This window comes from Papio anubis, chromosome 5 (assembly GCF_008728515.1).
Source record: "Papio anubis isolate 15944 chromosome 5, Panubis1.0, whole genome shotgun sequence".
NCBI lineage: Eukaryota > Metazoa > Chordata > Mammalia > Primates > Cercopithecidae > Papio > Papio anubis.
Window position 1 is genome coordinate 113,254,788 of NC_044980.1, and position 72,089 is coordinate 113,326,876.

Genomic DNA, 72,089 nt, shown 5'->3' on the forward strand with positions numbered 1-72,089 from the left:
ACACAGGTTGGGACCAGACTCCAGGGTTTCAAATTCTAGCTCTGCCACTTACTAGCTGAGAGACTTTGGGCATGACCCTTAATCACTGGGGATAATAATAGATTCTTCTTGATAGTATGATTATGAAGATTAAATTTAATGAGTTCATATTTGTAGAAATGCTTGGAACTCTATTTTTGTGCCTTTTAAACAATTTTTAAAAATTGTATTTACTTCAGACCACCTAGCCAGGACAAATGATGTGTCTGGGCACTCAGTACATCTGAAGTGTCTGGAGTGGTCAGATGTTAATCTAAACATAGGTTTTTTGTTTGTTTGTTTTGTTTTGTTTTTTAAGTTTTTAAACTTTTTATTTGCATATTAAAAAATTGTGCATTTCAATAATTAAAATCATTTGAACAACAACAACAAAAAAATGGCACTCTGATTAAACTGCATTACAGCCTGCAGGACACCTTGGGCCAGCTTGGTTTTACTCTAGATTTCACTGTCGTCCCACCCCACTTCTTCCAACCCACTTCTTCCTTCACCAACATGCAAGTTCTTTCCTTCCCTGCCAGCCAGATAGACAGATGGGAGAGGCGGGCGCGGCCTTCGTTGTCAGTAGTTCTTTGATGTGAAAGGGGCAGCACAGTCATTTAAACTTGATCCAACCTCTTTGCATCTTACAAAGTTAAACAGCTAAAAGAAGTAAAATAAGAAGGCAATGCTTGTGGAATGTACAGTGCATATTGGCGGTGCACGCCTCATTACGATTCGCCTGCTTGCTTCTCCTGTTCAATCGTTTCTTTGGAAGACAGTGGATTTTTCTCTTGCGTCTCTATCTCCTTCAGTTTCGACTTATCGAATTTCTCGATCTCAGCCATATCGGGTTTGTCAGACGTGGTTGCGGAGGAAAAGCGGAGCGAGGCGCGCGAGAACGAGCGAAGTCTGGTCTGCGCAGTGGCCACCACCAAGTTGTCCCAAATATAGGTTTATTTGTCCCGATATTCAATTTGTTCGACCTATTGAAAATACTGATCTTCCATTTGAGAGTTGTCTTTGGTTCAGCTGAACTAGAAATGGGACTGGGGGATGATTGTGTCCTGCATTTTACCTCCCAAAGAGTGGGAAAGGTATTTTTTGTCCTCGTCCATACCCAGTATTAACCACAGGTGGGTTTCAGAGATTAAAAGGGAAAACTTTCCTCACTTAGTCCCAGCCTGGGCCGTGAGTGACCTGGGTGACAGTAGCCCCTTGACCTATCACATCTCATCAGCATCTCATGTTTACAAAGTTCTACCCATCGATGACAGATAATCAACCCAGTAGTCATGGTAGCCCAATCAGTCTCCCTTTTCTGCACCTCTGGACCTTTGCACAATGAGCACTAGGCTGAGGTAGTTCAAATGATCTGAACTTCAAAATTAGAAAACGTGGGGCCAGGCATGGTGGCTCACGCCTGTAATCCCAGCACTGGGAGGCCGAGGCAGGCAGATTACTTGATGTCAGGAGTTCGAGACCAGCCTGGCCAACATGGTGAAACCCTGTCTCTACTAAAAATACAAAAAATTAGCCGGGTGTGGTGACATGCACTTGTAATCCCAGCTACTGGGGAGGCTGAGGCAGGAGAATCGCTGGAACCTGGGAGGCAGAGGTTGCAGTGAGCCAGGATCGTGCCACTGCACTCCAGTCTTGGTGACAGAGTGAGATTCCATCTCAAAAAAAAAAAAAAAAAAAAGAAAGAAAAGAAAAGAAAAAGAAAAGAAAAAGAAAACGTGGTTCTCTGGCATTCACTGGCTCTTAAAATTGGAAGTTATTTAATCTTACTGAATATCTCTTTCCTCAACTGTACAACAGGGATGATAATAAAACAGTACCTAATCTCAGTACCTAGTGTATCGTTAGCTCTCATTAAATGGTAGCTATTCTCATTTATTGGATATAGTGCATGCTTCAGTTATTTCTCTAAAGCTCAAAGGGCCTAGTTCTCATGGGATATATGCCTATTACTTGGCAAATGTATCCATGTATAAACCATATAATATTGTGCTTTGGAAAAGTACATGAGAAAAGTAAAATTTATACCCAATTGAACTGTAGGAAAATATAATGTTTCAGATAGAAAAAAATTATATCATTTATAATTAGAAGGGCTACTGATTACAAATTTTGTATTTCAAAGCTCGTATATTAACCATAAAATATACATCATAGTGTAAGTTAAATGTACCATTCTAAAGCCTCTATTTTAATTCATAAAGTTCATATTTTTATTGCTGCCTTTTGATTTATTACAAAAGTGATTGCTTTATTTACCCAGTATTGATCTAATATAAACTTGCTAAGCTTCATTCTCTTATCAATTAAAAAGTTCTGACTCATGGAATGTTAAGATAATCCATTAAAAAATGAAAATATACTGCATGAACGGACAAAAATGTATTATATACACAACGGAATACTATTCAGTCATAAAAAATAAAATGCTCTAATTTACAGCAACATGGATGAGCCAGTAGAATATTATGTTATGTGACATAAACTAGACACAGAAAGACAAATACCATAGGATCTCACTCATGTGTAATCTACAAAAGTTGATCTCATAAAAGTAGTGAATAAAACAATGGTTACCAGAGACTGGGAAGGGAAGGAAAGAGGAATAAAGAGGAGATATTGGTTAATGTGTAATACAAAGTTACAATTGAAAAGGAAGAATAAATTCTAGGGTTTTGTTGCATAGTAGGGTGACCATAGTAACAATAACGCCTTGTGTGTTTGAAAATAGCTAGAAGAGAAGATTTTGAATGTTGCCACCACAAATAAATGATAAATATTTGTGGTGATGGATATACTAATTGTCCTGATTTGATGATCACACAACATATATGTCTATCAAAACATCACAGTGTACCTCGTAAATATGTACAATTATTGAGTCAATAAAAAAGAAAAATAATTTAAAAATAAAAAAGCCTGAGATTTGAGCAGCTTACAAATAAATATTATAACACTACATTGTCATTATCACATTTTGACTCTAATACAAAACTATCAGTTCCACAGCATTTAAGAGCATTTGTTTAATGTCAATAGCAGAATTTACAAAACTGACAATTTATCTCACTCTCTTGCTCTCTTTACGTTAAATAGATCAAAATCATGACCAATGGTCTGAGAAAATGTGTTGTTTATATTTAATAGAGTTCATTGCAACTAGAATTTATTCTTAGAAAAATATGTTTCAGAAAATTTGAAATGTCAACTCTAGAACTTGAGATAAAAATTCATATTAACTTTGAATTTGGTTCAAAAATAAAAATATGACCCTGCTAGAATTATTCATTAATTGCTTGGAGAGATTTCAAATATTTGACAGTAGGACTAGACAATCCATCATGTTAGAACTGGCATGTGTCTTTGCATTTTAGCTAAAATATTCATGGTTTTAGAAAGATTTAGTATTGTCTTAGTTAATATTATCTTCAGAATACATAATTAGCATTGAGTTTACATATTTATTACAAACGGGATAAGAGTTCAATATCACTCCTTGGTCAAATAATACAAACATTAATGTATCCATGTCATCACACTGCCAGCTGCTATTCTTAGAGCATCCCCTCCAAAACTTAATGTGGGAAACTTAATTCCCAGTGTGGCAAATTTGGGAAGTAGAACCCTTACAAAGTGAGGTCTAGTGGGAGGTATTTGGATTAGGGGGCTCTGCTTTCCTGGGCTGCTTGGTATCATTCTCATAGTAGTGACTTCTCCCTCTCACAAGATTGGATTAGTTTTCGTGGGAATCTATTAGTTCCCCTAAGTGTGGGCTGTAACAAAGCAAGGACACTCCTTATGTTTTGTCTCTTTGCACTTGTCTGCTTCCCATTTGACCTTCTGGGATGGCAGCACAAAGACCCTCACCAGAAGCCAAGCAGATGCCGGTGCCATGCTTTTGGACTTTCCAGGTACCAGAATCACAAGCTGAACAAACCTCCTTTCTTCACAAATTACTCAGCATCAGGTATTTTGTTATACCAACACAAAACAGACAAGACAAAGACACCACCTAAATACAGAAAACAGTATATAAAGGAAATCAAGTCTTACAATGTTCAAGTTAGCTTTTAACATTTGGCTTTGATTTATTCATGAATTAAATATTTAAAGAGAACCTGCTTTGTGAAACTTAGAGGAACACTTGATCTTCTCCATTTCTGTTTAGTTCTTGAGTTTTGTGGATAGAATACTACTGTTAACAGCTGTTCAGAGAAAACAAGATTAAGAGTCAAAATGTTAGAGAATCTTAGATTTTAAAAAGCAATAAGATTTGTTTATGGCAAAAGTTCTTGTTCTTTTAAAAAATTCTTTAAGAAGGGGATTCAGGGTGTTATAAAATTTCCCAAATATAAATGGCCATGGGCCCCTTACCTCCTATCCTAGTAATATTTATTAATATATTAATCAACATTATAGTGTTGTGAAATCTGTTCCTGAGAAGTCGTCTTTTCTAATCTACTCTTCTTGTGGAGTGGGTGACTACAGACTATTAAATTTAACTTTTTCTCAAGGACAATATTAGATTTATTTTGGAATTAAACATAGATTTTTTCCACTTCAAATGGATTTTTTCTACTAAATGTTATTTTTTCCATCCAAGTGGAGTCTTTTTCTAGGATCCTGCCATCTAGAGGATCATGAAATGAATAACTTGATGTTATCTAATTAAGTTTAATTTGCTTTTACTGCTTAAAATATGTTATATTTTTCTAAGCTCTCAAAGAGTTAGATAAACTCTAATAAAAACTCAGTGATCTCCTTATACAGAAATTCTTTGTAAAATGTCATGAATATTAGTACTAACTATAATCTAATATATTCATAAGCATATATATGCATACATATATATTGACTTCAGATGGTCAGGAAGTCTTCTGTACTTGTGGATTTGTAGTTTACGGTTTCAAAAATTTATATCAAGGTCTGCTCACCGTTATTCTTTTTCTTGTTATTTTTGTTTTTATTGATATTATGCTCCTCTCTTACCATAATGCGATAAATGTTGAAGTGTTTATTATTTATTCGTACTATCACTCATGTAACTAAATCTTAATGTTAAGTATATGTAGTTGAGAGTGAGAAATATTTGCATAGTGGGGACAGAACAGTATTTAAAATTATCTTATTAGAAAGCCTCCTAAATTATCTTCTATGTGAACAAAAGTACAGAAAATTAAATAGGAAATATCACTTTCATTAGAATTCCTCTCCTTTGTACATAAGTTGAAGTTTTGTTTCAATATAAAATTACTACGACAAATTCTTTGTCATGAAATATAGGTTCATCTTCTACATTTTCTACCTAACATATTAAAACTTTTTATTTAAGTAAGTGTGAATTCTGAAGTTACTTTTATATTAGTTAGCTTTATTTAATGAGTGGTGGTAAGAAATGAGTTCTTATTAAAATAGAAGAATCTTTGATTCATAAGTAATAAAAGAATGCCTGGAAATTGACAGTTTGAAACAGGCAAGTATCTAATGATCCAGTCGAGATTATTTTAATTGGCTAGACCTTTGTCACTCTAGTCCATCCCAATAAAAAGTTGGTAAGTTACAACAATATGAAACTCTATACAATATCCACATCATCACAGGAGGATCGAGGTTTTGTGGAATCAGAAGCTTATACAATTTGGAGGAGTAATTTTTAATAAAATATTACAAATACAATAATTCAGAATTTCTAGACATTTCTTAGCAGTTGTCTATTCCAGTGAGAGGTCTTGCAGCTTTAAGTTTCAACAGGTTTATGATAAATAAGCCTTTCTATATTATTCAGATATCAAGGATATCTGCTGGAAAAGCATCACAATTGAGGACAAGAGAACTTTACCATTTCTGAAATTAATTGTTCTGGATTTTGATTTCATTACAACATAGGCAAGTGTGCATTACATAAAATTATCTCTAAGGTTTCTTTTGATTGAAGAATTTCTATTTTTAAGTGGAAAATTTATTACTTCCAGAGCAAGGCATTCTCCTTGCTAATGTGGAAAAGTGAGTGAATCTTGTTAATTTATTTTGGTACCCTAATTTACATGATTATTTCCTGCCCTCTAAGTTATATTTGCTTTCATAGAGCAAAATATATGTTGGCTGTTCTCAGAGGCCTCAACTGGTTAAAATATCTTGTTCTTGTTTTACAGAATTATTCAATGTATTTTCTAAGTCAGGGTCCTGAGTACTAGCTCCAGATCGTTTGTTTTCACAGAGCAAAATATATGTTGACTGTTCTCAGAGGTCTCAACTTGGTTAAAATATCTTGTTCTTGTTTTACAGCAATAGTCATTATATTTTCTAAGTCAGGGTCCTGAGTACTAGCTCCAGATCATTAGGGAGACGTGGGGATCTTACAGCAGAGAAGAGATAAAAGGAAGAATAGGAATCCATTCCCAGCATCTGCCTTCTCTTCTTCAGCAAATCTTAGAATTGAAAGCTTGACCTACTAACTGAGACATTAATATCATATATTTGAAAGTTGAAATGATAAGTTCTTATCATTTAGCTTCAACTTATGAGTAAGAACATGCAGTATTTGGTTTTCTATTCCTGTGTTAGTTTGCTAAGGAGAATGGCCTCCAGCTCCAGCCATACTCTTGCAAAAGACATGATCTTGTTCTTTTTTATGGCTATGTAGTATTTTGTGGTGTATATGTACCACAGTTTCTTTATCCAATCTGTCATCGGTGGACATTTAAGTTGATTCTATGTCTTTGCTATTGTGAATAGTTGTGCAATAAACATTCATGTGCATGTATCTTTATGGTAGAATGATTTATATTCCTTTGGGTATATACCCAGTAATGAGATTGATGAGTCAAATGGTAGTTCTGCTTTTAGCTCTTTGAGAAATCACCATACTGCTTTCCACAATGCAGATGCTAGGGTCTACTTGAGGAGGGAGATGGAGGAGGGAGAGGAGCAGAAAAGATGACTATTGGGCACTGGGCTTAATACCTGGGTGATGAAATAATATGTACAACACACCGCCATGACACATATCTACCTATGTAACAAACCTTCACATGTACCCCCAAGCCTAAAATAAAAGTTAAGTAAAAAAGAAAGCTGAAATGATGATTAAGTTAGGTGGGTAAGCAGAGTTTTGTTTTTTTAAGCACCAGATAAGTAAATATAGAATTGATATGAATATCACTGACATGGGAACATCTTTTTAGGACTATTTTCCCCAAATCAATATAAAGATAGAGTCTCTTTGCTTTCATTTTCTATTTATATATGAAAATATATAGAGAAAAATTATTCAGAGATGGACCAAAATTTTATCTTTGTGTGGTGCCTCTTTGTAATCATTTTAAACAACTAAAAAACTGTAAGACAGACTTTTTATTTTTGAAATGGGATTGAAAAATTCCATTTTGTGAACAAAAGAGTTAATTTATAGGATTAGCAATAGCCAAACCCTATGTTTTATATACACAAGTATATAAAGCAAAGTAGTCTTAAAGAAAAATCAAGCATTGTACTGAAGTAGCCTTCCAATTTTACTACAATACATTTTTTTGTGGGATAGATTGGGCTATTTCACATAGATTAAATTTGACAGGATACCAGACTATTGCTATATTTTTACTTTTAATTCAGTACCCTTTTTGATAAATGTGAGGCAGAAAATACATATTTTTGGGTTTTTTTCTGATGGAGAAAGTCAATTGAATAATACTTCAAAACTCTGCCATGACTGTGTATCTGGCTTACATTATTTTATAGATAGCTGGAGGGTATTTTAGCCTTGACGTTTCACTTGTCCTGAAAATAGTGATGATACATGGACCAGCACTACATAGAGATCTCATTTTTCTTTCCAAAAGTGCAGTGTGATTAGCCTTTTTATCCTCCCAAGACTGCTACCTAGGGAGGCTCTCATGTCAAAGCCAATGCAGCTTTGATGAAGCAGCATCTCAAGATACTGTGGTTTAAATTCAGGGCAGCAGTTGGGAATGGATTGTTTACTGGTCTTATTATTCACTCAGATTTGTCCCTGTCTCATACAGAGATTGCAAAGGATTTTTTTTTTTTTTTTTTAGATGGAGTTTTGCTCTTTGTCACCCAGGCTGGAGTACAGTGGCACGATCTTGGCTCACTGCAACCTCCCCCTCCCAGGTTCAAGTGATTCTCCTGTCTTGGCCTCCCGAGTAGCTGGGATTACAGGCGCCTGCCACCACGCCTGACTAATTTTTGTATTTTTGGTAGAGACGGGGTTTTACCATGTTGGCCAGGCTGGTCTCGAACTCCTGACCTCAAGTGACCCACCCACCTCGGGCTCCCAAAGTGCTGGGATTACAGGTGTGAGCCACGGCGCCCGGCCGAGAAGGATCTTTTAACTGAACTCTGCATACTATTTATGGCCTTTGGAGACTGAAGAAATCCAAAGATGATACATTCAGGGCAAGGGGAATGAAGGGAGCTGGGAGAGACTCAACAGTTCGTTTCTACCCTGGCATTATGGAAGTTCCCGGGCACATATGCCAGTCTGTCAAGCTGAAAATATAGTTATTCCTGCAAACACTGAGAAAAATTTCAAAATAAAACTCTCAGATATGCAAAACTTTAAAAGGACAGAGTCAACCAAATAGGTCTAAGAATAAGCAAAATTAATGTCAGTTAAGACCATTTCCCTCTGAATAATGGTGAGAGCACTTGGTGGAGAAGTCTAGGTATAACTGACTCTTAGCATTTGTATCCAAATATCACTATTGATTTATAACTTCCCCTGGTTTATCTGAGTCCTACAATCTACCTATGTTAGTAATCCCTGCCTAAGGTGGCACAGCTCACTCTGGACCATGGTAGCATGGCACATTCACCTTTGAGGCCCAATCTGTTCTGAAGATAACAGAAGGGACCCCACTATACTTTAACAGATTACTCAAAGGGATTCTATCCCTGTGAGCTTCTTCACACTGAAAAATGGGATAATGGCAATTCATCTAACAGGAATACAATTCTTTGGACCTGCAGGCACCAAAATAACAACAAAAATCAATGAGAAGGAAGCTAAGAATCCCACTGGACCCAATAGGTAAAACAGAAAAAGTCTCATTATGTTCATGAGATATTAATTTGTCTCTGTTTTTTTCATTTGCATCATGTCTGGAGAAAGGTAAATAATCCACACATTATTTTAATTTTAATGTTTTTTTAGACAGGGCTGTGCTGTGTCACTCATGCTGGAGTGCAGTCGCATGATCATGGGTCACTGCAGCCTCAACTTCCTGGGCTCAGGCAATCCCCCTGCCGCAGCCTCTCAAGTAGCTGAGGCCACAGGTACATGTGCCACCACACCCAGCTAATATTTTTCTTTCTTTCTTTCTTTTTTATTGTAGAGATAGGGTCTCACTATGTTGCCGAGGCTGATCTTGAACTTGTAGGCTCAAGCAGTCCTCCTGCTTTGCTCGCCCCAAGTACTGAGATTGCAGGCATGAGACATCATGCCCAGCCTCTTAATTTTTAATTTTTAAAAATATGATCAAACGGGAGCTGAGATCTGCTTTTATGAAATGGAAGAGTGGTGGTCAAAGAAATGGTCATTGTACTAAGAAATGGCTTGAAAGGATTTCGCTTTTCTGTTATCTCCATTAACCCTCCCCACCCACCATTAAGCAAAACAAATCAAAAACAAAAGCAAACAAACGAAAATCAACCCTTAGTAAATTTTCCATTTATGTTAAATTTTGCCATGCAATGTTTTAAAACACGTTTTAGTCTCTCATATAACTCCTTGATTCACACGCACACACACACACACACACACACACACGCCTCTCCTACCAAGAAAAATGGAGGCAGCAGGACAGGAAGAAGAGACAGGACTTCACTTACCTTGGTGGCTACTGCATCCAATCTTCCTGGCTCCTTCTTCCTCCTTTTCATTGGGGGCATTTGTAAATTAAGGCATGCAGAAGACATCTGCTATGATTACCCTAGGATTCCTTGCATTATCACAAAATTCACTTTCAGGTTTCCAAGGGATGATCCAGTTTGCATATTAGCCATGCTTATACAAATAAATAGAATACTTTGTGAAACAATTTGAAATATTTGCTCAGAATGAACAATATCCGTTACTCAGTAGGCAACGTGTATTGGTTGAAGTTACATAACAGATATTTTAATAAGAGAATGCTTTTTCCCACCTCACCCTTCATCGCACATAGTTTCTTTCTGCTGCTAACCCCTCTCAGCAGTGGCTAGTTGTAAACTGAAGGCTAAGATGTCTGCAGGAAGCTGAGATTCATAACATTGTGGAGTGTAGGCTGTAGGGTGAATGGCAAGATAGATGTAACAAAGTATAGAGAAGCAGGGAGAGTTTCTCTGACTGGCTAGGACATGTCATATATTTAATGGAGAAAGCAGTCCACATAAAAAACACGTCTACATATAAGGTGTGATTTAAATGACTAAGTTTAAATGAAGATGGTCTGTGCCTCATATTGATTTTTATGTTATTCTTTATCCCATTAATTGAAATATTATTATCTGGAGATATATAATTCTCTTATTAACAGCATCTGTGAGAAAAACTGTAGCATGAATTGTTCATGTGGTGTGCATATATGAAGGAATTTTTAAATTTTCACTGGGTTTTTTCATATTTCAGAAAAAAAGTAGCAAATCGCTCCTTCAAAGAAGAAAATGTGACATTATCAAGGATGTTGTTCCCATGGCATCATTGACTTTATCCAATCGCAGCAGCTTATATTTCCATAGAAACTGGATCTGACAATGACTACTAAAAGTGCAGTCCCCCATAGCAATATCAGTTGAATTAAAAAGGAAGCGTAAATTGTCTTATCAAAATCTTTTCCCACACAGTCCACATTCTCACATTGTCCTCTGCTATTTTATTAAATACTGACTTGCTGCCCAAAGGAGTGACTTTGTAAGAAGGCTTGAGAGATATAATGGTAATACCAATGATTTAGGTGTAAATTTAAAAAAATTATAGTGCTTATTTCATTTGTTAGAGATAAATGTATATAAATCTTCCAGCAGAGAAGTTTCCAAATCACTTATTTTTTCCTTTGTTCTTTACTTCTTTTTCTTCATTTATTTTTTTCTCCCTTCATTTGTTCTATCCTTCATTCTTTTTTTCTTTCCTTTCTTTCTTCTTTCCTTCCTTTCTCCCTGTCTCTCTCTTCCTCCCTCTTCCTAGCTTTTTTTCTTTCTATACATCCATCTTTCCTCTCTTTCTTAGATATCTGTTTTCCTTTCCATATTTTAAAAGCATCCAGGATTAAGTCCTGTACTAACTAAGGAACCAACAATTTCTTGATCTTCTCTCTCATTTTTTAATTTGGTCTAGTTTATACCTATCTAGTAATGAGTAATCTGTGGCTACAAGAAAAATAACGAGTTCAAATCCCTTCTAACGTAACCGAGAGAGCCCTGTGCGCACACCTGTAAAGACACAGCCATCTGCCATATTCCCCAACTTTGTACCATTCAACAGAAAAACTCCCAGGAAGAACAGCAGCTCAGAATTTTTCTAGTAAGCTCTTTGATAGGAAAGCCAAGATGCCCTTTTCCTCTTTTCATAATGGGCTGTTGTTTCTGCCTTTCCTTTAAGGGTGTCAGGCAGGGAGATAAAACTCAGGGGGGAAGACTGGATACAGGCTTCTGACTAATAACTTGAGTCAGAAATAGGAAAAAAATAGTTCCTTATTTTCTTTCCATCTGTCTGGCCTCATTTATTTATTATCCGTTCATATAATAGATATTAACTGAGTCCCCACTGTTTCCTCACATCTCCACATAATGCCACTTACCTGTTCCTTTGCATTCTTGATTAATGTCATGCCTCACTTGGATTTCTCTGATAGCTCTTACTTCCTGTTTTTTTCTCATCATCAACCCTTTTCTTCAACCCACCCTACAAATCTGCAGCCAGGTCAAGCTTGCTATGGGGCTGTTTGGATGCTATTATTTCCATTCTTATGAACTTCCAGAATTTTCCCAGTTTTACAGAATAAAATTCAAACCTTTTAGCCTTCAATTCAGGGTCTTATAATCCGGATCCAACACTTCTACTTTTTTAATACCTTATACATAAGCAAGACTGAGCTATGTGTTTGTTCTCCTTGTCCTCTTTTTCTCTTCCTGTCCGCATGCTGTGCTCTCTCCCGTAAGTGCTGATTGACTCACTGATCCTTTTGGCCTTCTTCCTTTACTCAACTGTCAAGCCTCCCTTCATCTTCCGTTTTCTGCTCTCCAGCGGGAATTCACTTCTAGCTCTTCTACAACCCATGGAACTTTATCTCTCCTGTAACATTTTGCATTTTTGAGTTTATAGTTATGAGTATTTGCATACATCACGTATTTGCCATTGTAGAATGTATGCTCCTTGAGAGCAGAGCGCACCATTGAATACGCTTTATAGTTCAACAGCATGCTTCGTAGTCTTCAACTGAGTAAATGGATGTGTGTTCTGCAATGCCACTCTCTATTAGTTTTAAAAAGACATGTTTAATAATAAGCCTATTGCTAATTTCAGCTATAATGGGGGTGATATTATGGTCCAGTAAGAGCCTTTTGTATCAAGACTTTAAAAACTTTTCTTGCTGTTTAGGCAGTGGCAGTTCCATCAGTCCCAGCAAGATCAGAACCTCTGGAGAATCGTAACCTTCCTTTGGTACACAAACTATTGTCCATTAACATCTTGCTGACTGTAATGATGCTTACCAATCAGATTAAGAAATGTACTCCTAACCCAAGACAAGGATACCTTTTACTCCTTATTTCTAACAGTCTTCTTTGAATGTGTTTTTAAAAATTCACAAGTTTCCAAAATCAAAATGTATAAAAAAGTATATAATGCAAAGTCTGCTTGCCACCCTATTCGTCATGTGCCCAGTTGCCCGTACACTGATAAATAGATATTGCTGTGTTAGAGTCTTGGGGATCTTCCTAGAGAGCTTTTTAATATAAATGTTATTATGTATATTTAAGATATATAGCATGATGTTGTGGGATACATATAGATAGTAAAATGATTAATGCAACAAATTAAAATATCTATCATTTCATATAGCTCCTCTATTGTATGTGTGTGTGGCAAGGGCAGCTAATATCTACTCATTTAGTAAAACTCCTAATTACAAGGCAATATTATTTATATATTTATTTATTTTTATTTTTATTTTTTGAGGTGGAGTTTCGCTGATAAGCCCAGGCTGGAATGAAGTGGTGTGATCTCGGCTCACTGCAGCCTCCACTCCTCAAGTTCAAGCAATTTCTCCTACCTCAGCCTCCCGAGTAACTGGGATTACAGGTGCACGGCACCATGCCCAGCTAATTTTTGTATTTTTAGTAGAAATGGGGTTTTGCCATGTTGGCGAGGCTGGTCTCGTACTCCTAACCTAAGGCGATCCACCTGCCTCAGCCTCCCAAAGTGCTAATGTTACAGGCGTGAGCCACTGGCAATATTGCTAACTTGGCTGGGAGGCCCAAGGCAATATTATTAACTATAGTCCTCATGTTGTACATTGCTATCTAGACCTGTTCATCTTACCTGTCTGCTACTTTGTGTTATTTGAGCCCATTTTCTCCCCAGGACCACCTCCTGGTAACCACTGTTTTATCCTCTACTTTTAGGGAGATTTTTATGTACACAAAATCAAATATAAATGAACGTTTTTCTCATGTTTTATGCCAATCATATCATACTATACACATTTTATGTGTTTGTGTTTTTTTTCCTTTAAAATGTTTCTTCAAGATCTTCCTAGATCATACTGTGTCATATTCAATTGTATGGTAGTGTATCACATTCAGTTCTGGGGATATAACATATTTAAAGAGTTGCTAGTTGACAGATAATGAAGTTTGTTTCTAAACATTATTACAGCCTATACTACAATGAATAACCTTGTACATACATTATTTTCTGTGTATGGGAACTTATGTGTATGATACCTTCCTAGAATTTGTTGCCGAAAGTGTATATAATCTTGGATAGATACCTTATAGTCTTGGACAAATACTTCAAAATCATCCTCCATTTAGACTGTACCAACTTGGACTTTTATCAGCAATGAATGAGAGTTTCTATTTCCAAAGACTTGCTAGTTGTGTTTTGAAACTTTGATTTCTGCCAAGTTGATGCTGAAAAATAGTCGCTTTAAAAAATATGAAATGTTTCATGAATTTGCACATCCTCTTTGTTCAGAGGCCCCGCTAATTTCTGAATGGCATCAATTTTTGGTATATGTGTTGCTGAAGTGAGCACTCTGTTTACCTTTTATTTGTGTCTCTATGATTGTGAGATCAATATATTTTCAGGTATTTAAGATATTTGCAGATGTTTAATTTCAAGATGAATTTAATACAATTTAATAGTAATTTTGAATTTAATATGAGTTTTTCTACTTTTTAAACTACAAATTCATTGAAAATTTTTATACATTTCAGATCTAAACTATGATGTGGCTTGCACGTATTTTTTTCAGTTTATCATTTGTCCTTAGCCCTTCAATATGATGACTTTTGCCATGTAAAAGTGTTTTGTTGTTTTGTTAATTTTTTTTTGATGAATTCTGAATTTTGAGTCCTAGAAAGGACTTTTTATACATTGAGATTATAAAACAATTCTCTTGTCTCCCCACCCCACACAATCTCACCCTCTGTAGCTTTTGTGGACTCATTTCCTTACATGTAAATTTTGAATCATTTGAAATTTATTCTGGTATGGATCTGACACTATTTTTGTACCAATACCATTTATTTAATGTCACTTTATAACTGGTATGAAGTGACTTTATAACATACTAGCTTTAACATACTACCTTTAAATAAGTTTGAGATCAATTATTGAAAATTCTATTCTATTGAATTCATATTCATGTGCCAATACCACAATATCTTAATTACTGAGACTTATAATATGTTTTGCTATTTAAGAGTGCTAATTACAAAATATTGCTCTTGTTTTTCATACATTTTATGGCTCTTTTTACTTTTTCATTTTACAGTATGCAATTTAAAGTCAGCAACGTATTTTAAGAAAATGTTAATTTTGTTTCAAGAGCATATTAAATTTATAAATTAATGGGGAAAATTGATTACTTTTTAGGCTAAATCTTCCTATCAAACAACTCTGTAAGCTATTACCTCAAGCTTTCTTTTGTCAGAAGTATATTAAAATTTTACTATTTTTTTGTTAAGTTTGTTGCTAAGTACTTTTCTTGCTATTTATTAGAAATTTTACTTTTCATTTTGTCATACTTTCTAACCAGTTGTATATGTGAAATCATTTACTTTAATTATAATAATTATTTTCTATGGCTTACTTGCCAAGTTCTCTTATTTACTGTAGTGATTTTTGTTAATTATACTTAATTTACCTCCAAAATAGCAATCCCTAGTCATATTAATTTTCAAATAGATACGTAAAACCTATCTTCAAAGCTTATAACTCATTTTTTCCTCTATATTCTAATTGTTTTGGTTATAAAATTATTAAATAACAATGATAGTGGACTTCCTTTTTGTTTTATCCTCTGTAACAGTTTAGATAGAAATGAGATTTTCTGTTCTTTTGGGTTTTGTAGAAAATTCCTCTGAAAAATAATCTTAAACTAGTAGTTTTTGGTGATAGGTACTTAACAAAATTTTTCATTTCTTTTATGTTAAATTGTCTTCTTAAATGCTGGTGTGTTTTTTCAATAAAATGGGTTTAAGTAAATTATGTTTTTCTAGGAAATTGCTTAACTTTTTAGGTTTTACATAGAAGTAAGCACAATTATTTCTTATGACTCTAAATTTTCTCCTTTTGTACTTTGGGTTAACTAACTACTTAATATTTCTGACTTTTGGTAATTATGCTTTCCTCTGTTTTTGCTAGATTTGTTTCATTAGCTCTATTTTACTGTTTTCTTCTGGTACTTCTAGGCTTTCCTTGCATTATCCTAGTTTTTCTCTTATGTTTCTGGTCATTGTTTATCAAATTTCTTTGCCATTTTATTTTCGATATCTAAATTGTAAGCGTTGCAGGTTAAAGGTTTAGCGTTCTTTCTCAGCATATTCTTTTTCTATATAGGCTGTCTCATCGATAACGTGGTTTAAATGACTCCCTAAATATATTACTCATTGAAATTCCACCTCTTAGTTATAGGCACACATTATTCTTTCAGTCATTCATAGACTAATAAAATTACATATATCTAAAACTTGGTTCTCTTCCTTCAGTGTTTCTTATCACTGTGAACACACCAGCATCTGCCTAGTCTCAATCACAGAATCCTAAAGGGATTCTCTCATATATTTGTTCTCTTAACGTCTATTCCCTCTAAATTAATGGATCCCTTTAATTTTCCCACTTAAGTGTCTCTTTAATATATCTTCTCTCTTTACTGTCATGACCCTCTTCTAAGCCACCATCATCTTTTGCCTACCAAGGGGATGGCCTCCTGCCCAGTCTCGGTTTCTTCCCAATTCATTCTTCATATTAAAGCCACGTTAGTTCCATAATCCCTTTCTCTTGCTTAAGTTCACTTATAGCTTATTATTATTGTCCAGGGAAAACACTAGAAATATTTATATGGTTTTTAAGGTTCTGAATGATGTGGGCCCTAGACACCAGCCTCAGCTCGAGCCACTCTACCCTTTGCTTTCTCCAGTCCAGACAAACCAGCAGTTTTTTCATTTTCCAAATGCATTATTCTTCTTGTATCATCTTATGATATTTGCATATTTGCAGTCACTGTTCCTTGAGAAATTCATTCTACTATTCCATTTATTACTAATTCATTATCTTTGGACTTGGTCTTCAAGATGTGTTTCTCAGACTTTTTTCCTCCTTCTTTATTTTTAATTTTTGTGGGCACATTGTAGATGTATATCTCAGATAAGATTCCTCATATTCATCTTTTATAGATCCTTTGGGTAGCTCTCTTTCCTCCATATACCAGTTGAGTTTTCAGGTACACAACAAATTATATAATTATTTGTTTAGTGTTGATTTTTCATACAACATGTAGCCTCAGTATGGGTATCTCTTTGGTACATGACTTAATCCCCCAGTAACTAGTAAGATGACTATCTACTAAAGAGTTCAAAACATTGAAAGAAAAAATATTATCAAGAAAAAAAAATAAAAGTTTAGAAAATGTATTATTATTCTCTAAAAATTGAAACAGAAGATCTGTATTAGCATGATATTAATAATCTAGCAGGATAAATAGTTCCAAAGAGAATTATAAATTTAACATTTCATCTTGGCAAAGAAATAAAAGATTAATGATCAGTATTACTGTAATTTTCTAACCATCTAGAATCATAAACAGTATGAGATGCCCAGGTTATACAAAATAAACTCTACATGAATATATATGCAAATTTATATGTAAAGATTTATATGTAAAATGATATAATTTTATTAAATTATGGGAAATAAACATGCGAAAATATTTGTATAATCTTGGTCTGAATACAACTATAAAATTTGAGGGCAAAGGCATATATGACAGAAGAAATGAATAGTGATTGAAACCAAATAAGAAATGAAATATTGGCTGGGCACAGTGGCTCATGCATGTAATCCCAGCCCTTTGGGAGGCCGAGATGTGTGGATCACCTGAGGTCAGGAGTTTGAGACCAGTCTGGCCAACATGGTGAAACCCTGTGTCTACTAAAAGTACAAAAAATTAGCTGGGCGTGATGGCATGCTCCTGTAATCCCAGCTACTTGGGAGGCTGAGGCAGGGGAATTGCTTGAACCAGAGAGGTGGAGGTTGCAGTGACCTGAGATTGCGCCACTATACTCCAGCCTGGGCAACAGAACGAGACTCTATCAAAAAAAAAAAAAAAAAAAGAAAGAAAAGAAAGGAAGGAAGGAAAGAAGGAAGGAAGGAAGAAAGGAAGGAAGGAAGGAAGGAAGGAAGGAAGGAAGATTGCTAGTGGAAAAAATTTCATAAAGTGTTCACAACAGGAGGGTAAAAGTTGTTTAATATATGTGACGGAAAATAAGTTATTGTCCTTACGTGTTAAATGAAGTCTTTGTGATTATTTAAGAGATAATCACCAAGAAAATGACAAACGCCTAAGTTAAAGAAAAAAATAATGATTTTAAACAGGCAATTCATACAATATTAAATGCCAAATTATATGGTAATTTTGACTGCTTTAATAGCCATGAGAATTAAAATAGAAAGGGTATATTATTTAATTAGGATGACAATGATTAAAAGAATGATAATATAAGAAATAAAGAATATATTAACATAATTAAGGAATGATCAGAAGAACTAGCTAACATAGAAAAAATAGACATTGTTATATAAAGATGGCAAGATTATAAATTGAAATAACCTTCACAGAGGACAAATTGGCATTATGAGTCAAAAATGGTTAGAATGGTCACACTCATTCATTCCTCTCTGAAAAACAACCTAAGAAAATATTCAATTGAACACAAATGGATGTGTCTTACTTGTCATTTAGTGTCCTACTTGCAGAAGTGAATAGGACTTTATGGCATAATTATTCATATTATCCATGTTTATAGATATACCTAGTTTTCTTCCCCTTGCTTTTAAAAAATTTGTTTTTTATTCACTGTAATTTTTTTCTATAAGTCCTTACATATTTAGAAACACATCCTGAAACAAGATAAAATACTAATACACATACACACACACAAGTGCACACACCATTGCTATTTGTAGTTGCAGCGTTTAACAGAGTGCTTAATGTATAGAAACCATTCCATAATTTCTACTTAAATCAAACTGAAGTGAATACTGTATCATAGGAATTATACAAGCAGAACGTGTTATTACCCACTTGTCAAGGATGTCTGCCTTCTTGTGAAATAAAATAAATCTTTCATGTTTTTCCAAAGCTCATCTCTAGAATCTAAGTCATGGTATGCTTAATTGATTTTGATTTGCTCTCACATTTTGTATATAGATTTCCTTCATTTCACAGAAACACCATCTCTATTACAGGATTTGGGTAGAGCTAGCAGAGCTGCTGTTTACCCTAGTAAGTGCCCTAGAAAGTCAATTGTTGAAGGCTGAAAGAGTGAGGGTCTTGATCAACTCAGTATACCACTGGAGGCTATGTGAGTAAACAGCAAACTGTTCTCATGAAAGCAGGATGTTGGCAAACTGACAAATTGCGTCTGCCGCCCAGAAGGAATGATGAGGGCAGTCATGACCCAGGTACAAGTGTTTCTTGTGATCAGGCAAATCTAAAGCCTGTTAGCAATAACGTGAACCTGTGATCAATCAAGCAGTTGACCAATCATTACCTCCTCCTCCCTGCTCTTGTTACCCAATAAATAGTAAGGGCTGTGAAGCTCGGGGACTGCCTTTGCTCACTAGAAGCAGGGAGCTCTCTTCTTCCCCAGCCCCTTCCTTTAAAACAGTTTTTTTTTTTTTTTTTTTTTTTTTTGTCTTAAGTTTTCATTTCTACGTTTTGTTCTTTCCTTCAGTCTCATAATGATGGTCTCAAGTAGTAACAGTAGTAACAATGGTAACTGCTGTAGTTATGGTCTCAAGCAGTAACAGTAGCAACTGCTGTAATGACTTTCTCAAGTAGCAGCAGTGGCAGTCCGCCACAGTGAATTGTACTTTATCTACAAGTCACCAGCACACAGGTACCTTTTGTTTGCAACGGCAAATATACAGTAAGTTGCCAGCCAGCAAAGTCTTCATCACTATATCTAAAACTTTAATTTGCAGCTAAGCAAGTCCAGAATTAAACTCTTCATTACTGCTATTAGGCATTAACTTAATCGGTGATGATTATTTTGGTACATTTTTCAAAGTAACATACTCAAATGGCTGTGACATGACAATCTGGAAGTTCAGGGCTAAAAGAATATTTGATTTAATTTGTAGAAAGTATAATTCTTGAGATAACAAATACTAATAAATGCAAAGTTTAACATAAAATTAATGTTATGCAGAATTGTAATAATAAGGGAAGTGTTTTGATTTTGTAACAGTTTAGCTTTTAAATAAATACAATGTTTCATTACTTTATTTGAAAAAAATGATTATAAAACATACAATTTGGTAATTGGATGCACATTTTCTTGGAAGGAAGATATTGCAAGTACATGTAATTGAATATTAAAATCAAAGATATTACTACTGTTTAGACCTAAAAGTGTTTGTTCATCAGAAATTAAAGATTTTGCAAATAACTTGCTGTTGTCATACTCTTTTTTTTTTTTTTTTGAGATGGAGTTTTGCTCTTTTTGCCCAGGCTGGAGTGCAATGTTGCGATCTCGGCTCACTGCAACCTCCACCTCCTGGGTTCAAGTGATTCTCCTGCCTCACCCTCCTAAGTTGCTAGGATTACAGACATGCCCTACCATACCCAGCTAATTTTGTGTTTTTAATAGAGATGAGGTTTCTCCATGTTGGTCAGACTGGTCTTGAACTCCCGATCTCAGATGATCCACCCACCTTGGCTTCTCAAAGTGCTGGGATTACAGGTGTGAGCCACCATGCCCAACCTGTGGTTATACTATTAATGAAACAATAAATATCCTGATGTCATAAAGCCAAATCACTATGATATAGTAAAGACCTCAGATTAAAGACTATTTTTATAGTCTCTGTAAACACAGGGATTTTCACACCTTGGTTTGAGTACCTTTTACAATAACTTTTAAAATGGTTATTGATCATTTGTGATTACAATTACTTAGTGAATTAGTCTGTCAATATTTGACAACTCCTAAGATAAATCTAAAATTTCATAAGTTGGTTCTAAAATTCACCTGTAAGATTAAATGACTAAGAAAAGCCAAGATAACTTTAAAGAATAGTGATGGGAAGTTTATTTTAAAACTATTTTTCATATTTATTTTTATTTATAATAACTGGTAATAAATTTTTTAAACTTACTTTTTATTGGCAAAAATAATTGTACATATGTATGGGGTACATGTGATATTTTGATATATGCATACAGTGTGTAATGATAAAATCATGGTAATTGGGATATGCATACCTCATTTTTCATTTCTTTGTGTTGAGAACACTTCAAATCTTCTCTTCTAGCTACTGTGTAATACACAATAAATCATTGCTAACTATAGCACCCCATTGTGCTATCAAACACTAGAACTTATTTATTCTCTCTAACTATATATGTGGACCCATTAACCAACCTCTCTTCACCACCTCACCCTCTTCCCAGCCTCTGGTAGCCACCATTCTCCTCTCCACCTCCATGAAAACAACTTTTTTAGCTCCCACATACGAGTAAGAAGACATAATAATTGTCTTTCTTGCTTATTTCACTTAACATAATAACTTCCAGTTCCCATCCATCTTGCTGCAAATGACAGGAATTTATTCTTTTTGGATGGCTGAATAGTATTCAGTTGTGTATATATAACACATTTCCTTCATCCATTGATTGTAAAGTTAGGAATAGTACAGTAATAAACATGGGAGTGCAGATGTCTTTTCCATATATTGATTTCCTTGTTTTATATTTAGATACATGCCCAGCAGAAATTGCTGGGTCATATGGTAGATCTATTTTAATTTTTTTAATGAGCCTCCATACTGTTTTCCACAGTGGTTGTACTAATGTACATTTCCATCAAAGGTGTGCCAGCATTCTCCTTTTTCTGCATCCTTGCCAGCATGTTATATTTTGTCCTTTTGATAATAGCTATTTTAAATAGGGTGAAATGATTTTGCATTGTGGTTTTTATTTGCATTTTTCTAATGATTAGTGATGTTGAGCATTTTTTCATATGCCTACTGGTGATTTGTATGTTGTCTTTTGAGAAATGTCTATTCGGGACATTTGCCTATTTTTAAAAATTTATTTATTTATTTTGTTTTTGAGACAGGGTCTTACTCTGTCACCCAAGCTGGAATGCAGTGGCACTATCTCAGCTGACTGCAGCCTCCACCTCCCGGGCTTAAGCAATCCTAGCACCTCAGCCTCCAGAGTACCTGGATTATAAGTGTGTACCACCACACACAGTTAATTTTTGTACTTTTTGTAGAGATGGAGTTTTGTCATGTTGCCCAGTCTGTTCTCAAACTCCTGACCTCAAGCAATCTACCTACCTCAGCCTCCCAAAGTGCTGGGATTACAGGCATGAGCCATGGAGCCCAGCTGTGAGCCCATTTTTAAACTGAATTGTTTTCTTCTATTAAGTTGTTTGAGTTTCTTATATATTCTGGTTATTAGTTCCATGTTGGCTACATTAATTTGAAAATATTCTCTTCTAATATGTAGGCATCTCATGCTCATGGATTGGAAGAATTAATATTGTGAAAATGACCATATCACCAAAAAAAATCTACAGATTCAATATAATCCCTATCAAAATAACAATGATGTTCTTCACAAAAATAGAAAAACAGAATCCTGAAATTTATGTAGAATCACAGAAGACTCCAAATAGCCAAAGCAATCTTGAGCAAAAACAACAACAACAACAAAAGAAAAAACAAACAAAGCTGGATGCATTACATTGCCTGCCTTCAAAAATATATTATAAGGCTATCAAAACAGCATTGTACTGGCTTAATAACAGGCACATGTTCAAATGGAGCAGGTCAGAGAGCCCAGAGATAAATCCAAGTATTTCCAACTAACTGATTTTCAACAAAGGTACCAAGGGTATTGATTGGGAAAAGGATAGTCTCTTCAATAACTGGTGCTGGGAAAACTGGATATCTGCAAGCAGAAAAATGAAACTGTATCCCTATCTCTCACCATATATAAAAGTCAAATCAAAATTGTTTAAAGACTTAAATGTAAGACCTGAACCTGTGAAACTACTAGAAGAAAACATTAGGGAAATGCTTCAGAGCATTACTCTGGGCAAAGATTTTGGGGGAAGACCTCAAAAGCACAGGCAACAAAAGCAAAAATAGACAAATTGGATAACGTCAAGCTAACACGCTTATACACAGCAAAGAAAACAAGTAACATAGTGAATGGACAATCTACTGAATGAGAGAAAATATTTTGAAATCATATTAATTAAAAGTTTGTTGCTAGTGCTGAAAAAGACAGTAGTTAAACCAATAGAGCAGGAGACAGCACAGAAAGAGTCCTGAGCATAAATGGGAAATTATATATGACAGAGGCAGTATCTGGAGAAAAAACTACGAACTATTCAATGAATGTTAACAAGAAAAGAGACGATTCATAGGAGGGAAAATTATCAGATTCCCATTATAATCATGCAGAAAAATAAATTCTCAATGGATTAAAGACCTAAATGTGCATAACGTGCAGGTTTGTTACATATGTATACTTGTGCCATGTTGCTGTGCTGCACCCATCAACTCGTCAGCACCCATCAACTTGTCATTTACATCAGGTATAACTCCCAATGCACATGTACCCTAGAACTTAAAGTATAATAATAATAAAAAATAAATTTAAAAAAAGACCTAAATGTGCAAAGCAAAATTATAAAGACCTACGAAGAAAATAAACAAGCATATGTTTATACCTTAGAATTCGTAAGGATTTCTTGCAAAAATACAAGATATAAAAAATTATCAATAGAGTTGATAACAATAAAGTTAATAAACTATAAAATAAAGTTAAATTACAAACTAAACCAGAAGTTATTTGCACTGCATTGTCTGGCAAAGGATTATATCTAGAATATATGAGGATATTGTACAAATCACTAAGTAAAACAACAGGTAAAATTATCCAAGAATGTAAATAAAGACTAATAAACATAAGGAAATATTCTGAAATATTATTTCTTGAATAAAAGAACTGTCATTCTCATTATATTGTTATGTGTTTCTTATTAGATTATATTATCAAACATTTTAAAATCAGACAATTCAAAATTATTTTGTGGATATAGGACACTATGTATATTTCTGGTGGTAGTGTAAATTGATACTACTTTGTATAATGAAAGTGGAAACACCTAGTAAAATCAAAGATGCACACCACACACACACACACACACACACACACACACTACAACCCATAATATTCACCTCTAGATAAATTTTCTATAAACCAGAGGAAACCTATCATATCTGTAATAGGATATATACAAGAAAATCTGCTGAAGGTTTTTATAATAGAAAAATACTGAAATTATTGTTACTGCCTCTATACAGAAGAGGATTAAAAATCTAAGATATTAGGCAATGCTATTTATTCAGGACAGGCACAGGAAAAGATTTCATGATCAAGATGCCAAAAGCAATTGCAACAAAAGCAAAAATTGACAAATGGGTTCTAATTAAACTAAAGAGCTTCTGCATAGCAAAATAAACTATCAATTGAGGAAAGAGAAAATCTACAGAATGGGAGAAAGTTTTTGACAACTGTGCATCTGACAAACATCTAATATCCAGCATCTAAAGGAACTTGAACAAATTTATAAGAAAAAAACATTAAAAAGTGAACAAGTACATGGACAGACACTTAAAAAAAAAAAGGCATACATGCGGCCAAAAATCATATGACAAAAAGCTCAGTATCACTGATGATTACAGAAATGCCAATCAAAACCACCATGAGATACCATCTCACACATGTAAGAATGGCTATTACAAAAAGTCAAAAAATAACAGATGCTGGAAAGGTTATGGAGAAAAAGAAACACTTATACATCGTTGGTGGGTGCATAAATTAGTTTAGCCATTTTGGAAGACAGTGTGGTGATTCCTCCAAAGCCTAAAGACAGAAATAGCATTTGACCCAGCAATCCCATTGCTGGGCATATACCCAAAGTAATGCAAATTATTCTATTATAAAGACACATACATGTGTATGTACATTGCAGCACTATTCACAATAGCAAAGACAAGGAATCAACCTAAATGTCCATCAATGGCAGACTGGATAAGGAAAACATGGTACATATATACCATGGAATGCTATGCAACCATAAAAAGAACAAGATGATGTCCTTCCTTAGCCAGGACATGGAAGAAGCTGGAGTCCAGTATCCTTAGAGAACTAACACAGGAACAGAAAACCAAAAACTGCACGTTCTTACTTATAAATGGGTGCTAAATGATGAGAACACATGGACACATAGAGGGGAACAACACACACTGGGACCTATCGGATAGTGGAGGATGGGAGAAGGGAGAGGATAAGGAGAAGTAACTAATGGGTAGTAGGCTTAATACCTGGGTGATGAAATAATCAGTACAACAAACCCCTATGACTCAAACGTTTACCTATGTAACAACCTGCACATATACACCTCAACTTCAAATAAAAGTTAAAAAAAAATCTAAAGTATATCACTGTGATGGAAGGCTACTTAGTAGTGAATTAATGAAATAGAACCACATGAATCCAGGTAGATAGATCTTTAAAAAATACTAAATGTGTAAAAAAGCAAGCTGCGAAAGTATGCCACCTATTATGGTAAATACTAAAAGCATCCAAATCAATATCATATATTGATAAAAACTGTAGAACACCATCCTCACTCCAGGGATTTTACTGTGCTGACTCACAACTTAGAAAGGGAGGTCTAAGTCATCTAATGTTAGCAATTGCAATATCTTCAATAAAAATATGTGCATCTTTGGTCAATACCGGAGTGACAAGAGAGAGAGAAGAGATTTTCTGTAGCCTGCTTTCTCTCTCTTTTGTAGTTTTGTTTAGAATGGCATTCTAGTTGACCATGAGAAGTAGAGAGCAAGTCACTTGAAAGGTAGTCTCTCAGCAGGAATGTTCACTGCTTAGTCTAGCAGTTTCCTTTGAGCTACTCTGTGTGAAGGCACTTTCCTGTCTGCACTTTGCCGACGCTGCTGGTAGAGGGGCAGAGCTATAAATCCTTTTCTAGAGTAAAAGAGACGACACTGTGGGCTCTAGATCAGTTAGAGGGCTGCCATATGACAGAGGGTGTTACCACTGTGGAAAACTGTACATATTTATTTGCCTTTTTTTTTTCTCGTAAAAATCTTTAGAGCACTGAGTTCCTGCCCCAAATCTGACTCCATGTTAGGAACCAGCTGCAACAATGGTCCTACTTTGCTAAGGAGAGGACTGATATTCAGTTAGCGTGATCCAAGATCTCCATGTCAGTTGCTAAAACATTTAAATGCTTTCATCTTGACTGCTCCATCGCTGACCTTCAGAGGACCAGCAAACAAAAGGTTAATGCACTTCTTTAGGATGTATCTGTTTTTACTGGGCATTTGGGCTTTTCAAAATTCTAAATATTTTATTATCACTCGGCTTGGAGACCAGTTATATAAATAGAAGTTTAGAGGGATGACTTTTATGCTTTTCTGTGACACATGGAGACACACACACACACAGATTTACATAAAAAATGAATGTGGAACAGATTAGCATATAGAGTATATTGTATATTATTTATATTAAGGGATGTCTTTGGGATGAACACCTATGATTGTGAGATAAAGGGAGCTAGATTGGGCAGAGAGAGAAGCTGAGGTACAATGTAAGTCAACAACAGCCTGAGTTGACTTCACAGGGAGCTTTGGACCACATATGACCCATTGCAGGTGCACCTCATTGGGACAAAATGGCCAGGTCTTTATAATCTCCACCAATCAGTGGAGTCTGCTGACTCAGATAGGGCGTGACCTTAGGTGAGGCTGCTCTACAGCTCAGGCCTTCTCCAGAGTCACTGGCACCTGAAAGGTCTCTGCTGACAGGAATTCCATCAGCAGAGGTAACATGTCTTTCCTTGAAGAGAAATCCACGTTCATCATAAATCAGCACTATGGTTTTATTATAGCACTGAAAAAAAGATAAATGCACTTTATGATAGGTTTGGCTTTAAAACATGAACATAGATCAAGTTTTTTAAACTGTATGTTTTAGCACATGCACAAAATTTAAATTTGGACTTCCACAGATATTAATGTATGTGAGATTAAATACCTTCCTGTAGTCTAAAAATGTTAAATCAGTTTCACCATTTCTCTTATTATCTCTTTTCTTTTTGCCCCTCTATTTCTTCTTCATTTTATCTACTTTCTTTATAAAATACTCCTCCTTCATATAAATCATAAATAAACTCAGAAGAATAATAATGTCAGGGTCAGATTAATGTAGAATATACTAGAAGAGTGACATTACAGATATTAGAAACCACTTACAGATTCTTTTAGTATTAATAGGCTCACACATTTGTAACAACTTCAAGTTTGATGTTGTACCATATGACTCAGTTCCCTCCACTTACACTGCTATAATTTTCCTCAAATTTTCTTGTAGACCAGAAGAAAATTTGGAAGATTCTAAACATTACTGTCTGAGCCAGGATACATTACAACACAGAGCCTGAGGTGAAGCTTACGTGCTACACTTTATTAGGCATGCAATACCAGGGGAGCAAGAATGAAAAGAGCACTGGAGACGGCAAGAGGGAGAGCATAATGGTAAATTTTATGTGTTATCTTGATTGGGCCAAGGGATGTCCAGACAGCTGGCTAAACTTCATTTCTGGGTGTGTCTATGAGGGGGTTTCAGGGAGATATTAGTGTTTGAATTGGTAGACTGAGTAAAGCAGATGGGCCTCATCCAATCAACTGAGGTCCTGAATATAACAAAAAGATGGAGGAAGACTAAATTAACTGCCCGACTGCTGTGCTAGAATATCAATTTTCCCTTGTCCTTGCACTCCTGATTTTCAGGTATACCTGAACTAGAATTTATATCATTGGCTTTCTTGCTCTCAGGCCTTCAAACTATACCACCACTGTTCATAGGTCTCCTAGAGAGCAGATGATGGGACTTCCCAACCTCTATAAATATGTGAGCCAATACCCTATAGTAAATATCTTCATGGATGGATAGATGTAGATAGGTGTCCTATTGCTTCTGTTTTTCTGGAGAACCCTGAGTAACATACAAAGTGAATAAAAGGTGACTACTGAAGATATCTTCACAAGAAAGTACAACTGATTTCCATTCTGTAGGTTGCCCGTTCACTCTGATGGTAGTTTCTTTTGCTGTGCAGAAGTTCTTTAGTTTAATTAGATCCCATTTGTCAAATTTGGCTTTTGTTGCCATTGCTTTTGGTGTTTTATACATAAAGTCCTTGCCCATGCCTATGTCCTGAATGGTATTGCCTAGATTTTCCTCTAGGGTTTTTATGGTTTTAGGTCTAACATTTAAGTCTCTAATCCATCTTGAATTAATTTTTATATAAGGTGTAAGGAAGGGATCCAGTTTTAGCTTTCTACTGATGGCTAGCCACTTTTCACAGCACCATTTATTAAATAGGGAATCTTTCCCCCATTTCTTCTTTTCATCAGGTTTGTCAAAGATCAGATGGTTGTAGATGTGTGGTATTATTTCTGAGGGCTCTCTTCAGTTCCATTGGTCTATATCTCTGTTTTGGTACCAGTACCATGCTGTTTTGGTTACTGTAGCCTTGTAGTATAATCTGAAGTCAGGTAGCGTGATGCCTCCAGCTTTGTTCTTTTGGCTTAGGATTGTCTTGGCAATGCAGGCTCTTTTTTGGTTCCATATGAACTTTAAAACATCTGACAAAGGGCTAATATCCAGAACCTACAAAGAACTCAAACAAATTTACAAGAAAAAAACAACCCCATCAAAAAGTGGGCAAAGGATATGAACAGACACTTCTCAAAAGAAGACATTTATGCAGCCAACAGACACATGAAAAAACGCTCATCACCACTAGCCATCGGAGAAATGCAAATCAAAACCACAATGAGATACCATCTCACACCAGTTAGAATGGCAATCATTAAAAAGTCAGGAAACAACAGGTGCTGGAGAGGATGTAGAGAAATAGGAACACTTTTACACTGTTACTGAGACTGTAAACTAGTTCAACCATTGTAGAAGACAGTGTGATGATTCCTCAAGGATCTAGAACTAGAAATACCATTTGACCCAGCCATCCCATTACTGGGTATACACCCAAAGGATTATAAATCATGCTGCTATAATGACACGTGCACACATATGTTGATTACAGCACTATTCACAATAGCAAATACTTGGAACCAACCCAAATGTCCATCAATGATAGACTGGATTAAGAAAATGTAGCACATATACACCATGGAATGCTATGCAGCCATAAAAAAGGATGAGTTTGTGTCCTTTGTAGGGACATGAATGCAGCTGGAAACCATCATTCTCAGCAAACTATTGCAAGAACAGAAAACCAAACACTGCATGTTCTCACTCATAGGTGGGAATTGAACAATGAGATCACTTGGACACAGGAAGGGGAACATCACACACCGGGGCCTGTAGTGTGGTGGGGGGAAGGGGGAGGGATAGCATTAGGAGATATACCTAATGTAAATGACGAGTTAATGGATGCAGCACACCAACATGGCACATGTATACATATGTAACAAACCTGCACGTTGTGCACATGTACCCTGGAACATAAAGTATAATTTTTAAAGAGCGGTATAAAATTACAGTTAACAAATTACATCAGATGAAAGAAATAGATTCTTGTTCTACAAAGCTTTTATGTATAAGTATTCCTTTGACAGAAAATAAAATTTAAATTGGAAACAAAAAAGAAAACAAACAAAGAAAAACAAAAAGGAAGTACAACTGATTTCTTAGTCACTATGGATGGTGCTTAGAAGCTGTCATGGGGGAGAAGGACAAATAATTTACCTTCTTGTTCCTTTCAGTGTATTTTTTCTTACTGTTCAAAGGTTGATCCAGAGCCATTAATTCCTTGATAATTTCAGGGTAAACTTTATATAGCCCCACCAGGCAATCACTGGAAAAGCCAGATTGCTCTTCCCATGGCATGGAACCTCACCAGAGTGTGAACATTGTGAATAAAACTAGAGTCTCCATAGCTCTAGCAACATTAAGATGAAAGTCATGCACAATGCTGGCCTTCTTATCTGGAGATACTAAGTTGTCAGGAAACAAAGCTAAGGGCATAGGTTGGGATTGCATGCACAGGCAAGCTACACCAATAAAGACTGAGCTGACTCAGGGGTGGTCCTACTGACCCAAGGATAGAGAAACTGGAGAAGCTCAGGTGAGTCTGAGTCTGGCTATACAAGCATGCCTGGGTGAACTCAGCTAAACAAATCTAGAAATTTACACAACATAATTCACTATAAATCATTTCATAAAATTCCATATGGCATTGCATTCATATAAATAAAAACAGTGGTTCCCTGTTATTAACTTATAATAAAAACTCAGACTTGGACATGACCTTAGAAATCATGGAAGTAAGTTTCATCACCATTATTAGGAAAGGAACAATAAAATGACTTACTCAAAGTTATAGAGAACATCTGAGATTGAAGAATAGAACTTGATGGATTCCTAAGCCAAGGATTTGATTCACTGTATCACACTTTCTCTCATTTCATATCCTGAAATCTTTAAACAGACCTAACACAGGACCCTCTTCAAAATGATATACAACTCACCGACATTTAAAAATGTATATGCAAAGAAATAGACATATGAGAAGGAAAATTATTCATATTGAGAAAAGATCTTCTGATATTACAAAATGAAATTGTACCAGATGCCTTAGAATAGTAAGGTTGATTTCTACCATGATACTCCTAGCAAAGACTTTTCAGATTATCTAGTTCATAGAATATTAATGTGGCATCAATGGGCCCCTTTAGGAATTTCCACTGAAGTTACATGCAAAGCATTGTGCCTGTGTATATTTTCATAGGAAGAAGTTTTATGGTTTATAAGATCCTCAAAGAAGTCTGTTAAAGATTAAAATGATAGAAAAAGAGGAGGAGCAAGAAAAGGCTTACTCAACTGCTTAATTTTTATCCAGGAGGAAACAGAGGCTCAGAGAACTGTCAAGTAACAGTCCCAACTGCACAAGATGAATGACTGGCAGATTTAGGGCTAAATTATTGCTCTCGTGACTCTAGGTCCAGTGCAATACCATAAATAGAAACCTTTCTTAGAGCTTTGGACCAATAACTTTTTCTAGAAGAACCAAGAGTTAGAAAAACACAAGAAAGCTAAATACTAAGGTCAAAGGTATTTTTATTCTTTCCTTTAGAGAGTGTTTACAGGTAAAATGTTCATATTTTTTGTAAGAGAAAAAACTGAAAACCTAAGAATTTTTGCTTTTCCCAAGAGGTTTTGCCTTTCCCAAGGTTTCAGTCAGTTAATGACCATGCTGATCTGGAGTCTTTGGCTCTATCTTCCTTTCACTCCTGCTGTTTCTGAAAAAGTGAAGAATGAACAGAAATTAACAGAAAGCATGTATGTCAGTTGCACATTCACAGAAATCAAAATTTATAAACTCATTCTATTATTAAATCTCATATTGTATGGAGAGAAAGACTAGGTAAGAAAAATAATTTTGTATACCCTGGAAAATGACTTTTAGAACTTGAAAGTAATGTGTAGATAGCTATGGTATTTCTTTAACCATGCCCTTTTTTTCTCTAAGTTATGGTGAGAAACAAGATGTTATTCCTGGTCTAAATATAAATAACAGCTTATCCAGAAATTATCTAATTATCTAGCAAACTTGTTAATTTTTACTCTACATCTGTCATTACAAAACAACTTTTAAAGTCATCTTCATTATTTAATAGAGACTTTGATTTTTTTAATATTCAATAATAATGTGGATTTCAAAGGGCATTTCAGCAATCTCCCTAAAGATAGAAACCCAGTATTTTCAGAATAGGTATCTTATTAGAGAAAACTTGGGGACTGACAAGGTGTTTGTGATTTGGGGTCAGTTCTTGGGCTATATTTTCTTTCAGAATGAAGTTGTTCTCTCTTCATTATATGCCATGTTCCTTTTATTCACTTTATTATTATTTTTGCTATATTAACTTTGCCTAAATTCTGAATTTTGTCCTTCATTTTGCTCTTTTGTGTAGATTGGCAGCTCTATTTATACCCTTTATTTTATACTGAAATAGAGTAAGTTTTTCTTGATTACTGTGTATCTGAAGCCTCTCTCTCCTCTGAGCGTTTTGTTGAGGACTAGATTTTTGTAGCACGTGGACTGGGGGTTGTAAGAGACTGCAGAACCGGAAGGGTTCAGTAGGACTATGTGGTCTCTGCATCCATTTTGTCCAAGTTTTGTTAAATGCTCCATACCTGTGTTCATTCCACTGTGTGGGGGATGCATCCCTGCCCAGTGCAGATAGGACCTTTGACATCAGATGATTCCCATAACCCAATTTGGAGACGCTGACACATTCATTATGATTAGTTCAGTTGTTATCTCATCTTTTCTCTTATATCCACTTCCTAACAACAGAGGAGAAAAACATATGCATAATGTGGTTTTGGCATTTACTTTTTTAAGTTATTTTTTAAATTTGTTGTGGGCACCTAGTAGGTATACATATTTATTGGGTACATGAGATGTTTTGATACAGGCAAGCAATGTGAAATAAGCACATCATAGAAAATAGGGAATCCATCTTCTCAATCCTTTCAGTTACAAGCAATCCAATTACATTCTTTATTTTAAAATATACAACTAAGTTTTTAATGACCATACTCACCCTACTGTGCTATCAAATATTAGGCCTTATTCATTCTTTTTACATATTTTTTTTTTACCCATTAACCATACTTACCCTTCCCCACAATCTTCTACTACCCTTTCCAGCCTCTGGTAATCATTCTTCCTTCTACTGTCTATGTCCATGAGTTAAACTGATTTAATTTTGAGATTAAAAATATAGTGGCGAGGGAAACAGCTGAGGAACTCCATAAGCAATGTCTTCCTGCCACTTGCTCTCAACTTCTTGCTTATTTATTTTATCTTTTATGTTCTGCTTGATTAAATTGCAGTTTGCTACTGGAAATAATTAGCACTAAGCATTTATGGGACTGTTTAGCTTTTCCTTTACGGCTTTGTGCCCATTAGGGAATCACCAAAATGGTGAAGTACAGTCATTTTCCCAGTCCCTTACAGTGACTCAGAAGAGGTCAGGTGGGGGCTTCTAATCTTGTGGAAATGTCTACTTCCTCCCCCAGACTCCTGAAACTCATCCGCCTTCCATTACTCTCTTGAGTGGAGCTGTGAGTGATACTTTTCAGGACTTTGATTTCTCTTCTAATCCCCAACCCCCTCCTCAGCACACAGTGAGCAAAATTTAGCACTGCTTCCACCGGCCCAAGCCAAAACATGTCAATATTTTGAACACAGTACTACCCATTTGTTTTGCTATCCTGCACTCATTTTCTTTTTCTTTTCTTTTCTTTTCTTTTTTCTTTTTTTTGGAGACGAAGTCTCGCTCTGTCGCCCAGGCTTGAGTGCAGTAGCGCGATCTCGGCTCACTCAACCTCCTCCCTGTGGGTTCAAGCAATTCTCCTGCCTCAGCCTCCCGAGTAGCTGAGACTACAGGCACCTGCCACCATGCCCAGCTAATTTTTGTGCCTTTTGTAGAGATGGGGTTTCACCATGTTGGCCAGGATGAGCTCAATCTCTTGACCTTGTGATCGGCCTACCTTGGCCTCCCAAAGTGCTGGGATTACAGGCGTGAGCCGCCGCGCGCAGCCAATCATTTTCTTTTATTGTATATTTGATTCGTATATTTTTGTTGTGTTTTTTTAACTTTTTGTATCTCCTCATTGCTTGATTTTCTCATAAACAGCTTTTAGTATTTTAATGTAAGTTCACTGGCTTAAAATTACTGTCTAGAAAAGATAACCTTTTAAATGACTAAAATATGAATGTATTTACAGAAGGACTGCTGTGATCAGTGTTAATGGACAAAATACACGAAAAAAGTAAAGGGGGCATTGATTCTTTCTCAATGTTTTCTTCTCATTGCATGTTTATATTTGTTTCCTTGATTTAGTGTTCCTGCCTGGAAGAGTCTGTTTTCTCTTTCATTGTGTACTTTGAGTATTCACAGCATATTGTATCAATGTTCTTAGGAGGCACTTGAATCTCAGTATTCTCATTACTCACGAAGAAGAAGGAACAAGGTGTGGTTGAATTCTGACAAGAGACTTTCTCCTCCCTCCATTTCTCAGCTTAGTACACACACACACACACACACACACACGTTCTCGCTCGCTCTCTTTCTCTCCCTCCCTCCCTCCCTCTCTCCTATGTGTGTGGTCATCATAGACTGTTGGGAACAGGCCCCCAAATCTGGCTATAAACTGGCCCCAAAACTGGCCGTAAACAAAATCTCTGCAGCACTGTGGCATGCTCGTGATGGCCTTGGCGCCCACGCTGGAAGCTTGTGGGTTTAACAGAATGAGGGTAAGGAACACCTGGCCCACCCAGGGCAGAAAACCGCTTAAGGCGTTCTTAAACCACAAACAATAGCATAAGCAATCTGTGCCTTAAGGAAATGTTCATGCTGCAGATAACTAGCCAGACCCATCCCTTTATTTCGTCCCATCCCTTTATTTCCTGTAAGGAATATTTTTAGTAAATCTTATGACTGGCTTGCTGTCAATAAATATGTGGGTAAATCTCTGTTTGCGGCTCTCTGCTCTGAAGGCTGTGGGACCCCTGATTTCTCACTCCACACTCTGTATTTCTGTGTGTGTATGTTTATTTCCTCTAGCGCCGCTGGGTTAGGGTCTCCACAACTGAGCTGATCTCGGCAGTAGACTACAATATTCTCTTAGCTGTACAATCAGAAATACAATGTTCAGAGATTTCCTTTGTGGCTCAACTTTTCCCACTGAGGTCATGTGATATGAATCTTTATTAAGATCCTCCTCTGGAAAAGGTAATGGCCACTATCAAGAAAGTTGATGGGTTTCACTGAAGACAGCACCTACTGCTACTGAGGAGTAAAATTAGAAAGCAGATGGATACCTGCAAAGAAAAGACCTAATTCAGGAAATTAGCCAAGGCTGCTGTGCTGGTGATGTTGCCAAGACTCCCCAGTATTCTTCACAGCTACAGGGTTCCATTAAGTTAATACGAGACTCCTACAATGGCTAGAAATTAGTTCTTTTTGTTTAGCAGTGAAAGTTATACGGACTTTATTAAAGTCAAGATGCCAAGCATTAATTGAATACAATTGCCATATAATGTCATAATTTCAGAATTCTGTGGTGTACCTTCACAGAGGGTATGACACTTTTAAAAATATTTGAAAAAACTGTGCACACATGTGCCTACACACACACACTTAGAAGATACACATATAGGAGAGTATATATACATATATCAAGTAGGATATATATATAAATATATATGTCTTTTATATTTTTATAATTATATATTGTATATTTGTGTGTGTATGGAAAGTGCCCAAAAGAAATCATTTGATTCATGATTGTGAAGCTGACAATTTATATTCTGAGAAAGTGGCCATTATATTAAAATGTATCCTGTATTTGTTGAATGAATGATACTAGAAGATAATGGTTTTATACGGCGGGGCGCGGTGGCTCAAGCCTGTAATCCCAGCACTTTGGGAGGCCGAGACGGGCGGATCACGAGGTCAGGAGATCGAGACCATCCTGGCTAAATACAAATGAAAACCCCCGCCTCTACTAAAAATACAAAAAAAATTAGTCGGGCGAGGTGGCGGGCGCTCTGTAGTCCCAGCTACCTGGGAGGCTGAGGCAGGAGAATGGCGGAACCCGGGAGGCGGAGTTTGGTGAGCGGAGATCGGGCCACTGCACTCCAGCCTGGGCGCACAGAGCCGAGACCTACCAAAAAAAAAAAAAAAAAAAAAAAAAAAAGAAGATAATGGTTTTATTATAATTTGTGCTACTCTAAGCAAATATAAATTGTCAGTAGTTTATATCTAAGCAACTAGTTAGTCTAAACAGAATCAGTAGGAGCTAGAAATTATTACCACAAAGGAAAAAAAAAACAATAAAATGTAATTTATATAAAAGAGCTAGCACAGAGTCACTATTTAATAAATGGTAGCTATTGTGATAATAATGATTCTAAAGTATTTTATTTTCAACTATTATTTCCATGTAGTACTAACTTCCAAAAAATACACTGAAGCAGTATGTACTAGAAAAAAAAAATTTAAGGAACTTAGTAACTACTTAATAAAACCTGAAACAGAGTGAGAGAGCTATGTTATAAAGGATTAGAGGTAAACTGGGATAGGGAATCATCCAGGAAATGATGAATTAAGGGAATCCATTGCAATTGAGCACAAAACTTACCTCTGAATATAAGTCAAGGAAAGAAGAAAAACATAATGAGACATAACGTTAATAGCTGAAAAACAAGGAATCATACCAATTTTCCAGAAGAGACAAATACTCCCCTATCTATGCAATCCATCAGAAATTTATCTTGTGAGTATTTCTAAAAATAGCATGTGCTGCTTCCAGTTTGCTAGGGGCTATTCCAATATAAAGCCTATAATTATCTATGTAAAACTTTCACTGGAAAACGTTAATGTTTATAAAATAAATTACATGGTCTTCCTCTTAATAGCAGAAAAGGTACTGAAACACATGAATTAATCTAGCTTTAATGAGGCCTGAAATATATTGGAGGACTTTTTTAAGAAACAGGTTATATACAATTATATATACAATATTAGAAAGAAAATATTTATTTTGTGAAAAAAATAAATCACACAAATTAATACTTGAAAACTTGACCAAAAACTAACAGTCTGCAGTAACGCAGTATTTTGCCTATGTTTGCTGACTGTATTCTCTAGGAACACCTCTTCCTAGGACAACAATTTTATTATATTATCTCTAAAGAGAATAGCATGATTAAATGTGTTTATTATTACTGATAGTTACAAGAGGTTTATTAGAGCTTCATAGTTTGTAATGCCACATAAATTTTTAGTATTATTGTCAAATTTGGGAAAATCTTAATCAAGTTCCTTTTGTATATGAGCTATTAGAATTCAGGGAATTTATGTTTTAAGTTTTCTTGGAATGACTAATTTTAAGTATTTCTTAAACTGATAGCATACATTGAACCAATACGGTATCAATACTATCGTTCCAGTAATGTATGAGTCTTTTTGTCTCTATTAATGTCAGCAATTCCTCTCAAATTGAAGTAGAATCAGCAAGAAATTTAAATACTTTCTATGTATTCACATGATGAATTCCTCTTCATTAATTGGCTTATCAAACGATCCAGAAGTCTATTTGTTACTTCTATGAGAAATTTATCTTTCTTCTTCAGGATTTACTGTTTTAAGTATGATCTAGTTAGCATTTTGTCTGAACTTCAAGAGTTCAGCAAGAGAAGAGCTGTTGGATAAAAAGATATGATCTGAAGCACTGGAATGCATATAACATGCAACTTCACACACACTTACTTGCTGTTTATAGTACCTCTATAGGTTTGTGTCTTACAAAGACAGAAATTCTGATAGATACTTTTCCCTCTCTTCCCATGGGGGAAAAATGTCCTGCGGTTGCTTAAATTATTTATGCTATGTTAAGTTTATTCCTTGCAGGGAGAAACTTCTACATTCACTTCGCATCAATGGAAACAGAATTGTCTGCTAACCATTCTGCATGTTTTATAGTTAGAAGAGTTGTTGAAGGACTAGTTATGGCTATATTTCAAACCATGTTTCTTTTCCACTACCCTCATTCTTCCAATTCTGGCCACATTATGAACTCATGCCCTGCAGCTTTGTGTCACAACACCAGAGGAGCTGGCACATTATGTACCAAGATGGCTAGGAATAGCGATATTTTCCAATGAGATGACTGCCATCACATAATACAACCCATTAAATTTCAAATAAAGGTTTGACCAAGCCAAATTCCTCCTAGATACCTAACATTTCTGGGGCCACACTAACTTCAACAGACAAGGAAAGAATTGTGTCAAAGGAGAAAGTGGAATGAACTCAGGCAGTGATTTTAATATGTTGTTGAGAAAATATTTTATATCTGGAAATTTTATGAAATTTTCTACTTTGTGAACCCAGTGTAAGGGCCCCTCTTAGGGCCTAGGAGGGTACCTATGGGAGTAACAGGCCCTGAAGGCACAACTTAATTGTCTTCATGGTAAGTCTCACTGGGCAGATGTGATACAAGGGGACTTCCATTACTGCAGATCTCAGTAAAGTCCTAGGGCCATGAGTTAAGTAGGAGTGAACCCTACAAAGCCTTGAAATACAGCTTTGTAGTTTGTTTTACCATAAGAAATCTAGAAAAATCAATGTTTAGAATATCCTACTTTAATATCAATACTCTAAGCAAAACATTTTTTTATGAGACAATTTAAAATTGAGATAGGTAGAGAAGGAATTCTGTATTATCAATCTGAAAGACACCTACATGTGTGAACATATAATGTGAAATAGTCAGACTTTAATTTTACTAATATCAACTTCCATAAGGGTGGCCCTGGTATTTTCCAATCGGATCTCCAGAATATTGACGTTACTGGGCAAGGCTAATAGCGAATGTATTTATATATCAAAATATATGTCTTTTATTTGGGATTTTATGAAGTCATATCTGGAGTTATAGAAGATGACTGAGTCTACTCCTCTGCAATAAGGACTACAGATGGCAACATTGACAATTAGTTAAGAAAAATAATTTCCTGCGTCAAAGTATGTGACATTGCCAATTTTATAAAATGCCTGCATAGGAAGAAATTATTTGCAGTGGATCTTGAGAAAGTAACTGGCTCGAAGGAAAGACACTTTAAATAGGAGAAAACAACTTGACCAAAATTGTGAAGATAGGGGTGTTTTCTTAAAATAAAACAATACTCTTTTTGAAAGCAGTAACACTTTCTCTATTAAAAATGAATTTTGAAAGTCTTGTAGTCCCTAATCATTCCCATTGCAATAGTTTTCTCTCAAAATTACTGAGAAAAATAAACAAAAGGAAAAAGCAAATGGCTTATTTCATGAATTATTTACATCTTTACTAAGAAAATAAAGTAAAGGAGTTGAGAAGAGAAAAGGCATGGCTTCAAGACTTCGATCTTTCTCGCTAGGATGGAGAGCTCCATGCACGGGAGTACAAGGAAACCCAAGAGGTTCTCTGGGGCTTGTGAAAAGAAAAAGGGACAATTGGGGTCTCTTTCTGTGGAAGCCCAGAAAAAGCAATCCTTTTGTTTCCCGTCTTGAGGAGAAACGTGGTGTGGGGCTCACTCAATGTTTTTATCTTCTCAATCATCAGTCTTATGCATAAATTGATATGAGATCATAAGGCCTGATATTCAAGGCTTGGAATAGTAGTCTCGTGTTTCATTTTCTCCTGTCCTTCTGAATAGCCTCTTGGTCTATTTTCTCCTTATCCCATGTATTCTGAATTGTAATGTAATCATGCATTAAATTATGCTTAACTTTTCTAGCATCCTTCAGGATACTAGACAATTAACAAACATGTATGATATGTTTTTGTTGATAAACATACATCTATATCTGACTAATGCAAGAATTTGTACTTTATAATTTTTGTGCACAGTCTTGCCCCAGCCCTCAAGAGAAGCATCATTACAAAACATTGCAGGGAATTAAAATATTGTAGTTGAGGATTATTCCCCCTAAACATACCTACAATACTTATATTTTCTATTTTTAAACCAAAGACTCACTTTCGCTTCTATAGTCAATAATAGAGGAAATACATCTTTAACATTAGTGTCATTCTTATATAACATTTGAATGAATTTCTTCCTCCAAATCTAATCTAATTTTTAAAAATAAATTGCATAATATGTTTTCAAGTATTGTGTGAGTCTGTATTCCATTATTTCAATTGGGAAAAGTCATAATATATTCCTTGCCTAATGAAAAGTTTCAACCACAAATACTATGAAAATTTTCTCAGACATCTAAATATCACATAAGATAAACTGTTTACAACACCAATTAAGTAATATCTAGGTAGCTTGTTAGTGGCATGTATGTATTCTAACTGCGATGATAACATATAGAATCAGATACAAACTATATTGCAATAACACCTATTGCAATATTAATAAAATTGAAAACATGATTTAGATAGTAAGAAATGCAGACAACAATTAACAGAATAAAATATAACAAAGCCATTATAAGGCTGGTTTAAATATTGAAATATGTTGTACTAAAATATTTTCATACATGGGATATAAAAATTTACAATCACAACAAGCATTTTCGAAATGAGAGTTTGGCATTACAAAAGCTTCATTTTTACACATTTTAAGCAAAAGGAAAAGAATGATTTCAGTTCAGATTTTTTTAAAAGAAAATATCTCTAAAAGCATTTCTAAATGTATTATGAGTGGCTGAGTAAAACCTAGCTAATAACTTCAATTTATAAATGCAAATTATATTTTACATTATTCACTTTCAATAAGCCATCAGTCAAAGGTGATGCCACTGATAATAATTTTTCTTTCCCATTAAATGTAACCAAAAGTTCCTTTCAACACATTTTTATTTCTGCTGTCTAAAAGACAGTTCTTAAATCTGTGACAATTATATTTTTAAAATTAAAAACTTTTTTCACAAAAAGCAATGCATTTTTTTTAAAAAAGGAAATATAAGAAAATTCACCAGTACTATATATATATAATGACAAAAAAATGGGTCATACTTTTCACATCTTTTTATAATCCCGAGTTATTCTAAAATATGGTTAGATTCTCTTTTTTAGTGAGATTTAGAATTGGAAATGATCTTGTCAAGCTATCGTATAAAACCTTAGAACATATTTTGCCTAGTAGTGCTTTCCCAAAGATTAAAAAAGGATTAATGTTTTTCTATGCTTTAAAAAAATCATTAGTTCAGATTTTGTTAATTTGAAATTGTTGTAATTTCAACCAGTACTGGACTGAGGTTTGCCTCTTTTAAATAATATTTATTGAAGTATAACCTACATAAGGAATATGGACAAATTATATGTTACAGTTTGATGAATTTTTCACAAACTGAACATACCCAGCTAGATCAAGAAACAGTATCGCACCAATCTCCTAGAAGCACTCCCTTGTGACGTCTTCCAGTGAGTACTAACCCCTTGGTCTAATAGTATTCCTGACTTCTAACACCATAGATTAAGCTGGCCTGTTTGTAACTTTACATACAAATCAACAATATGTAGTCATTTTTGTCTGGATTATTTCACTAAGGATTCTAATTGTGAGACTGATCTATATTATTGAGAGTAGTTGCCACATTTTAAATTATCACTGTTGTATAGTACTTCATTGTATGAGTATATAAAAATTTGTTCTGAAGTCTTCTATCATTGGACATTTGCATAGTTTCTAGTATGGGACTATCAGGAATAGTGCTGTAATAAATATTTTGTATGTCTTTTGGTGAACACATGTACACACTTCTGTCCAAATAGAAATTGCTAGGTCAAAAGATATGGATATATTCGTGGTTAGTATATAGTGCCAACTAATTTTCCAGAGTATTTTTCAAAGTGATTGCATCAAGCTGTATCTCCCACCAAGAATATACGTGACTTTTGGTTTCTCCACATTCTCATCCACATTTAGCACTGTCTTTCATTTTCATTTAGTCATTCTGGTGTGAGAAACTTGCCATTTTTATCTGTAAAATCCTTTTCTAGGCAAAGTAGTAGTGGAAGTAATGATTAATCACAGCATTGTCAATATTTCCTTGTGCAGTTGCGACTGTTTCACCATTTGAAATGGCACACTTTCAGTGTCAAGTGTAGCAATTAATAGATGCTGTTGTATATAATACAGTGATGCATACCCTTTTTCATTCTTTTTTATTCAAAACCCTCAATTTTAGATACAATACTAGACTCTCTCTTACTTGGAGAACAGTCACTAAAAAATCACAATAGAAATACGTTAAGTCTTCTAAATGCATTATCTATCCAAGATTCTTCACTTCTCTGTAACTATTTTACAGTCATGAGTTGCTTAACAACAGGGATACATTCTGAGAAATACATATTTAGGCAATGCTTTTTCATTGTGTGAACATCATAGACTATAATTTGTATTTATTTATTTATTTTGAGATGGAGTCTCACTCTGTTGCTCAGACTGGAGTGCGGTGGCACGATCTTGGATCACTGCAACTTCTGCCACCCAGTTTCGAGTGATTCTCCTGCCTCAACCTCCCGAGTAGCTGGGATTATAGGTGATGCCACCACACCCGGCTCATTTTCATAGTTTTAGTAGAGATCGAGTTTCACCATCTTGGTCATGCTGGTCTTGACCTCCTAACCTTGTGATCCACCCGCCTTGGCCTCCCAAAGTGTTGGGATTACAGATGTAAGCCACTGCGCCCAGCCCATAGACTATATTTAAACCAATCTCGATGGTAGAGCCTACTAAGCACCTAGCCTATATGCAATAGCCCTTTGCTCCTAGGCTAAAAACCTGCACAACACATCACTGTACTAAATTTTATAAGCAATTATAACACAATGCTAATATTTGTGTATCTAAACACAGAAAAAAAAACAGTCAAAATACAGTACAGAAGCTGAAAAATGGCCCAACTATATGAGGCTCTTGCCATAAATGAAGCCGGAAGTTGCCCCAGGTGAGTCAGGGAGTATGTGATGAGTGACTGTGAAGGCTTAGGATGTAAGTGTTACACTACTGTAAACTTGATAAGCACTGTACATTTAGGCTACACTAAATTTGGAAAAATATATTTTTTTATTCTTCAATAATAAATTTACTTTCACTTACTATACTTTTTTACTTTATAACCTTTTTAATTCCTTAACTTTTAACACTTAGTTTAAAATACAAATGCACTGTACAGCTATCAAAAATATTTTGTCTATATACTTAAGATTTTTTATTTTCAAAATATAAAAAAAGTTTTAAATTTCAAAGCTTTTCAAATTAAAAACTGAGACACAAATACACACATTAGCCCAGGGCACATAGGGACAGGATCAGCAATATCATCATCTTCCATCTCCACATCTTGTCCCACTGGAAGGTGTTTGGGGGCAATAACACACATGGAGTCTTCATCTCCTATAAGAAGAATGCCTTCTTCTGGAATACTTCCTGAAAGAACTGCCCAAGGCTGTTTTATAGTTAATTTTTTTAATAAGTAGTTTTTAAAATAATGTTTATATAACAATACGTTTATATGATATATAGTAACATACATTTTTTAAATAAGTAGTTTCAATAGTTTTAAAAAATAACAATAAAATATAGAATATATTAAATACATAAACCAGTTAACATAGTCATTTATTATCAAGTATTATATACTGTACATAATTGTATGTGCTATACTTTTCTATGACTGTCAATTCAGTATGTTTGTTTACACCAGCATCACCCCAAACACATAAGTGATGTGCTGCACTATGACTTTCATGTCACTACATGATAGGAAGTTTTCAGCTCCAATGTAATTTTATGGGACTACTGTCATCTATGCAATCTTTTATTGACCAAAATGTTATGTGGTACATGACTGCATTTTAAAAATTGAATACATTTAGAAATAAGTGAGGAAAATGTTTAGAGCCTTCCAATAGATATCATGTGGTACCTTATAAATAGGGTGACCTAAATTTCAGGTTGCCTGGGATAGTCTTCCAGGTTCACAGCTCTTCCCCTGGAGTAGTACCCCTTTGACTTACAAAGGTATCTTAGTTTGGATAATATATTTATGAACACCCTCCTCATACCCAAAACAAGCTCATCTCCTAATATTCTGATTAGTTTAAGTAAGAAACAGATCCTGTCTTTGAGTGGCTTATAGCTTAGAGTAATTTTCTACTTCAGGTTTGTCTGACTCAGCTCATATTTGATGAACTTTATTTTGGAAACAAAAATTTTTTCATGTTGACTTAATACTGTATAATTTCAAAGTTAGTTCCATAAAATAAATTTGAGCTTTCATATTTGTCCTTTTTGCTGGTTTGAGATCTGAAGCAACACTTTTCAGTGTTTCAGAATGGAATTATGTTGCCTTACCATTACCCTTATTTCTAAATGTGAATTCATTTATTGAACTGGAACATTTTCTCTCAATGATATTGTTAAAAATGTTTTCTTTCATCACTTGATTTCCTTTATTTGTTAAATTTTATCTCAAAGCAGCACAAACATTGTGTATTTTAAAATGAGGCTTTATATTCATTTGAATGTTCTTTAAGAGAAATGACAGCACATATTAAATGCTTTGTGATAATGCAATGTAGCATAAGCTGGAGACAAAATAAGAGTATATGAGTGCATATAAAGGATGTCAGTATTGAAATTCCTTTTGCAGCCTGAATATATTATAACATACTATTTTATGTACCAAATCCTTGGATTTATGTGGATTACATTATGATATAAGAAGTTTGCCCTGAGTAGTTCTGGCTGTTTTAACATAATAAAATAGATATGTGGAGCTTAAAACACTGACCAGGGATAAAGTGTATCTCAAAGGCAGAAATATGGATTTGATATTTAAGGGACCAATCTGTGCTTATTAATCATAATCAAAATAAGGATACAATGTAATCTGGTGGGTGGATTTGCATCCACGACCAGTATGTTTGTAGTCTTCCAGCTACCATATCTTAACAAACAGTATCTCAGGATCCTTCCTCTTACACAATCTCCATCTGGTTGAACTATTTGCAGCTAGAAATATATACTTTCAGGTCTACGATTTGGATTACAGCTGTTTGTAATAATTGTCATGTTACATCTTTGCTTACCCAAATCCATGATCTCATTATACTACACTCTTAAGACACAGGGTGATCCTAACATATGAACCAATGATACTGGAAGTGCTCAGCAAGGAGGAACTTCAGAAATGAGCCGTAGAAATTATGGGGTGTGATCATTAATAGGAACATTATCAGATATTAAGTAAGTGGTGATAAAACAAAAAACCATGCAGACAAATCATTGTTTTAAAACCACGAAAAAAGTTGCCTGGAACTGTCTTCATTCAAAATGCTATGGAGTAAATATACCCGTGTATTGCTCTTTGTATAGTCTGTTGTCCTTTGTGCAGCATGACATTTTGGTGAATGGTGGGGATCTGAAATCAGCCAGAACTGATTTTGAATCTCTGAGGCTTTAGATAGGTTGCTATTTCTCTAACTCTCACTAGTTTCACATGTAATCAGGAGATGATAATAATAATAACAATTTTCTTATGATGTTATGCATATTTATTGAAATGATGTATACAAAGCACTTATCACAGTCATGACACTTAGTAAATATGCTATAAGTGATAGTTATAATTCTTTATGTAAGTCTTGTGCTCATGCTAAAGACAGCATTCCAGAATAATCAACGTTGCTCAAAAAATCCCTAGGAAGTCTAGAAAATTATTTTAAAATACTGCTTACCAAATTTTGAATACTTTTATTCAGGCCTTTCTGAGGGCAAAAAAAAACCCAAAAAACAAAAAACCAAACAATTAAACCCCAACTTGGGGATGGGGATATACTAAACAAAAATACATCCACTAATTAATGTTAATAAACACTGTGGGTATGGCATTCCTATAACTCCTCCTCCTCCCTGGGAGATTGTAGGAATTGCTTTGTCTGGCACGACTAAGGATCTTGCTCAGATCCAGGTGTTCTCTGTCCATTCATTTGCTAACTCTTTTCCGTATGCTACACTATGGGGTTCCAGATTAAAGTCCTGAACTTACTGCTTCCTAGATTGTGATTTTGAGCAAGATATCTACTTTTTACACCTTTTTTTTTTTTTTTCTTATGACATGGAGGTCAATATAAAGCACAACTGTGTGAAATTATCATGAAGGATTTAAGGCCTAACATATTGTAAAGAGCAAGTAGAAGTTAGCTAACTACTTGTGCTTTAATAGTCACTAACTCTGGAATCGGTTTATCACCAGCTTCAGTTGATTTTTAGTGTCTCTGAAATTGCTGAAGGTTCAGACATGAGGTAACCATTTTAATTAATTATTCCCATGAATCTATGGAGTGCTAGAATTTTAGAGGACTGCTTGCTTTTCAAATGCTGCCTGAAGCTGCTTATTAGGAGGAAGGTCCTCTGCACCCTGCATGCGCTTGCTCATTCTCTCTGTTCTCTGTGCTCTCTGATCTGTGCCGTCTCTCTGAACTGTGTTGCCAAAGTGGGAGTTTTTTTTTTCAGCTCCAGCTTTAAGTAGGAAAAGAGTTGCTTCTAGGTCATATATGATCTCAGAATGATTCCTTGGCTGTACAGAGAAATTCTGGACTGTAAGTTACTTTCTACAGCTACAGTTTTGAAGAACCACCCTAGTGGCAGCGCCTTAGGAATTTGCTGTCTATTTCAATTCACCATTATAAGGAATTATCACGTAGACTATCTACATTGAAGTAACAAATGGACTTCAATAATAATTTTATATATCTTTTATGATTTCAAATTATATTCTAAATTTTCTGGTTTGTAAGATTCATTTATTCATTTCACTCATTCAGCAAATATTTATTAAGTACCTTCCATATGCTATATACTATTTTAGGTATTAGAGGTTCATTATGGAACATAGTTGGAGTATGTTAAGTGTGGAAGTTTTAATTTTGAATATTGGCCCAGAGATAACATTTGAGTAAAGGTAAAATAGCAAGCCAGTTGATATTTTGGGAAAGAGCATTTCAGGCAGGGGAAAAGCAAGTGCAAAGATCTGGAAACAGAAGTGTGTCTGAAGTCTTCATGGAGTTGCAGGCTGAGCAAGAAGACGGATATAAGATAGAAGACCAGAGAAATATCTAGGGATGAGGACAAAATGGGCACATGCCCCTAGGTCATTGTAAGAACTTTGGCTTTTACTTTGGGTTACTGTTTACAAACTCAGATTATCTCTGCAAGATAGAGATAAGGAGTACACATATGGGAAGGCTGTCCAGCTATGCAGATACCTGAATGCCTTGTTGAGAGTAACTAACTGGAAAAGGAAGTTGTAGGTGACTTTATCAGTAGATAGATTAAGGATTTGACCAAGTACAGGAATGTGGTTCAACCTCTAGCTCTTCAAAGTGTATTTTACTCAATCTTACACCAGTTATCACATGACTGAAATTCCATCCTCTCTGATTATTCTTTCTGCTTCAAAATATATTTCTTCAGAAGTACTATTATGAAAAGCAGATATGGTTGAGAACAATAGTACATTTAGCAATGACCAGATCTCTGAGATTAAGGATCTTTGACAGTAGTAAACTCTATGATAGCTAAAGTAACACCTGAAATTTGGTAAGTACAGTCATGCTCTGCATAAGGACATTTCAGACGACAATGAATTGCTTATATGATGATGGTACCATAAGATTATAAAGGAGCTGAAAAATTCCTATCACCCAGTAATGTTGCAGCCACTGAAAAGTTGTGGTGCAACATACTACTTACGTTTTTGTGGTGATGCTTGTGTAAACAAGCCTAGTGTGCTGCCAGACATATAAAATTATAACTCATACAATTAAGTATAGTATATAAGACTTACTAATGATAATAAATGGCTGTATTATCAATTTATGTATTTACTATACTATATATATATATATTTTTGAGTTGGAGTCTCGCTGTGAGCCCCAGGATGGAGTGCAATGGTGCAATCTCAGCTCGCTGCAGCCTCCGCCTCCCGGGTTCAAGCGATTCTGCTGCCCCAGCCTCTCAAGTAGCTGGGACTACAGGCATGGGCCACCACACCCAGCTATTTTTTTTCTTTTCATTTTTTTTTTTTTTTTTGCATTTGTAGTAGAGATAGGGTTTCACCATATTGGCCAGGCTGGTCTCGATCTCCTGACTTCAAGTGATCCGCCCACCTCAGCTTCCCAAAGTGCCGGGATTACAGGCGTGAGCCACCATGCCTGGCCTATATTGTACATTTTTGGTTTCTTTTAAAGATAGGGTCTTCATATGTTGCTGAATCTGGACTCAAACTTCTGGACTCAATCCTCCCACCTCAGCTGAGACTACAGGCACACACCACAGGGCCTGGCTTTCTTACTTTGCATTTTATCATTACTTTAGAGTATACTTCTTCTACTTACTAAAAAAAAAATGTAAAACCTCAGGCAGGTTCTCCAGGAGCTATTCCAGAAGACAGCGTTGTTGTTATAGGAGAAGACAGCTCCATACGTGTCATTGTCTCTGAAGACCTTCCAACTGACGAGATATGGAAGTGAAAGACAGTGATGACTGATGATCCTGACCCAGTGTAGGCCTAGGCTAATGTCTGTGTTTATGTTGTAGTTTTTAACAAAAAAGTTTAAAAAATGAAACTAAAAAAAATGTTAAATAGAAAAAAGCTTATAGAATAATGATAAAGAAAATGTTTTTGCGTAGTTGTACAATGTGTGTTATATTACTACAAGAGTCAAGATGTTATAAAAATGTAAGAAGTTTGTAAAGTTAAAAAGTTATAATAATGTTAGGTTAATTTATTATTGAAGAAAGAAAAATACTTTTTATGAATTTAGTGTAGCCTGTGTATAGTTCTTATAAAGTTTAGAGTAGTGTACAGTAATGTACCTAGGCCTTCACATTCACTCAGCCCTCATCCAATGACTCACCTGAAGTAACTTCCAGTCCTGTAAGCTCCATTTATGGTAAAAGCCCTATACAGTTGGACCATTTTTCATCTTTCTTATTGTATTTAGACTGTACTCCTTTTATGTTTAGGTACACAAATACCTACCATTGTGTTACACTTGTATATAGTATTCAATATAATAACATGCTGAACAGGTTTGTAGCCTAGAAACAATAGGCTATACCATGTAACCTAGTTGTAAGTACATCTGTAATGCTCATACAATTATCTAGGTTTGTGTAAATATACTCTATAATGATTGTACAATGAAGAAATTGCCTAATAACACATTTCTTAGAATGTCATTAAGTGATGCATTAACTGTACTTAACTATTAAGCAATCAGGTGTCAAGGTGGTCAATGACAATGGCCTTAATAGTGGTCAAGGACTATGAGCCAAACTGAAAGTAACAAGCCTTTTTTCACTTAGTTGTCACAATACAAGCAAGTGGCAAAAAGTGATGCTAGTTCCCTCATATTCCATTTTCCCCATAAAACAGTACCGGGCAAGGGTCAGATGGATGCAGCAAAAATGGGAAAACATATCTTACTGCCAGGAAGTCCAGAACTTCCTGTATCTTTATGGACCTAAAAGTAAGAGTCAGAGGTGGTGGGACTAGGAATGAATGAGTTAAAGTGAAAAAAGTACATGAGCCAAGGCTTCTTATAAAGGGATCTTAGTGGAGGCCCCTGGGAAATGCCTCTGTTACCAAACACCAGGGCTTAATTCTAGGTTCTGCTGCTTGCCACCCAATCACTGAGATGATGAGTATTGCCAAGGAAGAAGGCTTTAATCAGGTGTGGCAGCTGAGGAGATGGGAGGTCAGTCTGAAATCCACCTCCCCACTCACTAAAGCTAAGGGTTTTTATAGCAGGGAGGAAACGTAACAATGTAAGGAAACAGGAACTAGGACAAGGCAAAGAGACAATCATGATGAATAAGGGGTCCTGCATATCATTGTCTGGATGTGGTGATCTCTATGGGACTTTTGGGTCAGTTTCATTTACAGCAAGACTTTGGATAAACAAGCCTCCAAGTGGAGGTGTCTGAACTAGAAATGCATATATGCATGTGAGCATGAGTCACACAGAGAGTCCTGAGTCCTTAACTGCAGCTCCCTCCAGAAAACTGCAATGTACTCTCTGTACAATCAGTCTGGTGGCAAAGCCTGCTAACTGCCTATGGTCTACCTCAAAATATCAAATGTAGGATTTTGGCCTAGAGGCAGACTCCTCATTAACAGATATTGTTGAATGAATAAATAACCAGTAACATCTAGCTGAATGATAACAGCTATATGCTTTCTAATGATCATAATGTAAGAGAGAGAAGAGAAAGAGCAAATGGCTTCACTATGAACAAACTTCTTTATACTTTTTCTTACAAATGATCCTGAGTTGATTTTACTAGCGCCAGTTTAGATGTCCTAATTAGCTGAAAGAAAATTGTGTCAGCACAAAATAGCAGTAAAGTTATATAAAAGACTGTCAATCTATATTTTGATACTTTCTTCCATATAACTGGAACAAATTAAGATGAATCATTTAAATAAAAGTTGCCCTAAGGCAAGAACTTCAAACAGTATAAAGTGTCTCTAGTGGCATAATTTCTTTTTAAAAATCTACTAGAATTGGATTCAAGTTTTTATGTCATTATTGGTGAGACTTTATTATATCTGTAATCTACGCTTGGTAGAACTGTTTGATAAATAAATGATGGTTGCTTTAAAATAAGAGGAATATTTTTCTCGATTTCATCATCTCTATTCTACTAGTAACTATGAGATATTGAGACAGATGGAATTTAAAATTAAGACTAAGTAAAAATAATATTGAAATTACTTAGTTTAAGTAACACAGATATCCAGCTGTCCTCCGAATACTGACACATTAGCATAATCTGATATACCTCAAAGCATTTGTTTGAAAATTCAAATAGCAACAAGACTGTTAATGAATTTGTATTTTACAAATGTAATCACTCTAGCAAATTTTAGCGAAGTGTGAATTACCTAAAAAGGCTAAGTCTTGGTTCCAAAGTTCTTTAGTAACAGAATATAGATTGTTTACATAAGAAAAATAACACAATGGTTGAGAGAATTAAATATTAAAAGCTACAGTTGTGTACTCATTTCTTTGTATGTGGATTGAAATACTTAAACATATAAATTTCTGAAGGAATGTAGTCATTGGAAATAATACATATAAATCATCAGTAATAATCTTAAATTGTTTAATGTTTTCTGAATCTTGAATACATGTATAATATGTTAATATATTTAGAACATTCTGTCATTAGGGCTTTGGGTTCTTCTAGGAAGCTAAGGAAATATTATTTTAATGTTATCTTTCCTCCATATCTATATTATTTCCTTCAATTTGCTTTTAATTAAATATTTTTAATCATATTTAATTTTGTGAAAATCTGTTTAGAATCTAAATATGTGTGTGTATGTGTATATGTATCTATTCAATAAGGATAGCTTATCTAAAACTTGTTCTGCCATTTTTCTTCCTTAGCAGCTTTCCTTCTGTTTTGTTTTGCTCTCTGGTTAAGAAAGATGACTTGCATCTAAGTATCCACGATTGGTGTTATCACCAAAAAATTGTATTATTATGTACTCAGATGTCCATATTTTAAATAGGATTTAAGATGTGTATTAATTTGTTTTACTTAGAAACCCTACGATGAATATATTTTTTTCTATTCATGTAACAAAACTTATTTCTAAAGAGTTTTTAAAATAAATAACAAATGCAGAAAAAAAATATATATTTTTTCCATCATAATGATGGCAGCGGCAGCCTGTCTGGAGTGGCCACTGTGAGGACACCAGCTGCAGCAGGGAAGGTGCAGCCAGGGCTGTGCACTCCATGGAGACAGTGGGGACCAGGAACAGGTGATCCCAGTGGCAGCCCTGCACCCTACTGAGTTGGCAGAGTGGGAGCCTGCACTCTCAGGCACGGCTGCAGCCTCCCAGTTGTGACTCCAGACCTGGGCACCCCTATACTCTCTGGGCCCAGGGAGCTCCCTGCCCCTGCAGGCTCAGCAGTGCTGCTTCCTACTTCCTGGAGGAAGTAGGCACTTCCTCTCTCCCCACTCTCGGCACCTGCTCCAGTGCACAGCTAGGTTGTGGACAAGTCTGGGCACTGTCGTGACCCAGCTAGGTGTGCGTGTACTCAGGGCAGCGCTGACACGACAGCTAGTCCCCACCATCGCCTTGGCTTCCTCTGAAACTTTGGGTGCTGATAAGCTCAGGGAGGAAGGCTGGGGTAGGGGTGGTGACGGCAGGCCTGTATGTGCCCCTCAGCACAGACATCCTGGGCACCACGGATGGCATATTGATGGCAGCAGGAGACAGGTTCTTAGGTGGGAAGGGGAAGGTCCCTAGGGAACCCCCACATTCAATCCAGGGACAGCCTGAAGCCTGGGGACCAGGCTGCCAGTTTCGGGTGGAGTCCATGACCCAGAGTGAGAACTTCATTGATGCCTTCTGGGCAACCGGACGATGCTTTTTCCAGGCCCACCTATGGCTACCCATGGACCGATTAGCATGGACTTCCTCCATTCTGAGCACATAAAAAAACCTGACTCAGCCAGACTCACACACTTGTGGGGACAACCTGCCTGCAGAAAGAAGCTATCAACTTCAGTTCTCCTGAGAGCTATTCCATTGCTCAATAAAGCTCCTCTCCACCTTGCTCACCCTTCAGTTGTCAGAGTAACATCACTCTTCCTGGAGGTGGGACAAGACCACACGGTAGGAGCAAAAGGAACTGTAACACATTTCTGGCAGACTCACTGAGCTACAGGCAGTGACACACTCCTGGACTGTGGGAGTGAAGAGTGGCAACCCTTCTGGGGGTCCGGACTTTGGGGTTCCCTAAGCCAGAACTGCTGTAACACTATAGCATTCTAGCCCTCTGTTGGCACTGGGTGGCTGCCCCATGTAATGGGAAGTAGTGGTGGGACTGGACCAGGCCAGGTGCTGCTGGCCAGAGCAGAGTGGCAGGACTGAAGGAGCTGTAACACAAACGAGCTGAAACATGCCCCCCTGCTCTCTACACTGTGGGTGGCGAGAAGGAGAGAAGAGATGTAGCCCTTTTGCAGGTCCAGACCTTAGGTTTCCTGAGTCTGGGCTGTGACATGCTGTAACACCCTCTTTGGGGTTCTGTGGTTCCTGGCATCTCTAAGCTTTGGGTGCCACCACATTCCCCAGCGCCCACAGTGGAAGCCACTTGTGGTACGCCTGGTCCAGCTGCAGCCTTGCGCGGAGGCAGCACCTGTGCCAGCATCTGGAGCTGCCCACTCTGCTGCAGCTGGTATGCCTGGTTGTGCACACTGGCTGGACCTTGCACTTGCTTACTCACACACCCCTTGCTGCTCCACACCTGGCTCACTCTTGGCAGGTATGGGATGCATGTAGTGCTAGCTGAGTGCAGCCTGCTGGGCTGAGTGAGAAGAATGAGCCCAGCAGGCTTGAGCAAAACTCAAGCAGAGGAGCAGCTGGCCACAGAGGTTTCCAGGTAGTGAAGCAACACCCTAAGGATCCTGTGACAGTAATGGTACTTGATGGAAACTTTTCTTTGATAAACTTAGTGTGAAGTTTTTAAAGTCACTGCTACCTCCCCTTTCCTCCATGATTTTGGTGGAATAAAAATAAATAAGGACAGAAAAATAAGACTTTATTTTTAACAAAACTGTAGAAGAGTCACTGCCAAATAGAATAAAATATAAGTGGAATTGAGGGAAGATACTTAGGATTTAAACCATTACAGATGCTTGTATGTTTGTGGCTTTTCCCCCCTGAGTTTTCTATTCTGTTGCATTGGCCTGTATATCTGTTTTTGTACCAATGCCATGTTGTTTTGGTTACTGTAGACTTATATTATAGTTTGAAGTCTGGTAATGTGATGATTGCAGCTTTGCTCTCTTTGCTTAGGATTGTTTTGATTATTTGGACTACTTTTTGATTCCATATGAATTTTAGAATAGGTTTTTCTAATTCTGTGAAGAATGGCATTGGTAGTTTGATAGAAACAGCATTGAATCTGTAGATTGCTTTGGGCAGTATGACCATTTTAATGATATTGATCCTGTAATCCATAAGTATGGAATGTTTTTCCATTTATTTTTGTCATTTCTGTTTTCTTTCAGCAGTGTTTTATAGTTCTTCTCATAGAGGATTCACCATCTTGGTTAGCTGTATTCCTAAGTATATCATTTCCTTTGTGGCTATTGAAAATGGGATTGTGGTCTCGATTTAACTGTTAACTAGGATATTATTGCTGTATAGAAATACTACTGTTTTTTTTTTATTTTTATTTTTTTATTTTTTTTTATTTTTAGTAGAGACGGGGTTTCACTGTGTTAGCCAGGATGGTCTCGATCTCCTGACCTCGTGATCCACCCGCCTCGGCCTCCCAGAGTGCTGGGATTACAGGCGTGAGCCACCGCGCCCGGCCTAATACTACTGATTTTCGTACACTGATTTTATAGCCTGAAACTTTACTGACGTCGTTTATCAGTTCTAGTAACCTTTAGGCAGAGTCTTTAGGGTTTTCTGGGTATGGAATTAGATTGTCAGTGAAGAGAGATAGTTTGACTTCTTCTTTTCCTATTTGTATGCCTTTTCTTTCTTTCTCTTGCCTGATGGCTCTGGCTAGGGCTTCTAGTACCATTTTTAATAGGAGTGGTGATGATGGCATCCTTGTCTTGTTCCAGTTCTCAAGAGAAATGCTTCCAGCTTTTGCCCATTCAGTATGATGTTGCCTGTGGGTTTGTCACAGATGACTCTTATTATTTTAAAGTATGCTCCTTTGATGCCTAGTCTGTTGAGGGTTTTATCATGAAGTAATGTTGGATTTTATCAAAATATTTTTCTGTGTCTATTGAGATGTTCAAATAGTTTTTGCTTTTAATTCTGTTTATGTGGTGAATCACATTTATTGATTTGCAGATGTTGAACCAGTCTTGTATCCCAGGAATAAAGCCTACATTACAGATTTTAAAAAAGCCACAGATTACTCCCAAATTAGGTGGCATGCCCTAGGAGGAATAAACCTGTGATTTCTTCTTTGTAAAGTGAGGCCAATTGGAACATAAAGGCTCCAAGTAAGTCCCTGTATGCACATGACCCCAGAGTGACAAGGTGGTATGGTTTAGCTGTGTCACGATCCAAATCTCACCTTGAATTGTAATGATCCCCATGTTTCACGGGTGGGGCCAGGTGGAGATAACTGAATCATGAGGTACTTTCCCCCATACTCTTTTCATAACAGTGAGTTCTCACAAGATCTGATGGTTTTATAAGGGGTTTCCCCACTTCAATCAGCACTCATTCTCTCTCCTACCGCCATTTGAAGAGGTGCCTTTTGCTGTGATTGTAAGTTTCCTGAGGCTTCCACAGCCATGTGGAACTGTGAGTTAATTAAAACTCTTTCCTTTAAAAATTGCCCAGTCTTGGAGAGCATTTTATAGCAGTGTGAGAACAGACTAGTAAAGTGGTACTGCAGGGAGTGGATACCCATAAAGATACCCAAAAATGTGGAAGCAGCTTTGGAACTGGGTAACAGCCAGAGGTTCAAACAGTTTGGAGGGCTCAGAAGAAGACAGGAAAATGTGGCATAGTTTGGAACTTCATGGAGACTTGGAGGGCTATGAAGACAAGAAAATGTGAGAAACTGTGGAACTTCTTAGAGACTTGTTGAATGGTTTTGAATAAAATGCTGATAATGATATGGATAATGAAGTCCAGGCTGAGGTGGTCCCAGATGGAGATGAAGAAGTTCTTGGGAACTGGAATAAAGCTGATTTTTTTGCTATGCTCTAGCAAAGAGACTGGCAGCATTTTGCCCCAGCTTTAGAGAACCATGGAAGTTTGAACTTGAGAGAGATCATTTAGGGTATTTGGCAGAAGTGATTTCTAAGTCGCAAAGCTTGCAAGAGGAAGCAGAAGATGAAAGTTTAAAAAAATTTGCAGCCTAACGCTGCAGTAGAAAAGAAAAACCAATTTTCTGAGGAGAAATTCAAGCCAGCTGCAGAAATTAGAGTAAGGAGCAGCCAAGACAATGGGGAAAATGTCTTCAGGACATGTCTGAGACTTTCCTGGCAGCCCCTCCCATCACAAGCCTGGAGGCCTAGAAAAGAAAAATTGTTTCCTAGACTTGGTCCAGGGACCCTTTCTGTGTGCAGCCTCAGGAATTGGTGCCCTGTATCCCAGTCACTCCAGCCTTGGTTAAAAGAGGCCAAGGTACAGCTCAGGCCATTGTTTCAGAGGGTGCAAGCCCAAAACCTTGGAGGTTTACATGTGGTTTGGGCCTGTAGGTGGTCAGAAGTCAGGAACTGAGGTTTTGGAACCTCTGCATAGATTTCAGAAGATGTATGAAAACACTTATATTTCCAGGCAGAAGTCCGCTGCAGGGACAGAGCCCCATGGAGAACTTCTGCTAGGGAAATGTGGAAGTAAATATAGAGTTGGAACCCCGACACAGTTTCCATTGGGGCACTGCCTAGTGAAGCTGTGAGAAGAGGTCCACCATCCTCCAAACCCCAGAATGGTCGACTCACCGACAGCTTGTACCATGCACCTAGAAAAGCCACAAACACTAAACACCAGCCTGCAAAAGCAGCAGGAGTGGGGCTTTACCCTGTAAAGCCTCCGGGGTGGAGCTGTCCAAAGTTGTTGGAGTCTACCTCTTGCATCAGCGTGACCTGGACGTGAGACATGGAGTCAACGGAGATCATTTTGGAACTTTAACATTTAATGGCTGCCCAGCCATATTTCAGACTTGCATGGGACGTGTAGCCCCTTTATTTTGGCTAATTTCTCTCATTTGGAATGGGAACATTTATCCAATGCCTATACTCCAATTATATCTTAGAAGTAACTAATATCCTTTTGATTTTACGGGCTCCTAGTTGGAAGGGACTTACCTTGTCTCAGATGGGACTTTGGACTTGGACTTTTGGATTAATGCTGGAATGAATTAAAACTTTTGGGGGTCTGTTGGAAAGGCATGATTGTTTTTCGAAATGTGACACCATGAGATTTGGGAAGGCCCAGGGGCACAATGATATAATTTGGTTCTGTGTCCTCACCCAAATTTCACCTTGAATTGTAATAATCCTCAAGCATCAAGGGTGGGACCAGGTGGAGATAATGGAATCACAGGGCCATTTCCTCCATACTGTTCTCATGATACTGAGCGAGTTATCATGAAATCTGATGGTTTTATAAGGGGTTCCCCCTTCTCTCGGCACTCATTCTCTCTCCTGCCACCCTGTGAAGAGCTGGCTTCTGCAATGATTTTAAGTTTCCTGAGGCCTCTCCAGCCGTGAGGAACTGAGTCAATTAAAACTCTTTCCTTTATAAATTACCCAGTCTTGGGTGTTTCTTCATAGCACCATGAGAACAGACTAACACACAAGGGAAATGGGGTAAGATGAAGAATATCATGGACACATTATCTTCGCCTGAAGAGTGTCATCACTGTGACAGGGCAGAGGGGTATTGTTAGTGGATATTACATCAAAAACTAATCTCTGGCAACTAAGGAAAAATTTAAAAACCAGCAAATGGCACATAACACATTTTGGCTGTCCCACTAACAGTCAAAACTATCTTCCATTCCTTGAGCAGAGATACACCTGTACCATAGAATGATAGTAAGTTAGTGCAACAGACTCAACTTCTCTATGCGTGTCTCTTCAGCTCAATGCCCTGGCTCACAATAAAGTACTATTGTTAAGTAGAACAGTGGCTTAGAAATAAAATCTCTCATTCCAAGATGAGTAGTAATTAGAAATGACAGTGTGTGATATCTGCAAATAAATTACAAGAAAATATGAGCAAAGAAATACCACAAATACATAAAGCAAATTTTAAACATCACAAAGAATACTAAACAGAAGAAATTATAGAGAAACATGTTTTTCTTTAAAATCAGTTACATACAATGTGACATATATAATGGAAAGAAGCTAAAATAATAGTTAATTGGCTTCAAAGAAGACACAATGAGAAAACAGCAGGACAGAGGTGGGTGGCATAGCTCAGGGATAAAATGGAAGAGAAAAATAAAATTATTTTAAAAATTAAGAAAGGTCTTTATGTAAAGACAGATACTACTAAAAAGTCGGTTATTAGAGAACAGGTTGAATATATCTCAAACAAAATGAAATTAAATATTGAAATGTATGATTATTTGCATAGGAAATCTAGAAAGTAACAAAAATAAATTTAACAGTGTTTCTGTGGCGGCTAAACAATTTGGGGGTCTTGAGGTTGTACATTTAATTATGTACTTTTATTTTCTCTTATTATAGTCTAGTTTTTACCACTTTATAGCTTTTTAAAATATAAATCAGCTACTGTCTGCATACTCCATTATGTTATAGTATATTAAACTATCTAACAGACACCTTTTAGGTGACATTTATGGCAATTAGATTTGTATTTTATTAATGGATCTTTGCTTTATATAGAATGTTTCATTAAGACAACACTGCACAATCATTGATAATACTTAAAATAACATGATCAGAATTAAATGGAGATGGAAAATGTACAAGGGTAGAAGAGAGTTTATAGAACATAAGAAAGAAAATAAATACAATGGGGCCAGGCACAGTGGCTCACGCCTATAATCTCAACACTTTGGGAGGCCGAAGTGGGTGGATCACGAGGTCAGGAGTTCAAGACCAGCCTGGTCAACATAGTGAAACCCTGTATCTACTAAAAATACAACAAAACAAAACAAAACACAGCTGGGTGTGGTGACACATGCCTGTAGTCCCAGCTACTTGGGAGACTGAGGCAAGGGAATCACTCAAACCCGGGAGGCAGAGGTTGCAGTGAGCCAAGACTGCACCATTGCACTCCAGCCTGAGCAACAGAGCAAGACTCTGTCTCAAAATAAATAAATAGATAAATGCAATGAAAAGTCATATTTCAAATGATCAGAGACCATTGCTATTAACAGTAAATGTGGCCAGATGAAATATATTTTTCTAGTCCCCAAAGAATGGTGGACCAGCTAAACCTTTCTATGCGATAAACACACACAACATTTTGGTCATGGACTGGGTCTTGTAATTTGTATCAGAGTCCCAATTTTCTTTGCATAATGCCATTCTCTCTCTTCGCTCTACTGTTCCTACCATATCTTTCTTTGTCAGTTCCATTGGTACAGGACAATGTTCACATGATATAAGCAAGTTAATTGAAATGAGAACATCGCTTTAACCAATATGTATAAGCTATATGATAATAAAGGACAGTGTGCTACCCTTTGATAGAGAAGACAGGGCCAATTCTGCAAACCCAGAGAGTTATGGGGGATCTAGGGATTCAGGATGTGTTATTCTGTAGATGCACATCATCCTTTTACAAGTCACAGTGTACAGCTCCCCTGAACGGCCTTCATCATTGCAGAGCTGACTTTCAAGGACTGAGAATTCAACCTTCTCTAGAACTCCAGTACCCTTATAATTAAGTTCTGAGCTGGATCTTACACATAACTAACTTTTTGGCTTAAGATGATGAAAGTCCCTTTATATACCGCCTTTAAGTCTTTGGATTCACATTTGGCCTTAAACAGGTGATTAATCACCTTTAGCCTTCATTGTCTTTATTCAAAGTTTCTATGAACCCCTAAAGTAGTCATCCAATTGTCTAGTTAGTATGACTATTGCTTTTTCCAAACTTCCCAAATGACTTGAGATTGCATTCACCTGTACATTCTATCACTCCCCTATCCCAACCCACTTAACTACTGGTGAAAGTTTTAACAGTTACACGTCTACTGCATGCAGAGTACCTACCTCACTCACTCCTGGTGATAGGCCCTCTTTGCCAACCGGCCAGCAGGGAATCGAGTTCCAGAATCGTTTTAGAGCCTACTTTTTTGAACTGCTCCTAGCATTAACTGTCATATGTGAGGTTACCCAGGCAACAGACTCTCAGATGCAGATTGTTTTGCCCTTGATTTATTGGAGAATGCTTTCTTGGGATCAACACCTACAAGGGAGTAAGGGAATCCGGTTTGTGTAAAGGGATATTTGAATTGATATGCAATTGCAACAGAGGTCCCAGTTAATTCCATGGAAACTAAACTGGCAAAGATATCCCAAGTTGAAGTCAATAGGTGGAACTTTGTAGCCCTCCTCCCAATTGATTTTCCTGCAGAAAAGAGGCCTAAACTTGCACCAGACACCTTCCTTTGACCTAGGGCATTCACTAGGGAGAGGTCCATATGTGAGCAGTTAGCGGCTGTAGCTGGGAGGAAGGAATACTTAGCTTACAGAGGGGATATCTGGCAGTGGAGCACAGCATCTAATAAAGATGAATAATTAAAATGCCACTCTCTTCTTGAAGTATTCCTCGTCCTACATAGATAACATAATGCCCATCCAGTTGTGTGTGCGCCACTATTTCTCATTCATTTGATTCATTTGTATTATAAATGAATGCTTATATATCTGCTCAACAGCAAACTTTTAAACTTTTTAAGAACAGGGATTTTACATCTAGTCAATGCTTTACACATACGAGGTACTGGGTAGCACTTTATTATATATGACTACTTTTAGCATCATTAAGAACTGCATCAGAATTCCAAATAAGCAATGAACTAAACTGTCTTGCAATCTAAGCACTTATTAATATGATAAGTATTCATTATGCAACAATATGAATAAGGAAGAATACTATACTAGAATGATAAAGAATTTAGTGGAAAGAACATTTTTGACATTTCTACTGATATAAAAGATGTTTAACAAGTATGGGGAAAGAGACTTAGGATAGATATAAGGAAGAATTTCTTGTTAATAATAAATGTGAAAAATTTGAGACTATTTCATCTAGCACCTGGTTGTATAAATATAGACATAGGTTCAGAAAAGTTAAGTTACTACCCAAGACTTTGCTCCCACTTATTGGCAAAATCAGGACTAGGATCAAAGAATTTTGATTGTCTGGTCATGCATCTCTCCTATGCTTTAGGAACCCACTAATTTTAATAGGTAAGATTCAGAGCTGAAAATGAAAATTTACATATAGAAGATACGCTGCTTTGTTTTTTCAAGTGCTACCCTGGACCATTGTTCTAAGTGAGTTTAATGGTAGATACAAAATATAGAGCTCCACATTGTTAGTTTTTTGAGTTAGTTTTGGTCTAAATGACTTTAATAAAATGTTACATCAAGGTAACTTTCTTATAAAATCAAAGGATTTTGTTTCTGTCTCTTGCATTATAATCACAAGGATGATCTGATGACCAGAGTTTTTAAAAAATGATATCCAATACCCTGCAGAGAACATGCATTAGATATGCTGTGTGACTCAATGCATAGCCTCGTGTAAAGATAAACAGAAGTTTCAGAGGTGTTACAATTCACCCTGATATGTTGTCCGGAACACTGTGTTTATTTATTTAATCAGCAAGTGGCTCCATTCACTTAGATCGAAAGACAGGTTGGCATCATTTGGACTATACCATTAGTGGGGATTGTATTTGACAACATGTTGATGCACATTTTGATTTTATTTTAAAATGAGAGGAAGGAGGTTACATACATATTTTATATAAGATATAATTAATAGGTCAATCAATCCAGAGGTCATTTATTGCTTTTATGTTATTAAACAAGTATTATGTTTTATAGGTTAACTTGCACTTAAATATTCCATTTTAAAGTTTTCATTGATGGAAATTCAGATACATTTATTTCCTGTTCATATTTTTGTTTTCTTAGTAAATTAAGTAGCTGCCCATTGAATTTGATTCTAACTTTCTATTAGAAACATGTTCTATGCCTGTAATCCTAGCACTTTGGGAGGCAGAGGCGGGTGGATCACCTGAGGTCAGGTGTTTGATACCAGCCTGGCTAACATGATGAAACCCTGTCTCCACTAAAAATAAAAAAAAAAAAAAAAATAGCTGGATGTGGTAGCAGGACCTGTAATCCCAGCTACTTGGGAGGCTGAGGCAGGAGAATTGCTTATACCCAGGAGGTGGAGTTTGCAGTGAACCAAGATCATGCCACTGTACTCCAGCCTGGATGACAGAGTGAGACTGTGTCTAAAACAAAAAAAAGAAAAAGAAAAAAGTAAAAAAAGAAACCTGTTCTTCTGTTCTTTCCCATAGCTAAGAGTTCTTTCTGATATTACTTAGCCCACCTCAAGTTTTGATTCTACTGTTTTATCACATATAAATCCATATGAGAATCTGCACATTGTACTCCAATCTCTACTGTGTACCACATATATTTCACTTTGTAGGCATGTTTTGAACATAGGAAAGTGTGAACCCCAGGAACATGACATTTAAAAAATCAAGGCAGCCACTAGAGAATTTTCTTAAAGCTGTTCATTACAAATCTAAGCATACCCAGGGATCCTCTATCATTCCGCAGAGTCAGGGACATTTTATACTAATAGTAGACAGGCATTTTGCTCACTTTTAAATAGTTGTTTTGCAGTCTGCATTACAGAATTTCTGTAAAACCTAATAATTATAGGTAATTTTGAAAAAACACCAAATTTTGAGTTATGTATTAGGATTTCCTATGTAGGTATTAAATACTAAACTATGAGCTAACAGTTCTGTTCATTGGCCAAAAAATATTTTGCCTACTACACAAAGAATATACTTAACAAGTTTAATAGCACAAGAATATAAATATAAACACAAAAATATAGATATATGGAGTGAAATAAAATAGAATCCAATTCAGTTTTCAGTCTCTGGAAATTAAGCCACAATTTGGCCATTAATTTACCTCATGAGAAAATTTGTACTTCTACATTTTATCTTTGAATAATTATGTTTAACAGCCATATACTGTTGAAAACCAATATTTGGATGCCTACTTGAAATGAATTGTAAAATATAATTTTCCAGCATATCAGATTTTGAAGAATTATTTTGAAAGTTTGTAGTTATTTATAAGACAGAGGGTTGAGTAGGTAAAATGTTTTAATTTCTTTCATAAGAAATTAAGAGAGAATATAACAATACATTTTGTTTGAGAAAGGGACAGAAGGCAATAATTCTTATAAACAAAAATGTATATATTTGTATGAATTCATTAATAGAAGGAAAATAATAGGCAACAAGAGGCAGATAGGTGATGGTGTGCAGATTTAGAGACACATGAGATCTATCATCTGCATGACAGAATTTCCTGGTAGCTAGATTGGAATGACGCAGTGTGGGAAGGAAGGGGCCTACGGAGCCTTCCAAGCAGTGGTCAGAGACAGAGAATCAGCTGGAACCACAGGAAACTATTTCCAAGAAAGCTGGTAACATCTGGTCATTATTTGGGTGAATAATTGGTGCTGGGATTGGAGAGGAAGAAATGATGTGTTCCAGCTGGTTAGTGGAGCTGACCAAAGAGACATCTGGATGAATTATCTTTAGAAGTCCATGATGGACCTCAGCTTCTGTGATGTGTCACCAATGAAGATGAAGTCCAAACAAAAGACAGAAGTTAAGGGTAGACTCCGGTCCTCAGAAATGCACACTTTCAGTTGACGAGAGGCCTCATCCCCAGACAAATAGAAAAAAAAACGGGCAGACTGCTATAGCAAGTCCTGTGATATTGGTAGGTATCAAATAAAAAGTTCACTTTTCTCACTAAGGCATTCAGCCAATGGATATTAGAAAAGGACTATTAAGCTTTGGAGAGGCCTGGAGTTCTTTTGAGAATGGGAACAGCATTGGGAATTCACAAAGAGATTAATGTCAGCATCAAGCAATCATTTACATGGTCAAAGTTGCATGGCAGAGTGAGTTGGGTATGCTGCATCCTTGGTCTACTTAGGAGTGTATGTCCAAGACCACTGCATGAGTGGAGAAGAAGAGGGGGTACCAGAGCTCTCCATTCACCTCAGTCATTTAGTCTAGGGTGGAAATGAGCCTTCATAGGTATCATAATAATGTAAAGTCTAGAACATAAGTTCCTGGAGAGCCAGTATCTTCTCTATTATTCACCACTCAACATCAGTACATCACTCAGTGCCTAGCACATTTCAGGCACTAAGCAAGCGCTTGTTGAATGACTGAATGAAGTAAAAATAAGAGAAAGAGATAGGAGAAATTATGACTCATGCAAATACATAAATTCAGGGGGAAATGTCTATGCAAAATAAAATTGTGAAAATCTGGTCATGTGAGAAATGAAGTATTTTACACAAAACATTTGAATAAGTCTTAGGAGGTCTCTCCATATAAGTATAATGAAAGCATCTCATTCCATCTTTTAAATGTACCAATATTTATTTATGCAGTTGACTATTTAGTTGTTTCTTTCTCCGCTTTGTTATTTATAAAGCAAATAGTTCTATAAGAAAAAATAAGTCATATAGAGCTTTTAATATCTTCAAGAATCTACTTAAATAATTTGACAGTTTATGTACACTTAAAATGATCTTGTTTGCAGTGGGAATTTTGCAGGCACACAGAAAGAATATTGTGTAATTCATTGAAGCAAAATATTAGTAAAATTTAAAAACTGGAAGTTGAATAAATAGATTAACATTAACTTGGCAGAGGTAGGATATTGTTTTGGATCAAAATTATGATTAGCTCCCTGCAAAGAACACATTTTTAAAACAATAAATTCTCATTTTTTCTAAATACAAGTCAATGTCTGTGAAACTATAATGGAAGTGAATTCCCAAACTGCTTGAATTTGCAGCAATACCATAAACACCGTTCTGTGTGAACCATATATAAAACATGTTAGACAAATAATGAATATGTCGGGTTCAGCTCCCACTCAATTCAGTAGGAAAAACTGATCAATATTTAGATGGCATACTTGCCTGCTGAATTTATTCTGAATATCATCCTCATAAGATTTCTATAAGGAATTTCCATTGGTTAATAATTTACTTAGGGAGAACTTTTTCCATCTTTTTACAAAGAAATACATGAGGTCAGAATAATATGATAAAGGCTCTTGTTCTATCTTCTTGATATAATTTTAATAATAACACAATGGAATGTATATAGGCTACCTTATCAAATTAGTTTGTTTTCATTTCTTTATTGCCCAAGGAAAAACAAGATTTATATTTGATTTTATGTGTTTGCATGTCTATGAATTACTATCTTTTTGCAGTAGATGCAACATAGGGTATTAAACTTCTTTGACTCCTCCATTCCATCTTAAGAGCCAAGGAGAAAACCTATCACATTCAAGCAGTGAAAGGAATCTGTCACTCTGTAGTGGACTTGGTTGCAGTAGATCATTGTGTAGCATTATGTAACCTCTTTCAGTCCCTTTCTTTTAGCTTGTTTTTCTCATCCCAAACAAATCATTAATAATGTTAGTATTCTCCTTTTTAAAAGAAAGTTATGTTTTTGTTTTATATCATATCTAAATAGGTTCAATGAGCTATATGCCTTAGATGTATGAGTAATAGCCACTATGTACAGTAACTGGAAGTTATGGTTGCCACTTCTGGACAGACAGTTGCCTGAATCTTTATTCATAAATCAAACTTTTTCTTAAACCAAAATACAAATCATTAGACTCTTTTACTCTGGAAAATGTTTCACTTTGACAATAATAAATTACTTTAAGGAGATTATGCAAGCCTCAGGAGCTGAAGACTCACTACATTTTATCCGGGTTGGCTCTCAGTAACTATCAATTCATGGAAAAAATGAAGCAAGAGGGATGATCAAAAACAAAAGAAGCCAAATAGAGAAATAAATTAACAAAGAACCAAAAACATGTCAGATACAAGATTGAATATTTTCAGCATATTGCCCTTTATGTAAATTATTCTCTGAAATAACATGCATTGCTATAACCTTACCAGAGTGTTGGAGACAAATAGCATACAATCTGAAAAAGCAGTATCTTATTAAAAGCATGCCATTTTCTTTGATATTTGCTCAAAATATTAATTTCTTAATTTTAAAAATCTAACTCATTTGTTATAAATTTAAAAACAAAATAGTAGACCAAAAATAAAGGGAGATTTAATGTTTCAGTGGAGGGATTTCTTTATCGAGGCATAGTGTACTTAAATTGAGATGGTTCTTTAGTTAGCCTGTTATATCTAAGTACAAAAACCTGATTCAAGTTTGGAGCATCTAGGGTACTTATGCTCAGTTTCAGTACCAACCATTAGGACTTAGGATCACAGAAATAGTATTTTTAAAACCAGCAAAACTATCTATAACATTTGAGAAAGATTGTCATGTAGCAATCTCTGGAGTTCTCTATCAGCCACTAAAAGCTAGAAAATATTTAGTAATAATTAGCCTGCAATGAAATATATTTTGTTTTTGTTTAAATGGAAAGGAGAAAATCAGTATCAAATCAGTTAAAAGAAGGAAACGATCAGAATAAGCATAAGCACAGACTTCCAAGTACTATAAACAATCTGGTAAGGAAAGAGATGAAAACCATAACAAAGAATCAAGTTAAGAGTACAAAAAAGAGGCCGGGCGCGGTGGCTCAAGCCTGTAATCCCAGCACTTTGGGAGGCCGAGACGGGCGGATCACGAGGTCAGGAGATCGAGACCATCCTGGCTAACACGGTGAAACCCCGTCTCTACTAAAAAAAAAAAATGCAAAAAACTAGCCGGGCGTGGTGGCGGGCGCCTGTAGTCCCAGCTACTCGGGAGGCTGAGGCCGGAGAATGGCATGAACCCAGGAGGCAGAGCTTGCAGTGAGCTGAGATCCGGCCACTGCACTCCAGCCCGGGCGACAGAGCGAGACTCCGTCTCAAAAAAAAAAAAAAAAAAAAAGAGTACAAAAAAGAAAATTAGAATCAATTACAGAGGAATATATATGTGTGTGTATATACATATGTATAAAATAGACAATTTTTAATTTAATCTACTTACACCTTGCTATAACCTAGCTTTTTGGGTTTCTTTTCCTCACTAACTTTATTGTATTGTTCCAAATATATATTATATATTTTATTGTAGAAAGTTAAGAATACAAGCAAGTAGAAATAAGAATCAAAATGTTCTTAAAGACAAAATTTTAAAAAAAGATACTTAAATTTTTTTCACAAAAATAATGATAGATAGGGCTTATTAACACTTTCAGGCAGACACTGCCATAATTGACTACATGTATTATTTAGTTCATACAAAAGCCCTAAGTAACAGGAACTCTTACAATCTCACTGCTCTTAAAGTTTAGAGTTGTTTTGGTCAGATAATCAATAAGTAACAAAACCTCTTTTTGGAGAAGCATATTCACTGTAATCTTAAAATTCTCTCAGCCTTTTGATTTAGATAATACATTGGGAATTACTATATGATATTTTGATACATCAAGCATCTTCATTATATGTTGGGTACATTAATACTTATTTCCATTTTTACATAATATTGACAGTATCTGTATGGAAACATTGCAAAACAGAAAAAAAGAATAAAGTATAATACCTGGATTCATGAAATAGTCAGTAAATAATGTATTAGTTTGCTGTGGCTTCCAGACCATATTTCATCAGCTTGGTGTCTTAAACAATAGAAATTTATTTTCTCACAATTTATAGAAACTAGAAATCTAAGATCAAGGTGTCAGCAGATTTTATTTCTTTTGAGACTTCTCTTCTTGGCTTGAAGATGGCTATCTTCTCCCTGTTTCTTCACATGATCTTGTCTCTGTGCCTATTTGTGTCCTAATTTTCTCTTCTAACAAGGACACCATTCAAATTGGATTAGGGCCTACCCTAATGATAACATTTTAACTTCATTACTTCCTTAAAGTTCCTATCTTCAAAAAGTCACATTCTGAGGTTCTGGGAATTAGGACTTCAACATATGAATTTTGAGTGACTCTACTCAGCCAATAGCAGATCCAATTATATACTTTTTAAAACTATGTGTGGAAATTGTTTAGGGAATTACATATTAAGGTATACAAGCGATATGGTTTGGCTGTGTCCCCCCGCAAAGCTCATCTTGAATTGTAGCTCCCACAATTCCCATGTGTTGTAGGAGGAAACTGGTGGGAGGTAATTGCATCATGTGGGCAATTTCACCCATACTGTTCTCATGACAGTGAATAAGTCTCATAAGATCTGATGGTTTTATAAGAGGAATTTCCCTGCCAAAGATTTCTCTTTGCTTGTTATCATCTATGTAAGACATGACTTTGGTCCTCCTTGTCTTCCACCATGATTGTGAGGCCTCACCAGGCATGTGGAACTGTGAGTCAATTAAATCTCTTTCCTTTCTGAATTATCTAGTCTCAGATATGTCTTTATCAGCAGTGTGAAAATGGACTGATACAGTAACTTGGTAGAGTGGGGCGCTTCTGCAAAGATATCTGAAAATGTGGAAGCGACTTTGGAACTGGGTAGGAGGCAGGGGATGGAACAGTTTCGAGGGCTCAGAAGAAGACAGGAAAATGTAGGAAAGGTTAGGACTCCCTAGAGACTTGTTGAATGGCTTTATCCAAAATGCTGATAGCAACATGGACAATGAAGTCCGGGCTGAGGTGAACTCAGATGGAAATGAAGAACTCATTGGGAACTGGAGCAAAGGTAACTCTTGTTAGTTGTAGCAAAGAGAGTGGCAGCATTTTGTCCCTGCCATAGAGATTTGTGGAAGTTTGAACTTGAGAGAGATGATTTAGGGTATCTAGCAGAAATTTCTGAGCAGCAAAGCATTCAGGAGGTTACTTGGGTGCTGTTTAAGGCATTCAGTATTATAAGGGAGCATAAAAGTTTGAAAAATTTGCAGCCTGACAATGTGATAGAAAAGAAAATCCCATTTTCCTGAGGAGAAATTCAAGCCAGCTGCAGAAATTTGCATAAGTAAATATGATCTGAATGTTAATCACCAAGACAAGGGGTAAAATATCTCCAGGGCATATCGGAGGTCTTCACAGCAGCCCCTCCCATCAAAGGCCTGGATGCCTACGAGGAAAAAATGGTTTCCTGGGCCTGGACCCAGGGTCCCCTGGCTGTGTGCAGCTTAGGGACTTGGTGCCCTTCATCCCAGCTGCTCAAGACATGGCTGAAAGAAGTGAATGTAGAACTTAGGTTGTGGCTTCAGAGGGTGCAAGTCCCAAGCCTTGACAGTTTCCATGTGGTGTTGAGCTTGTGAGTGTACCAAAGTTAAGGATTGGGGTTTGGGAACCTCTGCTTAGATTTCAGATGAGGTATGGAAATGCCAGGATGCCCAGCCAGAAGTTTGCTGCAGGGGTGGGGCCTTCACGGAGAACCTCTGCTAGGGCAGATAAGAAATGAATTGTGGGGTTAGAGCCCCCACACAGAGTCCCTACTGGGGCATGGCCTAGTGGAGCTGTGAGAAGAAGGTCATCATTCTCCAGACCCCTGAGTGGTATATCCACTGACAGCTTGCATTTTGCACCTGGAAAAGCCACAGACACTCAATACCAGTCCATGAAAGTAGCCAAGAGGGAAGCTGTACCCTGCAAAGCCACAGGGGTGGAGCTGCCCAAGACCATGGGATCCCACCTCTTGTATCAGTGTGACCTGGATATGAGACATGGAGTCAAAGGAGACCATTTTGTTAAGACTTGACTTACCCTGTCAAATCTTTGGTAAGATTTGACTTACCCTGTAAGATTTGGCTGCCCTGCTGGATTTCAGACTTGCATGGGGCCTGTAGCCTCTTTATTTTGGCCAATTTCTCCCATTTGGCATGGGTGTATTTACCCAATGCCTGTACCTCCATTGTATCTTGGAAGTAACTAACTTGCTTTTGATTTTACAGGCTCATAGGTGGAAGGTACTTGCCTTGTCTCAGATGAGATGTTGGACTGTGAACTTTTGAGTTAATGATGAAATGATTTATTGAGTCATGATTTCTGAGTTAATGCTGAAATGACTTAAGACTTTGGAGGACTGTTGGGAAGGCATGGTTGGTTTTGAAATGTGAGGACATGAGATTTGGGAAGGAACAGGGGAAAAATGATATGCTTTGGCAGTGTCTGCACTCAAATCTCATCTTGTATTGTAGCTCCCATAATTCCCACATGTTGTGGGAGGAACCCGGTGGGAAGTAATTGAATCATGGAGACGGGTCTTTCCAGTGCTGTTCTCATAATGGTGAATAACTCTCATGAGATCTGATGGTTCTGTAAGGGAGAGTTTCCCTGTACAAGCTCTCTCTTTGCCTGCTGCCATCCATGTAAGATGTGACTTTGCTCCCCCTTGCCTTCACTATGATTGTGAGGCCACCCCAGTCATATGAAACTGTGAGTCAATTAAACCTCTCTCCTTTCAAATTAGCCAGTCTTGGGTATGTCTTTATCAGCAGTGTGAAAATGGACTAATATAACAGGCATACCTCAAAGATACTGCACGTTTGTTTCCAGACCACAGCAATAAAGCAAACATTGTAATAAAACAAGACATACAAACTTTTTGGCTTCTCATTGCATATAAATTTATGTTTACATTACATAGCAGTCTATTAAATGTCATAGCACCACATCTTTAAAAACATATATACCTTAATTTAAAAATGGTTTAATGCTAAAACATCATAACAATCATCTGCACCTTCAGGAGCCATAATCTCTTTGCTGGTGGAGAGTCTTGCCTTCATATTGATGACTGCTTACTAACAATGGTGATGTTTGTTGAATGTTGGGGAGGTTGTGGCAGTTTCTTAAAATAAGACAACAATTACTTTTGCTACATCAATAGACTTCCTTCTCTGAAAGATTTCTCTATAGTATATGATGCTGTTTGATAGCATTTTACCCACAGTAGAAATTCTTTCAAAATTGGAGTCAATCCTCTTAAACACTGCTGCTTCTTTATCAAATAAATTTCCAAAATATTCTAAATTATTTGTTTTCATATCAGCAATATTCATAGTACCTTCACCAAGAGCAGGTTCAATCTCAAGAAACCATTTTTTTCTCATTGAAAGGAAGCAACTCTTGATCCATTCAAGCTTGACTGTGAGATTGTAGCAATTAAGTCACATATTCAAGCTCCACTTACAATTCTACTTCTCTTGCTGTTTCCATCACATCTGCAGTTAATTCCTCCAGTGAAGTCCTGAACTTCTCAAAATCATCCATGAGGGTTGGAATCAACTTCTTCAAAATGCCTTTTAATGTTGACATGTTACCATCCTCCCATGAATTACAAATATTCTTAATGGTATCTAGAATAGTGAATAATTTCCAGAAGTTTTTCAACTTACTTTGCCAGGATCCATCAGAGTAACCACTGTCTACAGCAGCTAGAGCCTTATGAAATGTATTTCCTGGAAAATAAGACTCGAAAGTCAAAATTAGAACTTGATTTTTGGGCTGCAGAATGGATATTGTGTTAACAGCCATGAAAACAGCATTAATCCTGTATATCTTTATCAGTGTTCTTGAGTGACCAGGTGCATTGTCAATGAACAGTAACATTTTGAAATAAATCTTTTATTCTGAGCAGTAGATCTCAACACAGGCTTAAAATATTCAGTAAACCATGCTGTAAATAGATGTGCTGTCATCCAGGCCTTGTTGTTCTGTTTCTAGGGGCACAGGCAGAGTATATTTAGAAAAATTCTTAAGGCCCCTAGGATGTCCAGAATAGTAAATAAGCATTGGCTTCAATTAAAGTCATCAGCTGCATTAGCCCCTAACAAGAGGGTTAGCCTGTTTTATGAAGCGTTGAAGCTAGGAATTGACTTCTCTTTCACTATGAAAGTCCTTGATGACATCTCTCATTACAAGGCTTTGTCTACGTTGACAATCTGTTATTTAGTGCAGCCACCTTTATCAGTTATCTCAGTTAAATCTTCTGCATAACTTGCAGCAGCTCCTACATCAGCACTTGCTGCTTCACCTTGCCTTTTTATGTTATAGGGATAGCTTCTTTCTTTAAACCTCATGAACCAGCCTCTGCTAGCTTCCAACTTTTCTTCTTCAGCTTCCTCATAGATATGAAGGGATTGAGGGCTTTACTCTGGATTAGGCTTTGTCTAAAGGGAATGTTGTGGCTGGTCTGATCTTCTGTTCAGACCACTCAGACTTTATTCATATCAGTAATAAGGCTGTTTTGCTTTATTATCATTCATGTCTTCACTGGAATAGCACTTTTAATTTCCTTCAAGAACTTTTACTTTGAATTCACAACTTTATTGCTTGACACAAGAGGGCTAGCTTTTCGCCCAACTTTATTTTTGAAATGCCTTCCTCACTAACTTTAATAATTTTTAGTTTTTTGTTTAAAGTAAGAGATATGCAACACTTCCTTTACGTGAACACTTACAGGTAATGGTAGGGAGTTTAATCAACCTAATTTTAATATTGTTGTCCCAGGGAATAGGGATGCTTCAGGAGAGAGAGAAAGATGGAGAAGGACCAGTCAGTGGAGCAGTCAGAACACATACAACATTTATCAGTTAAGGCTGTGGTCTTACATAAGTGTCATTTGTGGTGCCTCAAAACCATTAGAATAGCAACATTAAAATAATCACTGATCACAGATCACTAGCAGATATAATAATTATTTTTATATATTGTTAAAGTTTAAATATTGCAAGAATTCTCAAAATATGACACAGAGTCACAATGTGAGTATGTGGTGTTGGAAAATGTTTCTGATGAACTTGCTCAATGCAGGATTTTCACAAACCATCTGTTTGTAAAAACAAACAAACAAAAACCCAGTGCAATAAAATGAATTGCAATAA

General features: G+C 36.3%; 1 long non-coding RNA gene and 1 pseudogene across 2 annotated transcripts; both read right to left on the reverse strand.

Annotated features, from left to right (window-relative positions):
- Positions 1-328: 328 nt before the first annotated feature.
- Positions 329-9,939, reverse strand: LOC103885362 (annotated as a pseudogene). The gene is made up of 2 exons (XR_648401.2): positions 9,889-9,939; positions 329-965 (listed from the first exon to the last, which is right to left on the reverse strand). The product of XR_648401.2 is annotated as a thymosin beta-4 pseudogene (transcript).
- A 21,174-nt stretch (positions 9,940-31,113) lies between these two features.
- On the reverse strand, positions 31,114-59,323 carry LOC103885361. Its single transcript, XR_004183808.1, has 3 exons — positions 59,248-59,323; positions 32,094-32,246; positions 31,114-31,198 (listed from the first exon to the last, which is right to left on the reverse strand). It is a non-coding gene; the product is annotated as an uncharacterized LOC103885361 (long non-coding RNA).
- Positions 59,324-72,089: the final 12,766 nt, after the last annotated feature.